The sequence below is a fragment of the Diadema antillarum genome, unplaced genomic scaffold (assembly GCF_040938485.1).
Source record: "Diadema antillarum isolate AM-2024a unplaced genomic scaffold, OU_Dant_1.0 seq00000381_RagTag, whole genome shotgun sequence".
Classification (NCBI taxonomy): domain Eukaryota; kingdom Metazoa; phylum Echinodermata; class Echinoidea; order Diadematoida; family Diadematidae; genus Diadema; species Diadema antillarum.
In genome coordinates, this window is record NW_027271379.1 from 133,147 (window position 1) to 204,360 (window position 71,214).

The 71,214-nt window shown below is 39.0% G+C and overlaps 2 protein-coding genes across 2 annotated transcripts; one reads left to right on the forward strand and one right to left on the reverse strand.

The window, feature by feature from the left end:
• Positions 1-2,300: 2,300 nt before the first annotated feature.
• Positions 2,301-31,231, reverse strand: LOC139731578 (transmembrane 9 superfamily member 4-like). The gene is made up of 18 exons (XM_071642467.1): positions 31,035-31,231; positions 28,501-28,611; positions 25,275-25,424; positions 17,470-17,579; positions 15,063-15,165; positions 14,077-14,129; positions 13,360-13,499; positions 12,419-12,574; positions 11,714-11,781; positions 10,932-11,064; positions 10,531-10,612; positions 9,429-9,504; positions 8,783-8,962; positions 7,347-7,426; positions 6,733-6,796; positions 6,256-6,375; positions 3,869-3,958; positions 2,301-2,660 (listed from the first exon to the last, which is right to left on the reverse strand). Exons 2-18 carry the CDS (start codon positions 28,609-28,611, stop codon positions 2,511-2,513), a joined length of 1,866 nt encoding a protein of 621 aa, XP_071498568.1. The 5' UTR covers positions 31,035-31,231; the 3' UTR covers positions 2,301-2,510.
• A 4,268-nt stretch (positions 31,232-35,499) lies between these two features.
• LOC139731579 (small ribosomal subunit protein uS10-like) lies at positions 35,500-39,592 on the forward strand. The gene is made up of 4 exons (XM_071642468.1): positions 35,500-35,616; positions 37,325-37,424; positions 37,855-38,054; positions 39,406-39,592. The coding sequence occupies exons 1-4, from the start codon at positions 35,614-35,616 to the stop codon at positions 39,460-39,462; spliced, it is 360 nt and encodes a 119-aa protein (XP_071498569.1). The 5' UTR covers positions 35,500-35,613; the 3' UTR covers positions 39,463-39,592.
• The last annotated feature ends 31,622 nt before the right edge of the window (positions 39,593-71,214 follow it).

The window sequence follows — 71,214 nt, forward strand, 5'->3', positions numbered from 1 at the left end:
CCAAAACATACAGAAGAGAACATCACTTGGTGATAGTTAGATGGATCATTGTTTACATGAATCGTATGTGTGCTACATAGCAGCTCCATGGTTGATTTATCAACATCTCCAAAGGAGTTGGTTTACCTCTCCGTAGAGTCAGAGGAATTTTCGGCTTTACTTTCAAAGGGCTGCTAAACATTCCACATAAAAGGCAGGGAGATTTAAGATACTGTAAAAGAGGGAATTTTTCATGCTCGGCCAGGTAAGCTGATGGTTATGGTGTGTATTTAATTCTGCAGAATCAAAACACCAAGTAGTGTTACACACAAGAAGCAAGAATATTCGCATGCTTTTATTTTGAGGCTAGTTTCTGGTTGCATAAATAGTGCAAAAAATCACCACACTACGAAAACTTCCCATATCAGGAATGCTTTGATATTTCTTTGCCAAAACGCAGAGAGCTATTCCTTTTTCCAGTAAGCTACGCGCAGACTGATGGAGACTTGGGAGCTCTGTATCAAACTGTTGAAAATAAACGAATCCTGAAAGAAATTGTAATATACACTAGTAATTTTTTGATAGCTATCTACATGGCAACAAGAACTCGCAGGTGGATATGCAATCCGCATAACTTTGGATTTCTTTACAGTTGCTGTGACGGGAGACAAGACAACGAAATACTCTGATTCTCAGCATACATGTACCTTAAATGTTACACAGCACATTTTACAAATAATGCAAGCCGTCCTCCGTGTTGACAATGATCATACGTCGTAAAGTATTTTATGCACTGCATGGTGGGCAAGTGCAGTATAAACATCATCATCATCATCATCATCATTATCAATCACAATGAATACCAAAAGTATTTTGGGTATAGCACTCTATAATGTACACACTGCACTCACCGATTCTCAAGAACTGGCCATGTAGAGATGCAATCATCCCTTCATCTGAGTACCAGTTTGTTCAAATATAAATTCATACTTTCACTTTGGTCACATCTCCTATACAGTGCTTGAAAGTCAGACACCTACAATGTATAGTACACACTCTACCTATGCAAATGCAAAATCCCAAGTTACGCTGTTACTGTGGGTCAAATCAGTGAAATCATAGTACGATGCCAAGCAAGTCAGGGGAGGTTCAACTAAACCATTGAAGATTAAAGCATTGGAACAATATGACATGGAGGTTAACGGTCATTATAGACTCTAAATTCATTAGTATTAAACTGTGTCATCTCGAATGTTTGAATGATACAGCATGATATGAGGTAAGAGATATAGGAGGTTTCACTCTGAACTGCAATGCTGGGGAGGGAAGGGAGAAGATTTGTTGCTTAGCGTTTGTGATTGTTTCAGATTTGCTACAAAAGAAAAAAAATCTAGAGAAAAATACTCGCCTCTGTCATCAGAAAGAGTCCTACTGTACCGACTCTGTGTAGTATTTCAGGGCTTTAAAGTCGCAATCTGCAATACTTTCACGGTTAAACGGAGATAACCTAATAATGATAATCGAAAAACAGTTACAGTAATACCAGAATGACAACTGTACAAACTACACACATACCTCATGAAGTTGGTAAGAAAATATGCTTTACCTTATCCTTTTAATCAAAGTAAGAGTGGTTGGAAGAATTAGATTGCTGAACATTTTAACCATACTGTAATCACTGAAATATTTATCATAAATACGGGTGAGTCATTATATTCAAATTAGACGAAAATACATCTGGTTAGAGTATGATGGGCTTGTACATGCAGATTTATATCATCAAAGAGTATAACTCTTTTTCTGTTAGGGATGTGTAGAAATGCTAAGAGAATGTCATTCATAATTCTAATTCTGTTTTTCTTGTACAAGTTTCTATCAAGGTGAGGAGCTACCTTCACTTCAAGTGAGATAAAATTTGCTGCTAACAAAAAGGAGAATAATTAGGACAAGCATGCCACTGCACAGTAACCATGCTCTATTGACATCGGAAGTGCGGTGCGGAACAAAATAAAACCGAAATGGTATCTGAATACTTGTTCTGCAGTAGCGGAATTGAAGTATGGTTTCACGGAAGGGCTTCTCCTCAAGATCTCATGATACAAATCAATGTCCAGCCTGCTTATATACACTTGACAAACTCTTTGTTTACATTTAGCTGCCTGAGGAACAAATGCAATACCGTATCAACATGATTGGCATGACTTCAACAATGTTTACTCACTGCAAGCTTCAGTTTTGATTCTTGTTCATGTCATGGCCACAAATCCGTGACAGAGTACAAGTCTACATAGAAAGAAATAGTATGAAATAATCTATACAAATGAAGATAAAAATAAGACCAAAAAAAAATGCAGAGGGAATAAAATTTACAGCATTCATAAGTTTAATCTACATCAGCTCTCAAAACAGACTGGGCTCCAAACCAGAGTGGTACTGATGTGTGCACGGGTAGGAATGCAATCGGCTTCTCGCGACGATGTCCACTGGTGCACACATGAATATCAACAGGTGGGACTACAGATACGGGGAGGTCAGTCAATCTTGACGGCGCTGTAGATCTTTGCCACAAACCAGTAGGCAGCGTAGAAACCTATCGTTCCGGTCAGGATCCAAAATGTGACGACCATCATGAATGTGTAGCCAAAGTACAGAAGGGCGGGAACGAACTGGGTTATCTCCAGCTGTGCAGATTGACAAAAAAAAAAAAAAAAAAAAAAACCCACAGAGGGAGAGCAATGAGTAAAAACATATAAATACATTCACTGTGGAAATGATAACTGAGTCACAATTTAGGTGGGCTACACTTAACTGAATTCTATTTGTTTACAATTTTGCAGAAGCAAATGTTTCTGAACTTACTTGATATCAAAGACAAATATTTGCTTGTCATTATTCTGTACTTGCAAAGAGCACAAAAATTTTCCAAAATATGCAATCTTAGAAAGACATTGCAACCTTGGTTAAACCTGGGGGCCAGGTTTCTAGATTATTTGGAAGTAATATATTTTCATCCCATTACGCCAAATGTTGTATGATGAATGAAATGGCACACCGTTTGTCAAATTAGATACACTTTAATTTGTTTAAGGATACATTTTCTCTGTGGGAATTACCTCTTGCAACAGCAAGTTAATCATTGTCCAAAGAAGATCAGCCGTTGTACAATTGGAGAGTAATCTTGGTCAAAAGAGGGCAGATTTTGTTGAAAGTTGATAATTACCATTGGTAACTTATTTATCACCTGGAGAATATCTTGCAACATTCATCCCAGGAGGTAAACTTGCAGTTCAGTCAAAAGGTAGGTTTTGTCCTATAAGAGCACATTTTACAACTGCTGCCCCATTCCACGGCATCAGTAGTCTACAAAACTGTTGTCCAGTATCTGTCTTGGTGGAATTTAAACTGCTTTTCATATGGAGTCAACTGCTGTCCAATTGGAGCACATCTTACCATTTCTGATCTAATGGGCAGGAAACAACTGCCTACATGGAGGTCAACTTCCCCATGGCCCTGTTGCATGAAACTATGGTAACTTTACAATCGAGGTAACTCTGAAATCAATGGCTGCTACCTGAACAACATTAACTCCGTAGCCAATCAAAACCAAGAAATCACTGACGGTTTACCACTGACTGCAGAGTTACCGTTATCATGAAAGTACTGCAGTTCTATGCAACAGGGAACCCAGGGCCCTGTTTCATAAAGTTGTTCGTAAAGATATGAACGATTTACGAGCGACTGGTGATCAGTTCTTATGCTGAATTATGGAAATTCTGATAAGTATAGCACATCAGAACTGATCACCAGTCGCTCGTAAGTTGTTCGTAACTTTACGAACAGCTTTATGAAACACCTCCCTGGTATCACGGCACATGCCATGAATTCTCACCTTGGTGATGAAATAGAAGACAGAGTATACAAAGACATAGAAGGCTGACCCGCCCGACACGATGAAAGACCTCCACCACCAGTGGTAGTCCTGAGGGAAAACAACAACAAAACAACATGTCATCATACATGCACAAGATAAAGAAAGAAAGTCAACCTTGCCAAAGTCGAATCTATTTGGACTGAAGAAATAGCTTCAACATAGAGAAAATTTGACTTATGAGGGATTAAAATCAATAGAATATCTAAGAGAGGAGGACTTGAAAAGACCTTTGACTTAGACAACTAGAAAAGCACTCCGAGAGCGCAGACCTCCGCCAAGCATGCAAATCATTTTCACCACTGATCTTGTTCTTCCATAGAGATATCAGTGATTTCCACCCATACGTACTTATAGCATTGTGTACTGACAGTTGCCCGATTTCCCAATATAGAAGCCTTTGTTACGTCATAAACCCTCAGCTGCACGGCGCGCCTCACCCCAGCAGAAACTAGAGCACGCACTTTAGTGCGCGCAGGCAAACCTCAAATACGCGCACCCTGAACTCCCAAGTTCATTGACCCTACCTGCCAAAATATCAAAAATCCTTCATAAATTCCCCAAAAATTCTCGGATCACTACCAAAAGTTAATTGTTTGTTACTTGTGTCATTCTCAACCTTTCCTGCAAGTTTCATCCCAATCCGTTCACTACTTTTTGAGTTATTTTGCGCACGGACAAACTAACAAACCAATGGTAACGAAAACATAACCTCCTCCCTTGGCGGAGGTAATTATTTGACTAATGCCAGGTTGACTTAAGCAAGGTTGACTGAATCTTTATCTTCAAGTGGATGGCTTCGTTTTTGGTGGGGGAACAATAACTATCCAACACTTTCACCATTGTCATAAGAGCAAACTGAATGCCAGCCATGAAGACAAAGCTTTGTCAATCTAAAATTGAGTTATCAGATTCAACATCTATCAGTTCTTACACAGCAAATTTACAGAACATTTTCAATTTATGCCTTCAAGAATATCAAATTTTAAGGATCAAATGGAGAGATTGCAATTTCCAGAGGGAACAAGTTTTGACTTAAATCTTTTGTTTGGCAGCAGGAGCCTGGTAGATAATACTTAATTGCAATTCTGACCACTGCTACTAGTCTGGGTTGTGCCATGGGGGTCTGTATTAAATGACCACTTCCAAGATTATGTTGACACTGCCAGGTAATTTTACCCTGTTCTCTACGACTTGTGCAATGGGATCTTTTACATTATACAGTATGTCCCCCAAAAAAATTAAAATCAAATTTTTGCATTGATAACACCCAATATGATTAAACTGTCTAAATGCTACTTCAGGGTCTTAAAATATAACATCTTAGCTCTATCTTGCAGAAAACCCCATTCAATTGGGTTAAGTGGTCACAGAAAAATGTGGAATGTTGTAAAGCATGTCATGTGTCTGATTCTTCCAAGTTTAGCACTTCGATGCTCTTGTGTGTGAATAAAATAGACAGAACTTGGAGGGAAGAGATTCTTGACATCCTCTACAAAATTCCTCATTTCTCTTTGACCACAGAAGCAAATCGAATGGGGTTTTTTGTAAGATGTGGGCAATGAGTTATAGTTGCATACCCTGAATTTGTATTTGGATTGATTCACTATTTTTAAAGATATAATTTCGGAGGGTCCCGTTGTAATTTTTTTTTTTGACATACGGTATATCCATTGGCTGGAACTCTTTCGCAAGAGGGATTGCAGTGTCATGTCCTGTTGTACGTGTAGAGTATTTTGCCTCGCAAAAGGGGGGAACAGCATGGATATATAACAGTGTGTTCAAGCGCTCTCCTAAAGGGAATCGAACCAAACCCGCGCCAGAGGAGCACTCAGATGCTCCTAAAGTGCACTGTACTGAACTGAACTGAACCAAAAGTGGACCACTTCCCGATGAGTGCCAAACATGGTCCAAAAGCGTAACAAAAGTTCGCGTGTGGAAAATGCGCGTAACATGTACATGCGTCATAATGTAAAGGAGGTCATTCTCTTTGTTTGGGACATCTGTAAGTAGTTTCAGCTCGCAAGGTGAATGACCCTGTTGCTACAAAATGTGTGACCCCTCTACAAATCACTTGTGAGGTATGTTTTCTCCACAGAGCACTCGAACACTCCAAATCTGGCACAGTTTGGTACAGTCTGTTTTGGATCAGTTCACTTTGGCGTGCTGAAATGCACCGTAACACAACATTGTTCAATGTGTCTAAATCCAGATCTCATCACTGTAGATGCGGATGCCCTAATACTGAGCTAGCTTGGTGCCCTCTTCTGGTCAAAATAAGAACAGGTCATAAGACTGTGAAAGCAACCAAAAAAAAAAAAAAAAAATGACTGGCTCGACCCTCTTACCTCTCCACACAGTTGAAAGTAGACCATAACGATTGCAATTTGACCACAGGAGACGATGAGGATGAGGAACACGAGGAAGAGGAAGCCAAAGAGATAGTAGAACTGGTTCTCCCAGATTGCCTGAAAATATATACAAGCAAAATGCCTCTGTTAGGAATGGAAGGCACAGCCTACACAGCCACTACTATTAATGTGTATTATTTTCTCCTTTATTTACACTTAGCGTGACAGTACTAATATTCAAGAGGACGAGTCACAAAGGATTTACTGTTGGTGCAAACTTTATGTGAACCATTCTGTGTTGCAATTTTGACTGAACTGTTCTCCTCTCAAATAGCACTACAAACTTTACAAATTAAAGAGCACAGCCACTTGCTGAATGGCCCTCCTATCCTAGTACTACAAACAGCGAGAATAATACTTCAAGCACTTGTGTAGGACTACACAAAACATACACAGCCCAAAAAACTGACTTACAGTTAGAATGAAAAAGAGCTCGATGAAGACTGCTCCAAAGGGCAGAATTCCAGCCATCAGGGTGCTGGAAGAGGACGTAAAAAGAACAAGAAGATCAAAGAAATGAACAGGAGAGCTGGATTAGACATGCCAGAGAGTGTCAAAATTGAATATATGTGCTCATTGAATATATCAAACAACACATTGTCATATGATAATGCATAACATTGTGGATAAGAGCAGAACAGCTTGGCGAGACATTGATTTCAGTAGTGTATCTCTTTACAAGCAGAGGTGAAAAAACAATCAAACCTGGACCAGTCCCACCAATGAATGTAATATTAGTGTTTGAAATAATATTGGTGCTACTAGTACTGCTCTCATAATGGTACATTGGAGTTGATACTGGTTAACTCAACTCCAATAAACTGTCCAAGAAAATGTCAACCCACTCAAGCAAGCTTTACGTACAAATAAACATCTTGGGAGTTGGCATTCGATAATTTGAAGAATGCTAAAGAAATCTAGGAGGTAGGAACACGTGGGATTTCTACCTTTTTCACATTACCATGACCGCCAAATCAAAAAAGAGTAGACAAACGTTTCTCTAGACCAAAGTTCTGAGCACAACTCACCTCAAAAAGGGGTTCATGTACCAGACTTGTTCTGGAACTTGACGGGGGATTTGGTTGGTCCTCACCGGGTGATCGTATGGCTAGCAAGACAAGGAACAAAGAAACCACACATTACCACACATTTCTTTGTTTTAAATATTTTTAATTTCTTTCTGGCGGTACATATTGATTACAATCAAGATACTTCCCTTCTAAATACTCAGGATGTTCTTGGAGATAAAAAATTCATCATTCATAATTGTGAGATATGTTAACACAGCAGTAATGAGACTAAAAAGTATGGACAATGTAAAACATCTTACTCTGTGTCGAGTCATTACGCATGGCAATAGCATGGCAAGCTGTGTAAATATCTTATTAAGGTAAAAAGAAAGAGTCACAGGTCTTCACAAATTCTTTGAACAAAAAAAATGTCAGACACAATCTTTAATTCTAAGTTCTAAAACCGGAAGCTTGGTCTCAACCAAAACTATACAATCCCTTTAAGCATGAATGAAAGAAGAGACAAGAGACCCACGGGTCTAGCGCTCACCTGAGTATCGCAAGTTCACCTTTCATGCAGTCACTAATCTAAATCACACACAGCTCTACCAAAATTTGACCAGGCATTCTCAGTAGAAGATGAACATGTACAATTAGGGCCAAAATTTGGACCCCCCCACTCATAGTATCAATTTTAGCTCTATTACTTCTGGTTCTAGAGAAGAAATTTTTTTTTTTTCAGATTCCTTAATTTGGGGGGATGGTGGGGGGCAGGAGCATGGTGCCCATTTTAACAAATTGAGATCCCAACCCCCTAGGGATGCTACCTGCCAAGTTTGGTGACCATACATTATGAGGTTTTCAAGAAAAAGATGAAAATGTACAATTTAGGCCCCAATTTGGACCTCTCCACCCCTCCACCTGCCCGCAAAAGAGGGGGGGGGGGAGCACCCCTGGATCTCATATCAAACAAACTTGAAACTACAGTTATTAATGTACTTACTCATAGTATTAACTTAGCTCTATCACTTCTGATTCTAGTCAGAGAAGATTTTTAAAGATTCCCTAATCATGGGAGGTTTGAGTCCCTTGGGGCCCTTCAGGTGAACCATGAACAAACTTGCAACTTCAGTCATTAATGTACTAACTCACAGTATTAACATAGCTCTATCACTTCTGGTTCTAGAGAAGAAGAGTTTTAAAGATTCCTTAATTTTGGGGGGTTGGGGGTCCCCTGGGGGGCCCCCTGGGTGGGGCATGGTGCCCACTTTAACAAATTGAGATCCTAACTCCCTAGGGATGCTCCCTGCCAAGTTTGGTGAAAATCGGTCTTGGGATTTTCAAGAACAAGATGAAAATGTAAAAAGTTTATGCATGACGGACGATGGACGAAGAGCGATCGCAATAGCTCACTTGAGCCTTGGCTCAGGTGAGCTAAAAATGCCATGCCTTACCTGTTTCCTGTACCCAAAGTAGTATCCGACGAGGACGAGGGGCAGGGAAATGCCAAACCACATGCAGAGGAGGGCCATCAGAGTGGAGAAGGGCACAGCCCCAGACGAGTGCTTGCCCCAGATGAAGAAATTGAGGAAGAAGGAGGTTCCAAACATGAAGGATGGGTAGATGAGGGCAGTCTGGTTGAATGGGAGGAAGCAAGCAGTAAGAACGATGACAATATAGGAAGTATGGTTCTCTCAACAGGCTCATGTTAATTATAGACATACACTTACGTTTAAAAGGGCGTTCACAGTTCCACTTTGCGCATGAGCACAAAAAGGTCATTTGTACAGTCAGGTGTGTTGGTTTTTACATTCACTGAGATAAGCATTAATTATGTCATGATTATTCTAGAGGGGGATGTAGTTACACTATGCTCAAAATGGCCTGAACTGCCTCTGACACCACTTCACACTGGACTGTCTCATAATGGCTCGGGCTGGCTTGTATTGGCAGATTCAGGTCCGTTCCTACTCAGTGTAAGATTGCTTTGAATAGGCCCAACACGGAACAGACTTTGTCCAGCATGAATGGGGCATGAATGAATTTGAGAATATACATTATTGTATATTTCTATGCGGGTCAGGGTCACCAGGAACTCACCATGAACGCAGCCGTAGTCCACCTTGTTCCCTTCATTGTCTTATACAGCCTGCCAGAGAAGTATCCTGCAAACACACTGGCAGAGGAAAGTGGGAATAGAACAAATGATTACTGTCATATTACACTTGTACTCATTCATGTTTCAAATGCAAGTAATAGACCGCTTTGAATTGTATTCATCAAATACCACATTCGATAGCTGTGTCATAATTTATGTGATCCCATTCATGTCTAAATGAATAAAAAATGACTTCAACATATCAATGACACATGCGCATGAAACTACCATTTACTCTTACTTATCAAAATCTCTTTTCTCTGTCTGAGGTACAGTGGACTCCAATTAAAACGAAGTCCTCGGAAATGCCAGTTTTCTTTCATTATATAAAAATTTCATTATAAACGAACAAATAAATAATGAAAATACATAGACTGGATGATGTTGCGGCCTGATTTTTTATTTCATTGTAACTAGAATTTTATTATAACCCTGTTTGCTATAACGGGAGTGCACTGTATTCAACATACTAGCAGCAGTCCTGATATCAAATCCTTAGTCACATGAGTGTGCACCTCAACATCAGTTGAGGTTCACACAGGACATCAGTCAATGAAACTCACCTACAAACCTTCATCTTCACTTCTCCACTTTTCTTTATTCCTTGCAACCCTTTCTGACTTAAACATGTCTCTGTTTGAACCTTACCCTTTAAATCTTGATTTACCATGATTATCTAAAGAAATGCAGAAAATCACAGGCACCAAGGGGCGGCACTTTGTGAAACTGTTAGTTGTAAATTGGTGCAACTGCAGTTATCAAAGAAGCCAATTTGAACACTCCTGGCTGATTGTTGTTTCTATGCAGACACCACAATAACTGCAATCAGTGCAACGAACAGGTTGCAAACTGCCTCATGAAATGGGCCCTAGGTTAGTCAAAACTTGATCAGGCTTGGACTGAAGTCAAATTCTTCAGTTACCGAGACAATTTAAACAGACAGGAGTCATCTAAGACATAAATGTATCCTAAGACTATCTCTGCATAGCCATCTAAAGCTATCATAGTAAAGGCATTCTGCTGATATGCAGGGCATTTTCTTACCCAAAGAACACGAAGCCAAAGAGAGCTGCATTCAGGAGGGCTCCTCTACTGCTTGGTGACAGCATGCCAAACATTGCAATGACTGTAAAAGAAAAAAATACAAAAATCAAGTTGAAAGAAGCAAGACTGGGGAAGAAATGGAGCTCAAATGGTGGGATGCTATCACTCTGCAAAAACTGCAAAGAGATAATAATCTGCTACTGTAAACATTGATACTTTGAATATGAATATTTCTGCATTTACACAAGTGCAGTAATTCAAAGTTTTAACCCATTGAGGACAGGCTGATTTTGCTACAACATGCACTTCACATGGACACTTGCCCGAGTATACTTGGGACTCTTCCTCAACAGGTTAAGGGCATCTTTGCGAGCATATCAGATTGAAAAACATCCACTCACCAATGGTCATGAGGGCCATGCAAAGAATCTGGACTCCGGCACCAACCAGGGCAGCCAAGAACTGCTTGAAGCGAGGGGGGCGGAAGACGTCACCATGAACCAGCTTCCATCCCGTCTCCTCTGCTGTGTCTTCCTACATGGGTGGAAGAATTGTAACAGCACTTGGACATTTGTGGCATTGTGATTTGGAGTGGTATTAGGAGACTGAAAGGGGAGTCTAGACCCACTTCAAACTCACCATGCTCATAATGCATGACATACAGCATTATATTAACTACATTCATGGCAATTTCTTCTCCTCTACTGTAAAAAATACAGTCTAGAGTTTGCATTGAGATGTACTTTAACTGTGCATATCTGCTAGTCCTATATCATGATAAGGAATCATGAAAATCTACTAGAGGTTATTGACATAAATTTCGTGACAAGGACTCAATTTGTTGTTGTCACTTTGTTATTGTCTGTTTCTGTTTCTCTTGGCATAAGTTCAGTTCTTTACACAGATTCAAAAGGTGCCATCATGCCTGGCCATGGTATTAAGAAAAGGAGTACTTTATATCAGATAATTCTTTATTTCTTGCAAACACAACACACAATACATAGAACATACATGTATCCCGAGAAAAGGTTTCATCATATCACGTAAGGTTGACATTGGCAACACAAGAATTTAACCAATTCCCTCCCTGATTCTTAACATCCCCAACAGACTTTGAACACAGCCCATGAGATGCTTGCAGGGAGAGGATTCATTGCCTGCAGCCAGTGTGGATGTCACTCACCCCATCTTCTTCAGTGTATCTGGCGATGTCCCTCCTCAGTGTTCTGATCATGATCATTGTCAGGATACCTTGTAGTGGGACAGATATCACAAAACAGGGAGGATGATCAGTTTGAAGATCAAAAAGCTTTATCATGATCAGCCACTTACATGTAATGATATAGGGTCCATTGCATAAAAATTAAAACTAATATAAAACTTCACAATCAAGCATAACTCACTAACTTTCCATCTATGAGAATCAGCAATTTAGGACTCACATTTGATCTTATGTTTGATATCAAAAGCATCATTTCTTATGTGATATGCTTATTCTACATCCGGAGTAAAATTATTATTGTCAAATATAAACTTGTGTGCATGTCTGTCTGTGTTTATGTGTGTTTGTCTGTGTACACCCGTGTACATCTGTGATCAGTTAGCATTTCCACATTAAAATCAGGAAGTTTTTACAGAGCCCTCGGGGAGACACAGTGCGTATCAAGCATCTCAAAGGCTCAATTGTCAACACTCAGCCACCATATCAAGGATGCTCCAAAGAGTTTTCAAGAAGATACTAGTGTGTATGTAAACCTCAAAACGTGTTCACAGTGCTATATTAGGGAGAGGCTTTTATATTCTTTTAGAAAGGAATCAAGAAATAATTAATTTCTTTCAGAGAGCCTCCAGCACAAGCACTTTAAAGAGACTTGGCAGGTCTACTCACCAGCGAGGAAGAAGATGACGACCAGGGAGTTGATGATGGAGAACCAGTGGATCTGGACGTCACTCATGGCCAGGTAGGTGTCCCAGCGGGAGGCCCAGACGATGTCGCTCTCCTCCCAGTTGATGCTGTAGGAGAAGACCAGGGTCTGCTTCTCCGCTGGAAATGGAGGTGAGGGGTATGGAAATGATGCAATGCGTTACAAAACTATCATGATTATACGCCGAATATTTCGTGAGGTTTTCGCAAATTTTGCAAGTCAGGTGCTATTCGCAAAATTAAAGACACGCAAAAATATAGACTCTGATCCCGATGTGGATGTGACGTACGCGTACTCCGTTCAGTACAAGACTCCATGATCGCGAATTTAACCACTCGTGAAATCATCGGGAATTCCAATTCGCGAAAATTTAGACTCGTGAAATATATGCTGTATATAGTATGTCATGCGCTGTGGGTAGCTTTGTGATTTTTGTAACCCCTGCAAGTATTTCTGTGAAATTCTACTTTAAACAGCATACTGTAAAACGAGGAATTTTCGCGTGCATTTTAATTTCGCGAATTTCGCGAGCGCCAAAATTCGCGAAATTAAAATGCACGCGAAAGTTTTTGTCTACACTACATGCATTGAACGCCAGTGGCAATTTGCGAAAATTTCATGCCACGAAAAAGGCTGTCGGCTCCAATTCGCGAAAATTTCATGCCGCGAATATATCATGTTTTACAGTACATCTGTACATCAAATTTGAGGCATGCCATTTATTTGAGACCACGATGTCATCTGGATTGACATGAAGGCATAGTACTGTAACAGTGAAAATTTTCACGGTTTGGAGATTTTTGGAAATTTCATAAATCACATGTAAGTTCCAGGTGATGGAATATCAATGCATCATCTTTTGTGGATTCTCTTTTTTAATTGTGCCATTCCTGCTCCTACTCACCATCAGCGACAACCTCCATGGCTTCGGGTGGAGGGTTCTGGTCAACTGCGGGCGCTGTGCAGTCGTCCGACTCCTTCTTGCCCGCTTCATGCTTCAGGCTGCGGGCATGGACGTCAAAGCCGACGATGCGGAACTCCGTTCTACACAAGGACAGTGGAAAAATGTAGAAAGTGACATCTAAAAGATAGGCCACACAGAGCTTTGTATAACCACAGAGTCTCTCTACTCAGCTTTGGTCTAAGAACTGGAAGTGTGATGTTGGTAAAACACACTCACTGGCTAGTAGGTAGGATTCCCCTTCCTAGCAAATATTTCACTTTATGATCTTTTTAGGATCTTTTGAAAGCAAGCTAAGCATACATTTGGCTAAAGAATATTCATGAAACTGTAAGAAAGGTTACTTGAATGACACAACATGCAGTCACACACATTTTCTGTGAACCTAGATGTTTCATGAAATTGCAAAAAACGAAATGGTTTCTCAAGCAAGAAAGCTGCTTTTACTATTACTAAAGATGTTAAAATCACAAAAGATACATACATGTGTAAGTATTGCTCATTCAAAATCCTGGTGTTATATCAGCTATTAAAGCCTCACTTCGTGGTTTTTTTGTGTGTGTGTTTTCTTTTTTTTTTGCTTCATCAAGACCTAGACATGAGAATGATGCCTGAATGAAAACAATTACCATGTTTTAAATAAAAGATAACCTCACTTACTCAGTCAGTTGATGATATTTCATGTTGAGGTCTAGATGATTATGTACATAAATCTGCATAAAAAGAACAGGAAAAACAAAATCAAATTTTCTAACCTACAACACGAGCAATTTTGACATAACTTTCATTTCCTCATATATGGATTAGCAGTACATAGTAGTAGATGATACAATCTGTATTGATTGCAACCTATTATTTATTTTACAATGACCCCTTTAATACACAGATTTGCAAAAAGGTAAATACCATCTCAATAAAGTGAAAATGCAGTGTCCCCCCAAAAAAAAAAAACCAACAAACAAACAAACAAACAGAAAGACATTTCTTGTTACAACTAATCTGTATACATTTATATTTAACTAATTTTAACAAAAAAGCTCCCATAAAGACAAGTGAGAGAGAAAAAAGAATACAGCATATATCCTGTGACAGCTCATATATTTTTCTCCATGAGAGTAAGATTTTTGCTCTGCTATTCATATGAAATACAGCACTCTCTTACTGTATACGCTGTTATTTTCGCGTACATATATTTTCGCGAATAACGAGGTCATAGACAGCTTCGCGAGATGTTTTCGTGAATCGACGCTGACGCTTACGTTAGTGCTCTATCAACACAGCGCACATAGACATTTTTGCTTGTTGTTAAATTCGCGATCCAACTGTGATTCGCAAAATTTGCGAATATTAATCCCTCTTGGAAATAACAGCTTATACATAAAATAATACTGCTGTATTAAATTCTATATAATGTAAACTTTTTATCTAGGAAGAATCTCACTTTCAATCTGCCAAACTTAAGATTGATTCAGAGAAAGGAAGATATTACATGTAATGGTGACAGCAAATAATGAACAGAATTATGTATAGTGAAAAATAAGAAAACTGAGTTAAAAAAAAAAACATAGTTAATTTCACCAAATATCTTTTTTTTTCTTCACAAAAGCAAGGATGTTAAAGGATTCGTTTGACTTGCACTGACAGACCTTGCTGTTGGCCACAAAACCAAGTTTGTAGCCGTGGGCATACTGAAAGGTGCCATCATTCTCAATCTGGATCTTTGTTGCTGCTGGCAGATTGTCCGCAATCCTGCCATGAAGAAAGCAAAATGGAAAAGAAAGAATGTATTCACATCAATCATTCCTCTTCAAAGACAGAAATAAAAACAACAAAGAAAAAAATACACAGGAAAATTTGCCTGGCCACCAAAGACCCCGTTTACAGTGCAGGGCTGGGCCGAGCCGCGGCCGAGCCCCGCAATTTTGTCCGTTTACACTGCCGGCCTCGGTCCCGCTTTTAATTCAAACCTTTCAATATTTTGTCGTAGTGGCGCTCTGCTTGTAAACAAACGCAATTTGGTATAGCCTGGTTTTCAGACCCTTTGCCAACTGGATTCCGTGCGGCAAAGGCCTTTGCCGAAGGAAGAATCCTTTGCAGGACAAAACCACCTTAAACTATACTAGTTTTCGACGTTGAGGGGGTTCATATCGTGAATAGCGAAATAGTATGGGCAGAGGGTCTGGAAGCCAGACTAAAATTGGCCGAGCATTTGGCCCACTTTGCGTTTACACCAAGAAGAAGCCGGGCTTGGCCGTGGCCGAGACCACCTCCAGAGCGTGGCTAAATGCGTTTACACTGAAATGAAGGAGGGCTCGGCCGCGGCTCGGCCGCGGCTCGGCCGCGGCCGAGCCTCGCACTGTAAACAGGGTCTATGAAACAGCAGCAGATGAGGATGGGACGACCCTGCCAGGAGTGACAACGGTACTGATGCACACTGGTACAGCATGTGGGAGTACAGTGTATGAAAGGTATACATACGTGTAATTGCATTGGACAACCAGTTGATAACCACGTGAAACAACTGTAGTGAAATTTCATGACAAGTTCAAGTTGTCTTAAATGAAGAGGAAAATGAAACAAATGGAATCAGAAGACATTTAGCTGCAGATTAAAGTTGAAATAACATTTAGAAAACATCATTTACTTTTATAGAATTTTTAAAATTTCATAGGGTTTCATGAAGCAGGAAATGCTGGTCACAATGACATATTGGAAACATTGTGTAGGATCAATGTGACGATTTTACATCCTGCACAGAATGCTCCCAGACACTTGATTTTCTTTTGACGGACACAAAATTGAAGGGAAAGGATTGTATTCTTTGCAGAAATTGTGGTGCAGTACTTTACAATTCATTGTATTAAACATGGCGAATAGTGACTTTTGAGGAGGAGGGGAATACAGTAATTTGTTCAATCTGTTTTGTTTGATTTCTACAAAACTTTGTGAAGTTCTGTTTTGCTAAACTCTTTTATGCCAATAGAATTCCCCTTTCATTGGTGTGTTGTACCATGACATGCTCATGTTAGACTACATGTACAGAGGATTTTTTAAAAATAGCACAAAGTAAAAAGTACTTTCTTGTGCTCATCAGCAAAAGGTAGACCGCAAATGCACTGATTTTTATAGCTGTCACAACGGTTATCTAATACTAATGACTACTTCCACCCTCCACTGGTAAAAGGAAACACCTGACTTTAGCACTTGTTGGTTGTGACACCTCCTGTACCAGTCATGCCACGTACACTACAATTTGTACAGTGTATTTTCTAATACCACATGTACATGTACAGTATGTGGCCTGAACCCAAGTTTCATGACTTTGACACTTTTAATAGCAAAAAGGTAAAAAAAAAGGACAAAGCAGGATGAAAGATGAACATGCACAAAGTCACAACTCCCAAGGCACATACAATGTACATTAAATTGTAAAATGCACAACTACACTACACATGCATTTGTACTACTAATCAAATGTACATTTACAAACAAGAAAGACAAGACCGGTATACACATGATACAATGTAGAAACACATAACACAACCATCAATTTGCAAGTCTTTTAACACCTCCTGCATGACTCAATGACATTTAATCTTCAACCATTTTCAATACATGTAGATCACAGGCCTCAGAAACTCATACTCTCATTGACCAATATCTCCACTGATGCTTTGTCTTCTCTTCTTTTATGCACATGGGTGCACTTTGAAATGATAACAATACTTGGTCCTTGGCCTAAAGCTTCTATGAATTGTGCAATTATCTGCTACAAATGTAATTGATCTGGAAAAAACCCACAGAACTACTCAGTATACTGTGTGTCAGTAATCCCTATACCCCCTGGAACGGCCAATACCCAAATCCCAGTGTTCTGTTTGCCAAGGTGACGGACAATTATATAAATTTCCTGCAAGCACAAACAAATTGCATTGTGTTGCATCAATGGCTAAAACATGCTTTAATACAAATAAAGGAAAAAAAAATCTTCTCATATAAGTCACAATATGAATATTCATTGCTCTTGCATTCAAGCAACCTACATATACTCACAAGTGTACATTGTAGTCTTCTTTGATCCTCTGAACCAGTGTGTGGGCTTCTTTCTTGTTCAGCTCGACCTCACACAACACTTTGCAACTGTGCTGCACCTTCATTTGTACCTGTATAATAGCAAGATGTGATAACCAGGATGAAAATACAAGGACAGAAGTAGAGGAAAGAACATGGCAGTATTTGATAGTGTAAATGCATTAAAACCATGTATGCATCCCTGCACTTTGCATCTATAGTGGTATACCCGTTGAAGATGGGTGCCGAGTGTACTTGGGCAGGTGTCGTGGGAAATGCAAATAGCAAAATTAGCCCGTCCTCAACGGGTTAAAAGCTAGAGTACCTGGTACAGAATGTCACTGTAGCATTCACCATGGGTACAATGAAAATCCCACAGGCTTGACCCACATACATTGTAACTGCTCATCTGTCAATCCAGGGAGGTACATGTATTTTGTCTCGCCTCCCTGGTCAATGCAATTGAGTACAGCAATGTCATACATAGTCCCATTACAAACTTGTATGTGATATACTGTAAATATACAGTTGTATCTGAAGTGAGGTGATACAGCAAGGATTTATAGGAGATTACTGGTATATGATCCCCAGACTGTTCTTTGACAGCCAAGTTCAGGGACACTTGGCATTGATCAGTGAGGAGGCACACCAGGTGGATGCCAAGATTGGGAAATTTATTTAAAGCTCTGTGAGAAACTACACATGAATAGCGTGTTTGCTTATTAAATAGGAATGTCACATTGGTGGGATTCACACGTAGGCGTATCATCAAGATACAAATCTCGAGATTTGCATCGCAATCATGGGTGTACCTCAAGATTTGTATCGCAATTGAAATCTCACGATCTATGCCCATGCGGACAAAAAAGAAGAAGAAATTTACTAAAATGTAGCTGATTATCTTGATCAGTATCATGATGCAGATCCAAAGAAATCTTGCCTTTCACTTCTGAAATATTGGGATAATTTGCCCCACGGTGAGTGTGTGAACGCTGGAGCAAATAATCTCAAGATTTTATATCCCATCATCTAAAGCATACAGCAACGTGCGCACCACACCCCTGTGACATGCAAGAACAAAAAAGGCAAAGAGAAGCACACACAGTGAAGGATATTGTGGGCGCCAGTTTGGCAGATTTCATGCACGTCAAGATTCCTTGGCAAATTATCATGATCAGCAATTAGTGCAATATTTCTGTTCATGGATGCGAACACTAGCAAAAAATCTTGAGATCTGGATTGCAATTGATATCCTGCTATTTTTGTCCGTGTCAATACGTGCAAAAAATCTTAAGATATGGATTGTGATTGTTATCCCGCTATTGTGAATGCAGAGCTTTGATAACGACAGTCTCCCACCTCCCAAAACAAAGAACTGTTCTACAATTGTATACTTTGTACTGTAGTGTATCATGGTACTCAACATCAAAGCAACTGCACTTTACAAATCAAAATGCATTGAGGAGCTCCAAATACAGGGGAATAACACTCGTTCACATGTAAAACAACCTTGTGTTACAGTACATCTGTACATGTACATTTGTATGCATGTGTGGAACGTGAATAGTTTAATGTGTAAAAAACTCTTGCCCTACAACTGTACTGCACACATCATTCCATGAGTATACTAACAGGACATTGTGAGTATGAAATCAAGTGGATGCAACACCTCAGCACTCCACGATAATACAGTGTACATGTATGCGACAGAAATTATCATGTCCTGAAATATTGATGAGATTCATCCAATCCAATACACTTTCAATGCCACGAGTCAACTCCTGTCATACGGTAACTGTTGCGCTTTCTGATTTCATCAAATTGCCTTCCAATTAATTTGCGCATTCATCTGAAAATGATGGTTCAGTAGCCATCACACTCCAACATACATTGTAATAGCAGCAGAAACAATTGTACATTGTACAGTGTATCTTGTACACGTGTGTACATGTAAAACATGTCATACGATGAAGAAGGGTAAAAATGAATACACGTGTATATATATTTAAAGAAAATTTAACAAAACTTATTTGTTGATGAAAAATGCACATCCAATACATTTGCAAATTCATCAAATAGTTAAAGCAGGGCCACCAAATTTCAAAAAAGGGTAAATTGTTTGAAAAGTATGTCAATTAATATGTAACTTTTTGGGCCGGAAATTAGCAGTTAAATTTGTTTAAAGGATGGATGAAAAGGACTGAATGAGTGCCTTAGAGAGAGTGTTGCGAGTTTGTTGAGGTTTATTTTTGAGTAGACACTGTAAAACGAGGAATGTTGGCGTGCATTTTAATTTTGCGAATTTCGCGAGCGCCAAGATTCGCGAAATCAAAATGCAGGCAAATTTTCTTATCTACACTATATGCATTGAACGCAAGTGGAAATTGGCGAAAATTGGCGAAAATATACACTTTGTATCATGTTTTACAGTAAGTCCAAATTCAAATTCTTACAACGATAACACTTAGATATTTGACTCATTGAAAAAAACAGGACTTTTATTTAATTTTTTTCTTGGGCCACTAAAAATTTGAAATTGAGGATTTTGGTGGCCCCATTGGGCCACCAAACAAAAACATTAGTGTGGAGCCCTGGTTAAAGGGTGTGTACAGTTCTAGTTGAGGTGAGGATTTACCTTTTAACGTTTTGCACGATATTCAGAAACCACTCTATGAGATGTCAACGAGCATGCAATTCAAGGGGTATCAAAATCGGTTTTGAAATGGCTGAGATATTTAAAAACAAGGTGAAACAAAGAGATCCTAATAACAGGCGTGGCCTGTCGTCTTTAATTACATTTTGTACTATCACTTTTTTTCGATATCTTGGCCATTTGAAAACCAATTTTCATCAAATAAACTTTGAATCCTTCTTAAAATTAAATGCTTTTTCATATTTCATACGAGGTTTCTCATTATTTCTCTTAGGAATGTTCAAAACATGAATCCCCACCTCAACCAGTACTGGACAGTCCCTTTAACCCCTGCCCCTAATGCTGCGCATTTTGATTTTGTCAATGAGCCTTCCAATTTCATTGCGCATTTATCTGAAAACGACAGTTCAGTACTAACAGGGGTATCTCACCGGGCTTGAAACTAGTTCGCAACTACTATGTAGTTCGCGACTCCAGATTTTGCTAGTTGCAGAGACGTCGCGCACGTCTCCTGAAAATTACAGAGTATCCGAGGAGTCGCAAGAAATTTAAACATGTTCGATTTTTCGCGAGGTCTCTGCGACGTCTCCGAGATGTCTCCATCAGTTGCGGAGATGTCGCGGAGACTAATTATATCCGGGACTGCTGAAACGTCTCAGCGATGTCTCTGAGACGTCACAGAGAGCATCATCGAGACCTGTTGGAGACCAGAAAAACTGGTGAGAGGTCGCGGAGACGTCTGTGCTACTCTATTTGACGTTGTTTGACCTACTTTAGAAACCACGTGACCCATCTGCATGCTGACATCCTGCCTAGATCAAGCCAGGTGATCCTGCAACGGCTCCTATCATATTAAAAAATTTTTGACACCTGCCATAACTCGTCTCAGAGACGTCTCCTTGGTGAGACCGCAAGCCATTTCTTTGTTGGAGACGTCTCCATGATTGCTGCGACTGATTCTAGTTGGAGACGTCGCGGAGACGTCTCCGTTGGTGAGATACAGCCTTTAGTAATCATATCGTGACCCTACAATTGTATAGCCATAGAAACCTTTAAGTGCCAAATCACTGGAACAGTGAATGGCATGTTGCACTTGCCTTTTGCAAACCTGAGACAAATCATAAACACAGGTAGATGAACAATGCAACACAGTTTGGGTACCAAAAATAACAATTTATGAATTACACAACATGTACAAGCTTTGTAAGGAAGTGTATAATGTACAATTGTATTATTCCCTGTCTTCATCACATCAAAGAACAATCAGCACTGAGGTGGTACACTTAAAATGTACAAATACATTCCTTGCCCAATGCTACTGTATACAAAGAAGACTGTGCAGGATATTTAATAATCCATATGATGGCAGCATGTATAATGTGTACATTGTACATTTGTACATTGTGTGGCTGAATGAAAGTCTTAGGTTTCGATACACTTTTATAATACATTGTTTCAACAAATCTCAATACATAAAGTAGACCTTATTCCTATACTGCAAATAATGATATGGAACAGAAATCAAGTAAAAAAGTACACAGACTTTGAAAAAAAGACAAACACACATTTAAACAAATTTAAACATAATTATCTGAAGCCTCCCCATAACAAAATTCATATTTGATCCTGAAATTAACAAGACATTTTGGTATGATAGGTCATGCTTCTGTCAAAAATTGGCAGCTCTTTGTACCCTGTTTTTTTCCTCCTGATTACATGTATGTGCAGATCTAATGAATCTAAAACTTTCCATGTACATATGTATCTTTCTTTTTTTCAAAATACAGAATATGCAGTAAACTTGAATAAAATTTGCAAATTCGTGAAGACAAGATGATCAATTCCACAGCAAAATTATTTTTCTTATCATTGCCAGACAATATAAAATTACCATGTACAATTGTATTATCATAACTTCATCACTGTTTTATACCAACTCTACTTTTCTCTTGCAAGGTCTTTTCTAGAATACTGCCCTTTCAACTACATTTTTCATTCATTCTGGATAAAATATACATGTACATAGGACATATGGATGATGACCTATACTGTGTGTACAGTTTGTACATTGTACACATAATCAATTGTTCAGCCATTAAAGCCCAGCTGTTGAACTGAGTTTAAAACATTTCTGATTTATGGTCCACAGACTCTGAATTGGAATTGGCAAAGAAGATCAATACAACATGTTTGCTCTGCAAATACATATTTAATGTCAAAGGTATGGGTACCGGTAATTGGACTTTCCTGAAATGTGCACACTTGCACAGTTACAGATCAATTGATGCTGCTATCCTGTTGCATGTCAGGAGTACAATGTATGATGCATTTATTGGATGAGCCAGGATCATCAACAGGGAGAGTGATTTATTACGGGAATTTAAACCACCACCCCCCCCCCCCCATCCAAGAAAAGGCCTTGTCAGACTTGATACAGTGCTGCATACTGTAAATTGGCTTTTAAAAAAAAATGTAAAGTCTGCTTTACCACATACACAGTGTATGCAGCACATTCAAAACCTCTCCATCTTTGTGAATACTGTTTGTTTCCCATGAGTATGAAAAGCCGAATCAAGCCAACATTATTTGTAACTACTTAATACGCCATATATTCAGCGAGTCTAAATTTTTGTGAATCAGGACTTCCAGACGATTTCACGAGTAGTTAAATTCGCAATCGTTGAGTACTGTACTGAATGGAAAAGTGTATTACGTGTGCATCACATTCATATCGGAATAAGTCACTATTTTATCGCGTCTTTAATTTTGCAAGTAGCTGAGGCTGACTTATGAAATTCACGAAAATAAAAACCTCGCAAATATTCAGGCGTATACAGTACAGAGTGGTATTATGTTAATCTACATATTATGTACATCTGTTATTCCACAAAAATTATGTTCACTGCATTAATCTGGTGATATTTGGATGCAGAAACAGATGTTACGATAAACAGTATAACTCACCAGACATAATGTACAGTACTGTATGTGTGCATAAACTGACAGACACTGTTGTACGTGTGTTCATCTTTTCCACGTAAAGTACAGCTAACTAGCACTACACTTATTGTTTCATGTTTTTGATAACAAAATTAAATAGCATTGACATCAAAAATATAGCCACAATGACTACAGTGACATTTTCAGGCACAGTCTACACATTATGGGCAATTTGGAGAAAGCACTACACGCATGAAGAGCTGAGATTGGCTGTTTCAACAAAAACAGTGCACACACCAAAACGGGAGGAGGCTGTTCTGAATAGAAAGAACAAACAACCGCCCAAATCCAAAGGAAAACCACTCAACCAAACACTGCATAAGAACTAACTCTTTCTCTGCCCTCAGAAGTCTACCGTAGGAAAATATGCCACGTGTGAGTCTTCTACTAAAGGCAAGCTGTATGTTGCCTGAGATCTCTTGGTATTCCATCACAGAATGAGTAAAAATCAGGCGTTGTTTAGGTGCTGCACAGTGTACAAAATAGGTTTTTGCACTCTAGAATACAGATTGTGCACGAGACTTTCAGATTTTGGAATAACCATGTTGTGAGCATAATTTGTTTTTTCTCTTTACATGATGATAGCTTGATACAAGATTTCAAAGGGCTCAAGGAAATGCAAGAAAGAAGTTACAGTACAGATGTATTGATCTTACAATTTACTACGTTACATGATGAAAACTTGGATTGTAATTGGCGAATGAGTCTAAAGTTTAGGCATCAAAGAAGACAAGCATTTTTTCATTCATTTTCTTTTCTTTTCTTTTGATTCTGGAAAAGATCATGAATTGATAAAATTCATAAGGACAAGGTCTACTAGTGTATTAGTCAAAACCATTATTTTGCTAACTCAGGGACTAATCTTACTCCTCATACCAAAGGTTTCATAGAATTCATACGACAGCTTGATTACTGTATTACAGTTATCAAACTGCTTTTGGCCAGTTGTGTCAAAGGTTTATTGGTCAAAGGTCATGGTCCAATTCCAAATCAGACTTCAAAAGAGACAATGAAATACATTATGAGGTCATCTACACTTGTATTCCCAGTGAAAGTCTTCCCTGTGACAGGTGTACATTTATACTAAATGAATAATAATATTGGAAGGGACTGGAATCAGGGATTGCCGACTGCACAAAGTCTGAGGCCACACACACGAAGGGGTCAAAGTCAAAGGCGTGAGACAGGACAGCATCATGTCATCATGCACCCACCAGCTAAATGGACTAAATCATGCATGGTTCGAGGGGAATTCAAAGTACAGCCAGGACTGCATGTATGTGACCCGCCACAACAAAAGGATCCGAAAGTCACTGACGACTGAGCCAAGAAAATCGATTTTGAAGTTAGATCATCAAAATCGGTCAAAACCATCCAATTTCTGTTTTCGACACAATTTTGCAGTCTAATGTTTTGTCTATCATCTGCTGAAATTTTGAAGCTAACTGAACAGAGGGAAGGCAAGAAATTAGCGTTTTTCTGGGCCATGATTTTCTGACTCTCAACGGAACAGAAACATGTCCGCAGATGTGGATTTAGCCCCGCAGATAGACTCCGCCCCTAACAACGAGGGAGTGATCTTATTGGACAGAGTGTGGCATCCTGGCTACTGATTGGTTGCGCATGGATCGCTGGCGCTAAGCGTGAATGAACATCGTGGGAGTTGCTAGGAGTATTCCTTCTATTGCCACTGGGTGAAAACTGCCTTACCTCCGTGATCACGACTGTGTCGGAAGGAAAATTTTGAAGGCAGCTTTCTCAAAACGCTGAATTCTAAAGACCACTCGACATGCTCTCATAAAATCATTGATATCTCTGCAACAGACAACTTTTATGAGTCATGTTTGATACTAATAAAATTAAAGCTGAAGAGTAAAGAAATAATGTCATGTCACTTTCAGAAAAAAATCGACCTCCCCCAAGTCCCCCGACTTTCGGATACTTTTGTTGTAGCCGGTCACATATAATCCAAACTTGAATGGATACATGGGAATATTGCTCGAATGGGACAATGTCAAAGTCCAGTTCTTTAATACATAGTCATGCTGATTACTATTAAAAGTGGTAACAACTGGACACTTTGGTCAGTTTTCAAACAACAAAGTTATACAGCCCTAGAGTCTCTCTCTCTCACCGCATATTTGGTGTTGACAATCCTGTCCCCTCTCAGGACTTCTCCGAGGTTCTCGGACTCGTGGTGGATGTTTCCAGCCGATGGTGGGCAGAGCTTGACTGCATAGTATTCATAAGGGAGCTGCGTCTTTGTGCTGGTGAGCTTCACCCCCTGATGTGAGTAGAACACACAAACGGAGAAATAGGAGATTCACTCGTAAAATGCATTTAAGAAAATCTAAACTAATCTTCATATACACATTTGAAATGTCAAGTAGTTGTATTTGCAAAACAATGTTTTCACAATAAATGTGTTTGCATAATATTACAATTATATAAACAATATGGGTTTTTCCTTGACACAAGACCTGACCCCACCCCCATCCCCCTAAAAAAAGGAAAAGTAGAAATTACGCGGTGCGTAATATATGTCCCCGCCGGAAGTAGCATTTAGTAGCAAAATGTACAATATAGGTAAAAGGATCAAGGTCAAAGGTCAAAGAAGTCAAAGGTCAAAATTCTATGTAGAAGTTTTGAAGCCCTCACCTAGTGCCATCACATAAAGCAAACGGATCGAAATTGGGTTAGAAATAGCGAAGGAGTAGCATTTTGTAGCCAATGTACAATATAGGTAAAAAATCAAGGTCAAAGAAGTCAAAGGTCAAAATTCTGTGTAGAAGTTTTGAAGCCCTCACCTAGTGCCATCACATAAAGCAAATGGAATTGAAATCGGGTTAGAAATGGCGAAGGAGTAGCATTTGATAGCAAAATGTACAATACAGGTCAAAAATCAAGGTCAGAGGTCAAAGAAGTCAAAGGTCAAAATTCTGTGTAGAAGTTTTGAAGCCCTCACCTAGCGCCATCACTTAAAGCAAACGGAATTGAAATCGGGTTACAAATGGCGAAGGAGTAGCATTTTGTAGCAAAATGTACAATATAGGTCAAAAATCAAGGTCAAAGGTCAAAGAAGTCAAAGGTCAAAATTCTGTGTAGAAGTTTTGAAGCCCTAACCTAGTGTCATCACATAAAGCAAACGGAATCGAAATCGGGTTAGAAATGGCGAAGGAGTAGCATTTTGTAGGCAATGTACAATATAGGTCAAAAATCAAGGTCAAAGGTCAAAGAAGTCAAAGGTCAAAATTCTGTGTATAAGTTTTGAAGCCCTCACCTAGTGCCATCATATAAAGCAAACGGAATCAAAATCGGGTTAGAAATGGCGAAGGAGTAGCATTTTGAAGCAAAATGTACAATATAGGTCAAAGGTCAAGGTCAAAGGTCACAACTGAAATTCTGTGTAAAAGTTTCAAAGCTCCCATGTAGTGCTATCATATAAAGCAAACAGAATCAAAATTGGGTTAGAAATGGCGAAGGAGTAGCATTTTGAACATTTTGATCACACACGGACGCACAGACGGACGGACGGACGGACAGACAGACGGACACACAGACACACACACGTACAGTGTACGGAGCCCGTTTCATAGTCCCCTGCTCGAACTCGTTCGGCGGGGACAAAAAATCTTTTCCATGACACAAGTTCACTCATATACACAATTAGTTTGTAATTTGCTTCAAAATCCATACTAATATTTACTTGACATAAACTGCACTGTTTGCACAACACCTGTAGAAACCATAATAAACTCGTGCCCTTCTTGTTTTTTGTGGCCCTGTACTGGCAATGTCCTGCAATACTTCATACATCAGACATACAGGCTTTGTACCTGAATGATAGTTGTACCTGATACTTGCATATCTATACACAATCATTCTTTTTTTCAGGTTATTAAAGGAAGCAGTTTATTGTATTATTACTATTAAAACCTTTGGTTATTCTAAACTACACCTTCTGTGGAAACTTGTTCTTTTTTTTCTTTTCTTTTCATTGGTGGACTGACGCAAGTATTAGAAAAATCCTTTGTGCATTCATTCAACAAAGAGTTATTGATATGGGTGAAGAGGACTCACAGGTTTCAGCATTCACACACATGACTTTTACTAGAACTTGAATACTCAAACCGTTTAGAACAAACTTCAGCTACAATGTATCCAAGTTTGAAGAACATTCTGCTGTACAAAATACACTTGAACATTGATGCTCTCGGAAAGTCCAGGCAAAACTTTGTGATTTACACAGTATGATTAACTAGATATATCGCTACGGCGACTGATATGCCTCCGCCATAATGCATGGTTCTCCTAATAGGTCTATAGTACAATGTCTTGACAATGTGTGATGACAGTTTCAAACAATTGGCAAAATATTAAAATGACAGGTTTGACACAAATGTGCTGAATGTTCACTTTCCTAGAACTAGGTTCAATTGGATGAATGATTAAAATGTCAGAGTGCAGGTATTTGGGGAACTGATGATTTTTACTTGACTTTTGACCCTTTTATAAGTTTATGCATTGAGTAATTTTTCAAGGTATTGAGAAAAAGTATAATTTCAGTATCAAATGGGAAAATAGCATTATCTAAACCTGGCCTTTGACCTTTGACCTCACAGTTCCAAAGAGAATCACTGTTAGGTTGAACATGCATAAATATGTAAGTTTCATGATGATACCTTGAGTTACTTTTGAGATATGGAGGAAAAAGTGCAATTCAGCACTTTCACTTGACCTTTGACCTTTTGACCTTTGACCTTTTGGCAAGAAACTTCCCACAGAATATATATTGGGTAACACATGTATACATCAAGTTAAAAAAAAAAACCTTCATTCATTGCATAAATATAAGGAAAGTAGTGATATTTTGAGTTGACCTTGACCTTTGACCCCCTGACCTTTGACCCATGACCCCCAACTTCCCTAGATAATCACTGCCCATCGGTACAAGCATATATACTAAGTTCCACGAAGATACCTTGAACCATTTGCGAGATATGGAGAAAAACATGAAATTTCAATTTTTTTTCCCCACAAAATAACCTGTGACCTTTGACCTTTGACCCTGTGACCCTAAAATACACACAAAGTATTATCCCCCAAGGATATACCCTCATACCAAGTTTGATGTAAAACCACCACACGGTTCTTGAGATATCGACAAAAACAAAACGGGACGGACGGACGTACGGACGGACGTACGGACGTACGGACGTACGGACGTACGGACGGACGGACGGACGGACGGACGACCCGAAAACATAATGCCTCCGGCCACTTCGTTGCGGAGGCATAAAAAGGGGCTGCATTCTCTGTCTAGATGTACTTTGACAGAGATACTCAGGACAAATACAAACCTTTATCTCTACTGATTGTCCAGTGGCAAAATCCACAGGAGCTACCCCCGGTACATAGAAGGCATCTGTGATGCTAACTGCAGCAAAGATCATGAATATGTAGGAAATCATCTGGAGAAATGAAGAGAACACAGAGTGAAAGTTAAGTTACAAGGATCTCTGAAGAAGATACAAATACAACAGAAAGTATTCTTGATGTTTCAAAATGGGAAGTGAGAAACACCAGAATCTGCTCATTTCCTTCTTTTGAATAACAGATACACTGTACCTCCTCATGAAAGAAATATCGAAAGATAACATACTTACAGTGGACATGTACATTACGACACGAGCCTGGATAGAAAATTCAACTGTTTCTCCTTTAAAATCATTCATAAAATGCTATCTGGGATCATCCAGCACAGGCGCTGCTGTTTCATTGGTATAACTGGGGTTATTTGACCCAGTATTCGACCCAGTAGCTTGAAGAGGCTGTCTGTTTGATGGAGGGTTGACCAAATTGAACCCATTCGTTTGCTGCCCACTGAAGTACACTGTACATGTACATTTGAAAATCACGACTAGCACAGGCAATAGTTCTACATCTATACACAGAAATCGCGAGAGCTATTTTTTGTAGAGCTATCTCCTCCGTCGGCTCCGGGCCACTCAGACCGGTGCCGTCGGCAGCGGGAGGGTCTCTTCTATTCGGAAGGCTGGGTTTCGGCCGCACTCCTCCTCCGTGTCGACGTCGAGAGCGGCACAAAAAACAAAGAAAAACAAAAGAAAAACAACAACATGTAGCAATTGCGCTGGACTACTGCTTCAGTGGTATAATAGGGCGCAGCGAAAGCTCTATCATTGTTCTTGGACACACACACGCACACGATATATACGGGTTATACAGCTCACGCCAGCTCGCAGGCTCAGGTCGCACACACAGATCTACTTTGTGGCAGCACAGTGGGCATTCTCGCTCGCCCAGCTGATCGTTCGCAGAGACATCATACACGCACTATGGGTACGGGCAACATATCGCGGAGAGTGGTGGTGTGTAGACATTGCATATCATGATAAGTTCTCGGTACACGGGAAGCTACGAATGCCGTATTTTATTTCACGAAACTGCAGGATGCTCTGCAGCTCAGCTACGTCATTTACACTGTATACTCTCCTGTCGGGTATCATTGTACTCAGACTGTTTAGCAGTGATCTTGAAAAAGCGAGTTGGCCAGACTCTCTTTAAAGTTTATATTCGGCACTGGGCCAGACGCCGTGCGAAGTGCCAAGCAAGCACTTGTGTAAAGCGACAGGACTGTCTATAGCTATCAATTTACGGGCAGCCAATACATGGACACATGTACACACACACACACACTCAAGCCTCACCCGCGTGGTTGGTTTGCGCGATTTGTGATGGGGTCGAATCGGGATGGATGAAGGAGGCATAAAAATATTTACGTATCTGTTGTGGCGAGCTAGGATGTTCAAAAATGGAATCTAAATATTATTTGTAGACTACTGCCAACTTTCTCACACTTTGCGGCATGATCATGGCAATTTTCTGTGAGGCAGCATTGTAAATGTAAAGCTCGATAAACCTGCAGTGGAGAGGAAAGGCACGCGATATCGCGATCGCACAGTGTTCGATATAAATAAGTCAGCTCCGCAGAAACGCTGTGAGTGAGGTGGGCTTTTACGAGTAGTACTAGAACCCGTGGCCCTAGAGACCTTTCACTTGTGAAATGGCGTTCCATTCACTGATACAGCAAGAGAAGCTCGTCAGCTGCTCAGTGCGTGGTGGTTCATGGGATATCACCTTGTCCTTGGCGTACGGAAATGTACCGATATTTACCATAGGGCCGTAAAGCGCACAATTGCCGGGAACTGCTGCATTTGATTCAGAGTTCAGGAGCATTAGAAGCCACCATAGGACCTTTTTTGTTGTTACTGTTATATTCAATAAAACATTAACGGGTAAAAGTGTTGTCACTGTTGGCTAGACCCTTATTAACCCCGGGCCGGGGCGCTCCCATTCACACAATTATTGTGTTCGGGCTGTTCGCAGTTAGCTAGACCCTAGGCCTAGATTCTAGGTTACATCATAAATTTCAGCTGAAACATGACATGCACATGTCATGACCAGCTGATGACATGCATCAAGTCTAACTCAAATAAACAACTTTTAAATATGGAATATGACGGTTAACGTTAGACCTCACTCAGCTCAGTTTTTTTTTTCCAAGCAAGAGCCAACGTCAACGGTCAACGACAACGTTAGGGGCAGAAATAGAAAACTGACAACCGCGACATGATGATGATGAGACACTTCTTAAAGACCCTGTTTTTCTGTACCTAGATCTAACACACTTTACTAAAATTATTTTTATTCAAGACTAACGTTAGAGCAGGGAGGTAGAGCCATGCATGAGAGCAGAGTTTACAAAATGTGTTGATTTTCCGCTCCACCCGAACACCTCATTCTCAGTCATTGATCATACGAGAAACACATGATGAAATGTTTACAGAAAAGAGCAATTTGCAATCAATTTTACCTTGCATAAGAATATTCTGGACGTGTGACTGGGAACTAAACGACGTTTTACCGTCAGACGTGGGTTTTCTCCGCTCCCAGCAGCAGTAACGCTAGTGCTGTACGACTAGATAAACGTTAGACCTCTCCTGCTGGTTTGGGCACACTGTGTCCATGCATCCTATGCGTTTTGCATGCTAGGTGTTGAATGTTACATGGTGGTATAGCGCATGATGCACGTACAGTGTGTAGCGTCCAGGGAAAAGCCGCTTTGACGCGACCGAGTCGACGTGGAACCATCGGGGATATGAGGTTAACTCGCAAAACGCGACCTCAAACTACTCGGCCCATTGATGGCGGAAGGAGATTGACAAAAGGTGCCGCTGAAGAATGTATCCATTTTCTCATGTTTCTTTTGTACTGTCATTATACCCATACATACATGTATCTTTAATGTTTTCTCAGAAACTATAACTAATTTTCTTCTTCAGTATTATGATATAATGAAAGTATACCGGCTTAAGAGCAATAATGTCAGTCAGTCCTGACAAAATTCGCTGATATTTCTTCAAACGTTCCATTAAGTTCAGAGTGTATTATATAGATTATAGGAATCAATCATAAACATCTTATTACCAGACGTATTTTGTCATTTGCAGATGCAACAAAACCCATCGTTAGGGCTTCAAAAATATTTCTAAAAAATGTGAGTTAGGGATAGAAACGACCAATGTAAAAATTTTGTTAGGTATTGTTGAATTTATAAGATGTTAACAATAGTTATACTACTCTCTAAAAAAAAAATCGAGTGAAAATTTTCACTCTAAAGAGAGTGAATACAAAAAAGAGTGAATTTCGAGTGAAATTGGAGTGAATTTTGAGTGAAAATGCTCATTTTCACTCATTTTGGAGTGACGTCAGGGATCACTCGAAGATTTTGGAGTGACATCTACAAAAATCTACTGCATTGTACAAACAAAATCATACTGCAATTTGAAAAAATATCCTTGTGACTGGAATACTTTAACTTTATTAACATTTTTTCACTCGAGTGGAAAAAGCTCAAATGTTCCAACCATTATATAGCCATGCATCAATTCCCCGTGGGTTAAGTTGTATATAAGCCTATTGAGAATTCGATTATTTTTTCATGATATCTTCTTAATAGAGAAAGTGAATAGGATGATGACAGAAATTATTGATACTACTAAGGAGTGTCTGTTTCTAATGAATATCACTATCATTCAATATCATCATCTATTCCGTTCTTCTTTCTCTTTTATTCACCGAATTCATCTTAATTTTATTGTGACTATTTTTTTTTTCTTGTCGGACGTTGTTGTTACTGATTGTCAGCAGCAATGACATTATTGTCATTATCTAAAACATCTTGATTATTTCTAATATCTGCACCATCATCTCCGGGCATTATGATCCCCGTAGAGAGTATTTACCAATTACTGTAGTAGCAAATTTAATTGCTCATTGTGACGTCTGACTACGGGATCCTAGTAATATTCTCAATACAAATTAAATACAATGTATACCGAATTGTTTAGGGGCCGATATTGCCTAGCTTACTTTGCACCGATAATGGGTTATCGATACACATTCTTACTATCGAGACAGTACAGTACGATTGCCTATCGAATTATGTTATAAGCGAAAATTTTGTATTAGGTATGTCACAAAAGCCACTTGTTATAAACTGGTCACCATGGAAATAATTTATCACTGCAATCTTTGTTTTGAAGGGTAGTCTTAAGTCAATTGTTGTTGTTTTTGTTAAATGTTGGTGTATCTGTATTTTTTTTTCTCTTTTTTTTTTACTGGCCAGGTGCTTTGAGGGCCCCTCCTCATCTCCACCAGTCAATACCTTCTACCTTTCTTCTTTTCCTAACTTCTCTCTATGACATGACTTTTCCCCTCTCATCGACTTTTCATCATGAGACTTGCGATAGAAATCAATCACAAGTTTCTTGTGAGCTGCAATGCAAGTTGCGATTGATTTTGGGACTTTGATTTGAAGGCTTTATAAGACGGGGCCCAGGGGAGATGGGGGAGATGGGGGAGATGGGGGGGGGGGGGGCGACGAGAGGTTAAAAAGATGATATTCAGGAACTGAGGAAAATGTTTAACTAGGGTCTTTTAGGTTTCTTTTCTTTCTTTTTTTAGACAGCTTACGTGTGTGTGTGTGAGTGAGTGTATGTGGGTATTCATGTGTCTATGTGTGTGTGTGTGTGTGTGTGTGTGTGTGTGTGTGTGTGTGTGTGTGTTTGTGTGTGTATGTATGTGTACCTTCGTGCGGGTGTTTGTGTATATATTTTTTAAATGAATTACAGATTTCTTATTCAAATCATTCAAGACACTGTCCGTTCAATGCTTTTGTCTGCCTGTTTGTTCATACTATTATTATAATACATGCAATACTATGCTGTCTGCTCTTTTTTCCTTTGGGTTATGCCAGTGGAAGACGAATTTCTGTATTTAGACACTATAAAGATCCTTGTATAATCCTTGTATTTTTTTTCAGTCTTTCCTTTTTTAAGTGAAAGTGAAATTTTAGATTCCAAATGTTGTTGATTTAAATAGGGCAAATAGGTCCTAGTGTCACAGTTTCAATCTCTTGATAGATTGAGGAAGGATGTGCCTAAGGGCCAGTAGCTAAATGTTGATGTAGAGCATATGACAGTATCTTATTCTACGGCCCTGTCATCCTTAGGCCCGGCCTACATGTGAAGTATATTTTAACATGTTCCAAATCTTAAAGGGATCGTACAGTTTTGGTTGAGACCTAATTTCAGGTTTCTAACATTTTTTGGTGAGATAATGAGAAACCTCTTATGAAATATGAAAGAGCATGTAATTCTATGATGCATTCAATGTTTATTTGATGAAAATTGGGTTTGAAATGGCTGAGATATCCAAAAAAGAGTGATTCTAATAATGTGCGGGACCCACACTTTTATTACGATCGCTTTGTTTTACTTTTTTTTTGGATGTTTCAGTAATTCCAAACCCGATTTTCATCAAATAAACTTTGAATTCCTCTTAAAATGCTATGCTCTGTACTATCATAAGTGTCTTCTTGGTATCTCACAAAAAGTTAAAAGCCCAATTCTCATCTCCACCAATACTGTACTATCCCTTTAACTACCGAAGATGCTGAAACAATTACACTCAAAGAGTGCATATGGTATTAATATAGTCGAACAGACGAGAGTATTAAATCAACTGCTTGGCGGTTTTATATGGCTAGAATTTATGCTTGTAAATATTGTAAATAAACTGTGTTGAAGTTCAATTAATGCAGGGAGCTACACATCGTAGCTCCATGATTAATGTAAACACATATGTAGGCCTACATTCGACCGAATTGAGTAAATTGATGCGGTAATAGTGATAATATCAAAACACACCCAGTATGCCAAGAATTTATCGTCAGATATAAATTGAATAAATGTGAGTTCACGTACAAAATGTAATTCAACATGTAAAATATGTTTGAATACAAAACTGTTGCATATCTATATCATGTTTAGATGTTATATTATTCAAATGGAATGTATAATCATTGTAAATCATAATCTCAATCCTTGAGAAAAATAGACTTTGCATCAACTGGGGTTGAATTACAAGTAATACTCAGTAATTGATAACACTGTTGCTCGATGTCCTGTGAACATGGGCTCACATCTGTAAATAAAATGGACTGTCCCAGACCCCTTCACAAATTAGTACCAAAGATACCAAAATAAATGAAGAAAAAAATTAATTAAAAATCAATGATGTAGTTTGGCAAAAAACTGAATAGCTGTAGATATTGAGTATGAATTCCTCTACAAACTGCATTTTGGTTGGAAGATGAAAGCTTTTCTGATGGAATTTGAGGGGACTATATTTCATTGGGTACGTGTACGGAAAATAGGTGATTTTTTTGAGTGACAAGAACTCGTAGTCTGGCTTTGCGGACCCCTGGACAGAATTAGAGCAGAACAACCCACCCTGGCAATCTGATGGATGAAAGACAATATCTCACTTATTCAGGTTAGTGAAGATGAAACACCTCATTTCTCCCAGCTATTTTACAGAATTTTTTGAAATTTGAATTTTAACACACGTCTCTATGGGAAATTATTTACCCGTGTGAGCCCTATAATGCCAATTTTTCTCAAGAAATAAAATACGAAATCTTTGTCAAAAGATATAATCGATTTTAAATTTCCCTATAAAACACATAAAGTATGCTGCTGTAGATTTATGATAGAAAGTGCCCAATTTTTCTGAGGAAAATGCGAAAGTCTGTTACCGGTCGTGGGCAGAGCTCAACGCCCGCGCGCTACCCAGAGCCTTCTACACAGTACTGGATGGAAGGCTCCAAAGCCGTGCCGATCGATCGTGTACTACTATGTATACTAGTATCGTACTCTATTGATATGGTGCGTGCGTACAACGTACGCGTGATGGCTAGCTAGTTTTCAACTTCCGGTCTTTTGCGACGATACACGTTTCGAAGCCGCACGGCAGAAAGAAGCTAGCTCACCTCTGTTCAAATTCTGTTTGTTTTCAGAGCTTGATTACGTCGGCTAGCATACCAAAACATGGTACGAAATATGTTGAATTTAATTATGAAGTAAGAAATGTATACGTAATGATAAACTGTAGATTACGATCGTTTATTTTTCGGGGTGCTCATACTCTGTCTACGTTTCGGTTTCCACGCAAGCGTACTGCACGTGTTTCTGATACTGTGATAGAAGTTCTGTGCTTTCACTGTGACACATGATGATACACAGAAGGCCCAAGGCGAAGACCAAGTGGTAATACTAAGTACCACATGGACTTCTTTTTACACTAACGTAAAGGGATGGTACAGTATTGGTGGAGATGAGAATGGGGCGTTTAACTTTTTGCGAGATACCAAGGAAACACTTAAGATATAGGATTACTAATAATGTGTGGGTACCGGGTACCACATTTTATTAGAATCGCTCTTTTTTGGATATCTCGGCCATTTCAAAACTAATTTTCATCAAATAAACATTGAATTCCTCATGATAGAATTATATGCTCCTCCATATTTCATAAAAGGTTTCTCATTATCTTACCAAATAATGTTAGAAACCTGAAATTTGATCTCAACCAAAACTATACCGTATACAATCCCTTTCAACTATCTAGTGCACATGTCATCCATGTTAATCAATTGTTTTAATGGCTGTTGCCCATAATGCCTCCGTTGTAACCGCGGACCATGGTTCCAGATTTTGTTTCCTTGCACTCCAGTAACGTTGGACTATATGGCTGGCACAATGATCTATCATAGTGATAATCGAATGGGATAATTTTGAGCTTTAAATTACCCTTTCAAGTCTTGTGACTCGGACATCTCAGTCAAGAACTTTGTAAATTGTAGACCAGCTAACTTTAGTCAGTTTAGATAAAGTTAACCGCACCAGCGACCCTCTTACGTACGTTAGTAACTCTCGTAATCACATTGTACCACACTACCAGGGACTATGGCAGACATGCTTAAGTCCAAAAAATTTTGATGAGTGAGATTTTTATGACTCGGCGTCCCGCGCACGAGCGAGGATGTCGGGGGGGGGGGGGGGGGGGTCCCCCCTCCCACGGTAGGGAGCTTTTTCAATTTTTAGCTCTGAGTCTTACATGGTGCAATCTGGTGCATACTTACCTTAGTGACTATTTTTACTTATTTTGAAAGACAAAAGGGAAATATAGATCTAACGTGTTTACTACCTTCACTTGCAAGTATCACTTTAATCTTTTGAGCTACAACTGTACAATGTATGTCCTGATGCGTGAGAAAAATGGATGCCATGCCTGAGATCGTGAGATGAACCCTAAATGCATGAGTCTCGCGCAGAATGTGTGGGACTTGGTAGGTCTGCTATGGTTAGAAGTAAGTAGTGACATGTATATATGATGTAAAAAAATGTTCATGCAAACTTTGGTGCAAGAAAGTACTCTTTGCTGACAAAAAGTTTATCAGTGAGTATGTAAGGATACAAACGTCAGACAAAAGTGATAGTGATATTCAGCGACGTTGGGATCACGATTGGAGCTCTGACTTATGGTTGACATTGTGACTGGTCGTCATCTGAAGTTCTCGCATCAAAAGGCCGAGCTAGGCCTCTTTTATTGGAAAAATCCAGTTTCTATAGAACCTACTCTTGTTTGCAAAGAGCGTCCCTCTTTAAGTGTTGCTGTAAGATTGAATAAAATCTGCTGAACAAAGTCACAGTAAGCTATGATGACATGTCTTGTCTCTTGCCTTTCGCCAACAAACAGGCATTCAACAAGGATACCATGAAGGCCACGGTGGAGGATGTGCCTGCTCACCGCATCCGCATCACTCTCACCAGCCGCAACGTGAAGAGTCTGGAGAAAGGTAAGGACAGTCGGTGGCGGGACACTGCCCCATTCAGTCGAGGATGCGAGGAATGAATTTTTCGGTCCAGTGTAAAGTTTGCAAGTTTTCTCATGTTAAAGATGCAATTCTGATGAAACATCTACACGCACTTGAAATTTCAGGTTGTGTGATTTTGCCCCATTTATGAAAGATATCTTGTTGCAGTTACTCGGTGTGCGATGTGGATAGAAACTTAAAATAGGTCAAGTGCTAGCCCCCAAAATGGCGTGCATAGTGTGATTTGGATAATACGCTGGGAGAGGAAGGCAAAGTTGGTATGGATGTGTGTACCAGCAATGAAAATACCTTTTTTTCCCTCTAAGTATATATCTTGTTATAATCTCTATCATGTCTACATTTTGTATCTTTATCCATCATCTGTCTGTCTGTCTCTCTCGCCGTCCCGCAGTTTGTGCTGATCTGAAGCGCGGAGCTCAGGAGAAGAACCTGAAGGTGAAGGGGCCGGTCCGCATGCCCACCAAGACCCTGCGCATCACCACCCGCAAGACCCCCTGTGGTGAGGGCTCCAAGACCTGGGACCGCTACCAGATGCGCATCCACAAGCGCCTCATCGATCTGGAGTCCCCGTCGGAAATCGTCAAGCAGATCGTATCCTTTCTGAAGCCTCTCTGTGTCGACTGATTGGCGTACGGTTATGGTTATGTTGTGTTCAGAAATGATGTTGATTTGCACCTCTGGATGAACGCGCAGGAAGAAATGTGATAAATGTGAACTTGAGCATGATGCTGATTAGAAAGGGGAAAGAATTAGAGGAATACAAATCACATGCATCACACTCCAGATGTGGCAGCGTTTTTCAAGTAGAGAGTCAAATTGAGAAAAAAAAGAGAAAAATCTGGAACTGAAATGATGGAAGTGGTTGCTATCCCCTCCTTCCTCAGTGCTTTTAATTTTATTGTTTTTCATGCTTTCTTGAGTAGCTGGCCACTACAAACTGTTAAAAAGGCTTGGGTTTGAGGAGATTCGTGTACGGTTTCAGCCTTTCATAAAATAATTCTTGCAGACTTTTATTATCCTTTGAGTTAAGTAAAATTGTGCCGCACTGCATTATCTATGTTTTATGTCTCCCCCACAAAGTGTTACTGGGGTGAAGGGGTCAAAGGGCAAGAATCAAATTTAATGCTCAAATTCCCAAATACCTGCTCTTATAAAGGCTGTTGAGGGAGGTTATAAGTAAAAGTCTCAAGATGAAGTCAAGGGACGCAGGTGATGTATAACCTCCCCGAAATAGCATTTGAAAGCTTCAAGTTAGCACCATCTGTATGTTTGAAAAGAGCAAACAAAGAAAGTTGTCTTTTATGTTATACATGTATTGGGTAGTCAAAGGACAGTAGAGTAATGTACGTTGTATATCTCCCACTTGGCTAATTCCCTGCAGTTGCCATTTTTGCGGCACCATCAACAAATTTTTACAAATATCTACACAGCTTTGGTGTTACTGCGCTTCATGAGAATGCATTGTGTTGAACAGTATAAATGCATACTCTGACTTTATTACAGATACAACTTTTATACGTGCTGCTTCATTTATCTACCATTTGATTACACAAAATGTTTTACTCTTGGAAGACCATTGCCAAAAATGTTCTACCCATCCGAGAACATTACAAGCAATCCACTTGCCACATTTATCCATTTGATGACATGTTTGACTATACCCATAATTCATATCCTTTGGGTGGCTTGTGATGTATACAATCATTGATAGTTTCCGTTTGGGTGGTGAACTGTGCAATGATTCACTATGCCATGAACAGGAATTAGTTTGTTTTTTCCCCAGGTACCAGCCAGGCATAACTGTACTAAAGTAGATATATGAACTTGGTTTCAATATTTGCTTTTTCCCATTTCGACAAGTCAGTAGTATTGAAAATTTAAACTCCTTATCGATATTGTTGATGAACGTCTACTGTATTTCCTTGACCCACTTGCTCCTCAGACTTCCATCAGCATCGAGCCTGGTGTTGAGGTCGAGGTCACCATCGCCGACGCATAGACTCGACGGTTTCTGGTTCATCCGCATCAGATAGCAAGGAGAGGAATGACATCACAGATTTCTGATTACACCATCTCTTGTGAAAGGTCAATAAAGGCACAGGGGCTATCCTTGCTGTAATGACATCATACTTGAAGCATCCTTGGATTTTCCTTTTTCTCTTCAAAAGTGTTCTCAAATTTAATGTTGATGCTGGTTGATGTGGCTGTATCATTTCCATTTCATTTGTTTCCCTAAAGAGAGATGGAGGATTGTACAAGTAAATGAATAAAGTCAGGGAGCCTGTTCTAAGCATGATAGGTACAGTTGTATTTACGTTTACAACATTGTTATCCAAAAAGTTACAGAGACATGTCAAATTACAAATAGCTATTGTGGTCTTGTTGCAAGACAGTGGACTCCCATTATAACAAAGTCTTCGGGACCGACAGTTCACTTTCGTTATATCGAAATTCTGAAAGTTTGTGTTGACTCCATTGCAATTTGACAGGAATCGCTACACTGTCGAAATGATTGAAAAAATCTGTGTTCAGTTTTGCTGAAATTGCACCTAGTCACTTTTTTTTTTTTAATCAATAATCCTACATGAAACTGAGGTAATATATTTGCATTGGGCAGTGTCTGTATGTGTGTGTCCATCTGTGTGTTTGTGAGTCTGGTGGTGTACAATGTAATTCATGCGAGTGTGTTTAAGTATGCATGTATCCTGCAGCCTTGTGTGTAGAGAATACAGTACAGTGCACTCCCGTTATAACGAAATGCTCGGGACCGGCAGTTTTTTTTCGTTATAACGAAATTTCGTTATAACCGAACAAATACAATATATAACGAAAACAAGGAACCACGTATACTGTACATGTAGATCATATCATGTTTGCTGAATACTCATCATACACTGGAAAGCTATGTGAAATGTGATGGGATAACTGTATTCCAATAATAAACGCAAGTTCCCTTCAGAAACTGCGTGACACAAGGAGCGAACACACAGTGGTGTGAAGCGTTCACCAATGCACAGACGCTATAAATGCTTGTTCCGTTACGTATTTTCGAAAGCAATTCACATTTCGTTATAACGGAGCTCATTTCTTTTGTTTTTCTTTGTCTGTGGCGCTCGGAAAAGACTTCGTTATAACGGAAATTTCGGTATAACCGTGTTCGTTATAAGCGAATTTTGTACCATAGACTTTAATGGTGATAATTTTGGGACCAGAAGATTTACTTCGTTATAACGAAATTTCGTTATAACCGTGTTCGTTGTAACGGGAGTGCACTGTATGTATTTTGTAACTTCCAACAAATTTATCATATGAAACATATCAAGACACAAAACTGGAACAAAACACTTTAGAAGTGTTCACGTTTTCTTTACTATTTTTTGTACAATTGAAGAGTTTGTTCGCAAAAACCGATAAGTCCATTTTTGAAAATTTTGAAGTATGGTCTCTGTCATAAAGTACAAAATCATACCTTTCAAATGATATATTGGTCACTACATATAAAGGTATATTTTTGAAGTTATGGTCAAAAGAAGCAAAAATTTTCTTATTATTCTCTGTATTTTTCTTGACCTTTAATCGCAAATATCTCCATTTGGCAAATATGGACATCGGTTTTTACAAACAAACTCTTCAGTTGGTTCCAAAATACACTGTATACTTCTACAGTGCACCTTACACATCTCTTCAAGATCCTGGTGTAGGGCGTACAAACTGGCTATTAAAAATGTGTTGCTATTACCGGTATTTTCATGGTAGCATAATATGTTAGAGCGATGCTCAGCCGAGGATATGAATATGCTTTTAAAGGACAAGTCCACCTTCATGTACATTAGGATTGAGAGAATGCAGCAATATTAGTAGAACACATCAGTGAAAGTTTGAGGAAAATCGGACAATCTGTTCAAAAGTTATGAATATTTTAAGTATCTGTGCAGTCACTGCTGGATGAGAAGACTACTACAGTGTATGATGTCACATGAGTACAACTATATAAGGAAAATAAAAAGAGAACTTCACAAAACTTTACTTTTTTAATAAAGTACACATTTCTTCGACTTGCTACTGACGTATGTTAAGGGTAATATTATTCCCCCTACTTTCTGAAAGAGAGAAGTCGAGTGTTCTTTTGTTATGCGAGAAAAATGGAAATATGTTGAATTTTCTTTATTCTTTCTTTATATCGTTGTACTCGTGTGACATCACAAGCTTACTTAGTCTTTTCATCCAGCCGTGACTGAGCAGAAACTTCAAAAATTCATAACTTTTAAACGGATTGTCCGATTTTCCTCAAACTCTCACTGATGTGTTCTACTAATATTGCTGCATTCACTCAACCCACAAGTCTATGAAGGTGAACTTGTCCTTTAATAGGATTAGGGTTAGAGTTTATTCAGTTTATTACCTTGGGACACCGAAATTAACGTTACCCTAACTCTAACCCTAACCATAATCTTAACCATAGACATATCCTCGGCTGAGCATCGCTCAAACATACTATATACATGTACCTATTTTCATCTCGTGGTAGCGCCATCACATCACACGTCTTCACGCATGCGCATGTACATGTATATTACGACTGGGCCCCCGTGGTGAGGGAGAGATACAGTGCAGGTTGATATACACATTAATTTTCGTGTGTTTGTATTGTACATGTATCGTAAAACGTAATGCTAGTGTGTGCATTTCTACACCTCAAATGACCAATCAATATTCAACATCGCAAATTCCATTCCAAAAACAAACCCAAAACGAACAAACAAGCTGATCCGTTACAATTTATTTGAAACAAGAACATAACTTCAAATTTATGAAGTTCTTCCGTCGAGATGTTTTCATTGCAACTGATTGACAAATTGCCCTACATCGACGTAAATAAGCACTGAATTGATCAGTGTTTTAGTAGTAGCCATGATAAAAAATCATGGGCGAGTATGTACGCCCATGATTTTTTATCATGGCTACTACTAAAACACTGATTAATTCAGTGCTTATTTACGTCGATGTAGGGCAATTTGTCAATCAGTTGCAAAGAACATAACTGTAGGCAAAATCTTCAGATGTGTGAAAAAGATTCCTCCCATTTACAACCTAGACTCTCAACACATGTAGCTGTTTACGATACCATGAGAGGGCCTGATTTCACTACGTTTTCACTATTCCTTATACCTAATTTTAAAAAAAACCCAAGATCTCCTTATGTAATACACGTATAAGAATATAGGCCTACATTCATGACATTATAAAATGAAACGCTTCCCATGTTCAATATTGTTGTGATCATGTCTTTATTGATAAACAAAGGACATGTTGACATATATACCAGGTCCATGGTCCTATTCTGGACACATGGCAGGTAATGACACACTTACAAAATTACACAGTGAATAGATAACAATATAGCTGTATTCGCAACAGATTTGTGAGGTTGACAACAATGATTAATGATTAGTGATTAAAAGGGAATGGCAGTTAAGAGTGATAGTTTAAAAATAAAATCAGATTACAGGACAAATATCGACCTAGAATTTTGGTGTGTGTGTGTGTGAATGTTTTTTTCCCCCAGTCATAAAGTGAATTAGATGAAGTGATGTTGGCATTTTAAAGCAGTTTGATCTATTGGAGTTTTGTCGAAATTCCTACGAAATTCTCGAAGCTATAAGATATGGCTTTTCAGTCGTGACCATATACAAAATTCATGTCTCACCATGAGCACATTACAGCCGACTGTATATATAGGTCCTATACATATTCGTCCGTCGTTGTTTTAGGCCAATATACAACACTTCGTCTGGAGTTTGTGATTACTGCAGCATCTAATATAGTAGTGTTTATTCGTTGCCGCAGTCATACGGTTGCAATAATCTTTACCGAGGCGAATTCTTAGTTTACATTAACTGCAACTCACAGTCACACTGAATTTCGTGCGGCAATAAAAACTAAAAACTGAAGAGGCTGTTCGCAAAAAACAGGGTTTAAAAGCGCCATTTTTAAACCACGTGAAGTAAAGCCATTAGCGCAAAATAAAACCTTTCCATTGATGCTTCACTCGTTACGTAACAAGAAATATTCTAGAAGTCATGACAAAAGTATCCCACATTTTCTTATGGTTTTCTTTGATTTTTTTTTCTTGAGCAGGTTCAATCGCAAATTACATTGTATCACAACTTGACGAGAATGGAATAAACTCGTTTTACGATCAAATTATTCAATTGTTCTCCAGTAACAGAACACTATATATAGTCTTCATAATTGTGATTATTACAACCGCTACTATGATGGAAAAACTGCGTAGGAATTAGGGTGATTCAGATGTAATGGGGCTTGGGTTTAATGGTCAAAAGCGTTGACCTTCAGACTATTAGGCCTGATAACAGGTGTCCCTTAAAAATCAACTGGTATGTTTGGCCGTTACGAGACGACCTGTCGCTGACATGTACCCACTATTACTCGGGTCTTGATATCAGACCTTAGCGGTTAACAGGCGGATTTAGTGTATCATGGTGAGTAGGGGGACACGTCGATTTTTAAAGTCGGCCAGATTGTACGAGGTCAAGTCGTGTGATTCAGCGGTCCATCATCGGCCGCCGCCACCCCTCCCCCCTCCCCAATACACTGCATTGGTCATCGCGCCTAGCTATTATAGGAGGGGCGGCTTCAAATTTGTCAGCAACAGCAAATAATTTTGCTGACCATTTTGATCAAATATTGCTTCACAGTGGAATAGAGTGAGAAAATAAATGTATCACTATGCTTTGTCAAAAAAGAAGAAGATAGTACGAATGGACAGGTGTATTCGTTTCAATTAAAGATTCCTCAATTGCTTCCACATGTCATGGAACTACTATATTCTCGTGTAGAAAACATCAATCAATCGGTGGTGATGTTACTTGTAGACCAGTGAAGCAATGCCATTCGGCCTTTCTGCTTTGTTGATTTTAAAAATTTATTGGGAAGCAGTGCAATGACCACTGAAGTGAGCTCTTGATTTTTCAGCAGTTCTTTAGATGACCTTTTCTTTTTTAATTGTTTGACTAATTTTGGCCAGTTGAACTGCCCCATTAGTACCCATTGCAACGCTCATTGCATAATAATGCAAAAACGTAATGAGAAATGTTTTTTTTTTAATCATTAAATGCATTTTGAGTTTATTGCCATCCATCACAAAGGATATGAAATAGTTACGCAAAGTATATACAGTACCTACATTTCATGAAAGGAGTTATACAAATATACTGTAGTACAAAGTTTATCAGAAAGTATTACAAAGTTTATACAGGCCTACAAATGAATTGAATAATAGGATAAAAAGAAACAATGTATACTTATGCAAGATTGACAGGAAAGTGTAGGCCTATAACGTTGGTAAAATAATTATCCACTAAAAAGCACAGATAAGCTTGTAAAACGTGGCTCACTCAAGGGACCGTAAGAGGGACATTATTTACTTGTCTTGTGAAAGTGCAATGATCATTGCCTATGCATCTTCTGGCCTTGTTTAGCAAATTTTCATGCTACCGAAGGCAAGCAATATCACGTATACCGGTATCCTGGTTCTTGTCACGTCGACTGAGTTTCCCCGACATGACTGTACTGTGACAGTGGCAAAGAATATGAAAGTGCGCCCTCTGTAAAAGGCTGCCGTACAGTCCTATCTTGCCGCTAAAGCTTTTATCGTCTGCTCGGCCGCTGTCGTGCATGACTTTGTATACATTGATATTGTCGAGTGTAAACTGTGATCTAGCTGAAAGCCTGTTGGTGCATCCTTTCCTGTAAACGTTGCGCATGCACTCTCTCTTAGAAAAACTGTACCGCTGCAGTCGATATTACTCATCTAACTTCGAGTTTCCCTGTCTCTCCGCCTCTTAATATTACAGCCATGCCAGTGCAACGCGTGTCGTGAAACAAAAAACACATTGCTAACTCTTATAGGATCGGGAAAACCTGCCGTGTACCTGTTGTGACAATCCGAATCTTGTGCATAGGATAACACTGCACAAGCGAGAAGCTAGAGCTACACGAAAACCCCGGCGCATCGCCTCAGACTTTTTGTGTACCAATTACTACCTCGGATATTTATATGTTTGTTTGTTTGTTTGTATGTTTGTCGTCAATACTTCAGATGTGTTCCATGGGAGCCTTGGATCCATTAGATGAAGATGTATCATACTTGGATTTTACGTGGAATCTCGCCAAACTCCGTGTTGGTTATCCTAGCATGTGTTATGGTCTCATCGGCTATCAGTAAGTAGACCTACTTTTTCCCACTTTCATTCCAAGTTCCCGTAACCGAGATGGCATTAGTTATTCGGCATTGTATATTACTTAGTAGGTCATTAAGAAATGACCATGACGCGCGCTGTCACGGACAGCTCCGGACTTAGACAATTCAGAACTCTCACATGGTTACCGATCATGGTAACTTTTGTTCTGACATTTTGACTTGATTCTGACAGCGATGGCTACACGTGATACACCATAATAGAAAATAAGAGTTATAAAGAGAATTAAGATAAATAGCGAGGAGAACAAGGAACGCAGTGGATTTATTTTAAAAAAAGAAAGAAAGAGAGAGCTGATCGTGTTTATAAAGCACTTTGTTTTGTGACTTGATTTTATGATATCAGTGTGATCAGATACAAGCACATTGCATGCAGGGAAAACAAGATTGTTAACATTAACATATTGTTCAACTTTTTATTTTTATTTTTTGGACTGCCTTGATTTAATAAATATCAACCGTACCTGAGCGGAGCCGCTGATACTGTGTATACGAAAGGACCAAACAGGCAGAATCCTGCTGGCCTAGCCGGGGATAGTCCGTCGCAAAAAGCCGTCCTGGGTAGTTCGACTTATTTATAGCCCGTGTTTTGAAGCACAAGCTACAGTAACTGTACCAAAGAAGGTATACTACATGTAGTATATTATACCAAATATAGACTCGCCTATAACCTCCTTGATTATACTTGCTATACCACCACGCGCATACCTCGTAACCAGCATCTCTGCGACAAAACTATATACATATAGCAAATCAGTTTTAACGTTGTAATTATCATGTTATAACATCATTAATTATAATTTATGGATGAAGAGAGGATACGGAAAATCTACGTACATCTATTTCGTTGCGCATAAAGCACACAGGGAGATGCATTGATATTATATAACTATATATTCTTTTTTCTTATCAAGGTTGTAACAGATGTAGACAGATCAAAAGGCTTGGCGTATACTGGTTTCCATGTGAAAGAAAAAAATCGAATACACAGGGAAGCACATCTATCGTAACACATTATTATTGCCTTCAGATTCTTTATGTGCGTTTCAGTGCGGAGCGAAGATCTGTGATAAGAAAAGAAACCTGAACTTGAACTTGACTACAGAAATGCTAGTTGTTGACTCCAGCTCGCAATTTCTAGCCATTTGCCGGCTGTCTCGCGGTAGAAAATATACGACACAACCGTCAATCAGTTACGCTTTGAATAATCTAAAGTTCCATGATAAAAGAGTATACAATTATTATGCCTATGCGTCAGGCCCCTGGGAGCAACTTTTTTCACAGGGGTGCTGAACCTCTGACCCAATCGTTTGGTTGCCGGACCATATTAGCAGCGTTTCAGTATATGGGGGGGGGGGGGGGATGCATAGGCCATACAAGCACTGTCGACAATGGGGAGGGGGGGGGGGCATACACACTAGAATTACTTTCATCAGTACTAAACTAGAGAGATTTTGAATTTTCAGACCTGAAATTCAGCGATCTGGTGCACACTTTCGGTGAAATTTTTTTAAAAGTATGAAAAAAAAATTCACAGAAATGTGAATGACCATTAAATCGGGTTACAATCAACTCTTGTTCCGTGTGTGCGTCATGACTATGAAATGACTGTATGGAAGTTGATGAGGCAGGGATGGGAGGGGGCTACCATGCAACGGAGCTTTTGCATTTTGTAGAATTTAATTACAACGATTTGATGCACACTTGGTGAAATATGCCCATATTTGTATCAGAGAATTGTGTGTGGGTCTTCACTTTGTTTAAGTCAATGGAAGGGGACCTAAGGGGGAAGGGTGTGGGAGGGGGTATCCCCCTCCCATACAAGGGAGATTTGGGATTTTCATACCTGAAATTCAGCGATCTGGTGCACACTTTTGGTGAAATGAAAAAACAAGTGTGAAAGATAAATATTCACAGAAATGTGAATATCCATTAATTCAGGGTATGATCAGCTCTTGTTCCGCGTGTGCATCATCACTGTGTAATAAATTTATGGTAGTCGATGGGGCGAGTATGGGAGGGGTAGCCAGGCCCCTTCCACACGATTGAGCTTTTGCATTTTTAGAATTGAAATACAATGATCTGATGCACACTCTTGGTGGAATATCTCGAAATTTGTATCAGAGTTTGTGCGTGTGGATCTTCACTTTGTATAAGTTCATGGAAGGAGAGCTAAAGGGGAAGGGTGTGGGAGGGGGTAGCCCCCTCCGACACGAGTGAGATTTTAAAATTACAGACCTGAAATTCAGCGATCTGGTGCACACTTTTGGTGAAATTTGTAAAAGTATGAAAAATAATGTTCACAGAAATGTGTAAAAACCATTAAATCGGGGTATAATCAGGGCCCCGTCTTAGAAAGACTTGTGATTGATTCAAATCAATCACAACTTTACAATTGAATTGAAATCTATCTTATAAAAAAGTTATGATCGAAATTAAGACAGAGAGCTTAATCAATCAATCACAGGTTGCGATTGATCGCAGCTTTCAAGAGATTTGTGATTGATTGATTTCTATCACAAGTTTTATGAGACAGGGCCCAGCTCTTGTTCTGCGTGTGCATCATCACCGTGTAATAACTGTATGGAAGTTGAGGAGGCGAGGATGGGAGGGGTAGCCAGGCTCCTCCCACACGACGGGGCTTTTGCATTTTTAGAATTGAAATACAATGTACAACGATCTGATGCAAAATCTAGGTGGAATATCCTGGAATTTGTATCAGACAAGTTAGTGTAGTAAGTCATCTATTGAAGGAAACCAAGCGGGGGAAGAATGAGGGAGGATGTGTCCCCCTCCTACATGAGAAGGATTTTGCATCTTATTGCGATTCAAAGATGTGGAATTTCCGGCACACACTTTTGATTTGATATGTAATGTATACTCTCTAAAAAAAATCGAGTGAAAATTTTCACTCTAAAAAGAGTGAATAAAAAAAAAGAGTGAATTTCGAATGAAATTGGAGTGAATTTTGAGTGAAAATGCTCATTTTCACTCATTTTGGAGTGACGTCAGGGATCACTCGAAGATTTTGGAGTGATCCCTGACGTCACCCCAAAATGAGTGAAAATGAACATTTTCACTCAAAATTCACTCCAATTTCACTCGAAATTCACTCTTTTTTGTATTCACTCTTTTAAGAGTGAATATTTTCACTCGATTTTTTTTTTAGAGAGTAATGTAGCCATAATCAACGTTTCAATATTTGGAAAACTTTCAAACAAAGAAGCATAAACCTCCTAAATGTAGTTGGGGGAATAAAGGAAAAATGAAAGAAAATATTCCTTTCCCACGTGATGGAACTTTTGAATTTGTTTGAATTGAAGTGACAGATCTGGTGCGGACTTTTTGATGAAATATTCCGAAAGTGTCAATCTCAAAAGGCTACTAAGTGTATGGAAGTTGGCCTAGCGGGGGAGGGTGTGGGAGGGGGTATCCCTCCCACACTAGGGGCATTTTCCATTTTCAGAATTGAAATTAAACGATCTTGTGCACTTTTTGTGAAATATCTGGACAGTTTATTGAAAAAAAGCAAGAAAATTTTCTTCATCGTGGGGATTTTCTCTTTTTTTTTGGGGGGGGGGGGGGGAGATCGGGAGGGTGGGGGTAAAGTGATGTGTTTGCATAGCTTCCAGCGAATACTTTCATTCCAGGATTGACGCTATTTAATATATTTAGAATCCAATTGACATTATCTTGCAAACACTTTTTGGTGGAATTAGCTAAATTATCAATCCACGAAGTGTACTACTACTGGTACTACGTCCATGGAGGGGAACTAAGCGAGGAGATGGTTATGGCCTAAATGAAAGGAGGATATTTTTTAATATTCTCACACGAGGGAACTTTTACATTTTTTGAACTGAAATGACAGATCTTGTTAATGAAAGAATCATTCGCAGATATGTCAATCTTATGGGAAAGGACCAAAGGGGGATGATGTGGGAAGGGGTACAAACCCACTGCATTTTCAGAATTGAACTACAACAATTCTTTGCACAGTTCAGGGAGGTGGAAGAAACTTCCACCTCCCTGCACAGTTTCAGTAAAATATTTGGACAGTATTCCATCAAAAAAAGCAAGAAAATCTCCGACATCCAGAAAATCACGGGGGAGGCGGTATATCATGGCAACTGCCCCCCACCCCTGCATACGAGGGAGCTTTTGCTGGGGCAGTTTCGAATTAAAGAAAAAAATCCACATCTTGGAAATTACTGGGGGGGGGGGGGGGAGGGGCCAAAATGATATGCTGCCCCCCTTCCATCGACGCTCCCCTGGTGGGGGTACCCTCCCCCTAAATGAGGGAACTTCTGCATTTTTAGAATTGAAATTCAGCAATCTAGTGAGCCCTTCAGGTAGCATATTTAAAAAAAATCAACAGAAAAGTAGGAAAAGTATAATATCCAGGGACAATGGGAATGCTTCAATAGTGCTGTCTGCACATATCAAGCTTGTTCTGTGTGGGAGTGAAATTTGGTGATCTCATGCACACTTTGGGTGGGATATTTGGACAATTTTCTATAAAAAGAAAACAATCAATTTTCCCTGTTAAAGGATACAAGTTGGGGGTGCAGAAGCACCCCCAACTTTTATTTTTCACAGGGGTGCTATGCCCCCCTGCTCCAAAAAGTCAGGGGTGCTGCAGCACCCCCAGCACCCCCGCCTCCCAGGGGCTTGCTATGCGTCCTTAGTGCAGTTCTCTTGTTATGTTTTTCTTTTGTTTTATGTGAACATAACACCACCATCAAAATCGCTACCAAGAACCCCTATATATATGTACAATGTCACACGCTGAAAAACAGTAAAAAGTAAGTTAGTTTGATAACAGGTACCATTCAAACAAGCACACACACACACACACACACAATCTCATGGGCGAACTTTTATTCTTCATATCTATTAAGATAAAACAAATTCAGATTTTGATACATAAATTGGGATTTGGCGATGAAAAAAAAAATGAGAAGTTGGATTCAACCACTACAGGGGGAGTTTGGTTGATGAAGAAAAAGGCCGTGTCACACCTTTCCGGGCGAGCCTTGCGTGCGACTTGTGAAGAACAATCCATTTTTACACCCGGAGGTCCCCGCAGATTACCCGTACATGACAGTACCTAGCACGTATCTCACCCGTAGTCGCCCGGAGGTTCGCACTCAAATCTTTTTACCCGCAACCATGTTTAGGCCCTGTCACGCCTTTCCGGGCAAGCTACGTGGGCTTGTTGCATGTATGATATAGGGATTTCCAGCATACCGGACAATTTCTGAGGGAGGACAAGGATTTGGGCGAGTCATTGCATGTGTCTTACTTGCTGGACGCGTTCTACTTAAATTCTACTTGCGGGTATACTGTGTGACCTGTGTACCAGTCGCGTGGGGGCTGACAACTCAGTGAAGGAATTCCTCTGGAGGAATAGCAGAAGTCCCACAGAATGTCATTATCTTGGCTGCATACGGGGACTGCGAAGTACCTGCGTGGGAGTTGCCTGCGAGATGCTTCCGCTAAGGGCCTCCTACTGGCGTTCTGCGTGGACCTCTCCGGGCATCCCCGCAACTCACCCGGTTTTGGTCATGCTCAAAACTTGGCTGCGGTTAAATCGGACTTGCGTGCGCACCTCCGGGCAACTAACAGGCGAAATACGCGCTACGTACCGTCAGGTGCGGACCACCTGCGGAGAGCTCTGGGTAGCAAATTTGTTTCCCCGCAAGTCAAGCCGCAAAACTTCCCCAGATACAGTATGACAAGGCCTTGAGCATGCTCAAAACTTGTCCCAAGTGAGTCGTGGGGGTTCGCTTGAAGAGGTACACGCAGAACACCAGTAGGAGACCCTTACTGGCAGCACCACGCAGACAACTCCAACGCAGGTACTTCTCAGTACCCGCAATTCGCTCGTAACAGAAAACGAATCGGTTTCAAAGCTCTCACGCGGGGCACACGGAATACACGCTAGTGGAAGGTAAGTAGCACGCGTCTAGTAGGTAAGAAACAAGTGCAAAACTCGCAAACATCCTTGTCCGCCCGCGGAAAATTCTCCTGCGTGCTGGAAAATCCCTCCTCGCAGCAAGCCCGCGTAGCTTGCCCGGAAAGGTGTGACACGGCCTAAAGCAAAACTATAACAGGCTCATACACATGCTCCATAGGCACCCGCTAATATGCTACCGCCCGTTGTAGCCCACTCACTTTCGCAGCATGTGGGAGCATGGTTCCACTTGTAAAATAAGGGTCGCGGATCGCAATGTGTAAGTTTCTTTGCTGAGATGATTGATTTTGTACTGCTGTTTGAAGTTACCTAAAACGAAGTTCTTGCAGAATCCCTCATTATAATTATACTGTAGCAAGTACAGTCCAAACGCGAGTATAGGTAGATAGGCCTTATCTTTTCTTTTTGCCTCAATACCCTCATTTTACGCAGCGCCGTAGAATAATCTTGTTTCCGTTCGTGTTCCTCAATGATGTATTGAGAAATTCTCCAAGCACGCAGAAATCTACCGGTCTGGGAAGGGGCACGTTTGTCTTATTTCAGTGGAGATGAATTTATTTATAGATAAAACCATCGTTTCAAAGATAGATTGTGGGGCTCCCAATCGAGTATTCTCAGCGACAATGTGTCACATTATCCCATACAAGTGAAAAAAAAATGACCTTGGGTATATTTTTGTTTAAAGGCGTCTGTATTGCTCCTAATTCGATGCCAATTTGAGTAGCCGGGAACCCTTTATTTGATAATCACGGACGAAGGAGCGAAGGTGTGAAAAACGTGCTATGAGGGCCTTCAGGTAAATTGTGAGTCACGAGCCCCCATAGCCTTTTAAGAACGTAGGCGTGAGGTAGAACTTTGAGAGCCTGTAAGGTGTATAGAGTTTGATCGTAACAAATTTCAGAAGTTGCAGCTACTTCTTTCTGAAGATCGATGCATAAATCATAATGATGTACATTCAATTGTTACACGCGGTATTCATTATGTATTATGCTTTGAACAGCCATTCTTTCATCAAACAATTGGAAAGTGTTACAAAATCTGAATTATGTACTTGAAGCTTTGCAAATTGCAATAATACTTACAAGCAAAAGGAAGAGAATACAAGACAAATACTAAAAAAAGAACCAAAAAAAAAACCGTAATGCGTGACAGACGTCTGTTGAATAACAATGAATCAAAGAAATGAAGAATTGAATTTAACATCATGTTCAGTTTACAGGTATACAAGATCCATAAGAGATTCATGTGGACAACACTACCTCCCATTATGACCAGCTGCATGTTTATCATCGTTATTATTATTATTATTATTATTATCATCATCATCATTATTGTAATTATTATTATTATCATCAACATTATTACTACTACTACTACTGCTGCTGCTGCTACTACTACTACTACTACTTCTACTACTACTACTACTACTACAACTTACTACTACTGCTGCTACTACTACTACTACTACTGCTTCTACTACTACTACTACTACTACTACTACTACTACTACTTACTACTACTGCTACTACTACTACTTTTTTGTACTACTACCGTACTACTACTACTATCATTATCATCATCATCATCATAAGTAACGTTTTTATTCTTATCGTTATTATATTACTATGCTATTTGTTACTAGTATCTTTATCATTATGAAAATGACGATCCTCATCATCATCTTTATTAGCATTATCATCATCATTATTATGACTATCATAATTACTGTCATAACGATTCGTGGATGATGATGATGATGATGATTACTAGTTTTATCATCATTGTCATTATTGTCATTATAAGGACATGAAAGTTTTTTTTTCACGCATAGATTGACACATGCTTTTATGACACATATAGATAAAGAATGATGATTACAATTTGGTAATTGGGTTGGTGGGAGGGGAAGAGACGATCTGCTATGATAAATATAGTGTTAAACGCCTCCTCCCCTTCACCCCGTCTGGTGCACACCTGTTCGTGCCAACCTTTGCCCGTGGTATGTATCCAGGGCCGCCCTTCTGTAGCGGGAATATCCGGCGTCTCTTATACCCCTTTCAGGTAATCGTGGATGCGGATAATAGGAGCACTAATGAAATGCATGTCTTTATGTTCCAATTTTACGTTCTCTTCTGCTTGAGTTTATTTTGTACATAACTTTGCAGATGTCCTGATTTCTTATTTCTGATTATTGCATTGATTAATTCAATTTGTGCAAATATCAATCTATGCATTTTGTCTATCTGCAGTGATGCACTATACCCTTATTCTATAGATTATTGTCATTAGTAATCTCTAGCGAATTGTCATCAGTATTTTTCATTCTGATCCTTAATCGATTAAGAAGCAGCCATGGTTATACATTTGCAGCTCAGTTATCAATAAAAAAAAAGATAGACAGAGATATAAGACGAATATATGGTTCGTGCTTGGTTGAGGAACGTCAATAAGAATAAAGTATCGAAATCCCATCATTCAAGCATTCAGCCGTTCTCTGTTTGACACACTGTATAATGAAGGACAAGTGATCAAGCTCTTGCGCCTTTCCTTCGTCCACAATCTAAATTGGATCCACTATTTGTTGTAAAACACAAACCGTCTCTGTTGAGATACACGTAGATCTCTTCTCACACCAGAGCCAGCATAGCTATCGAGTAGTTAGGTCTTCTATATCTCCTGATACACACACGTTATGAATTAAACAGGAGCTTTCTCTTGGAAGCCTATGAGGAGAGTGTGTCGGCGCACTGCATACATAGTGTCATAAAAATCCGGTATACAAGACTGCTGTATACACATCAACGACGGTGGAATCTCTTCGTGATGACGCCGTCTTCTGTTATACCAGGTAGGTCTCTTCCCACCTCCCTGGTTATACGGCAATCATGATAGAATAATACTATGCCAGTTTGACGCATGGTGATGATGCTATAATCTAGGGGCCCCAAGAAGACGCTGGAAGCTCTGATAGAAATTTAAAGGAACACTCGAAGATCAAATGGAAATTGCTCTTATAATGTTCAATATTTGGCAGGAATGAAGTGATACTAACCAGACATAATATTTATTATGTTTGCATTTTTTAAAATTTAGTATAGATAGGCACTATATAATGCTGTATTTTTGTAAAAAAAATGTCAGAACTTAGTGGGCGAAGAGACACAATGAAATTTGGGAAAAGAACGATTGCATACCAGGTCACAGTTGCGAGCTCTCTCACACTGGATGCAACTGTTGCGGTCGAGTCCGTCTGAAAGACGCCGAATTACGGCGCGCGTACGGTATCGAGCGACGAGGCGCGGATGACATGACAGTTTCCCCCGCGAGAGTATGAACGAGTTTGCGGCGTGCTCCGTAAATGTAAGTTTTCGGGGCAGAGGGGGTAAAGTCGGAAAAGTTAGGGTGTGTGTGTGTGTGTGTGGGGGGGGGGGGGGGACTGCGTGCACCTGCGGTATGAAAACATCACGTTCTGTCTGAAGAGACAGGTGCCCAGTAAAGCAAAAGGAGGGGAGGGTTAATGTGAGAGATCTTTTAGTCATCTATGCAGTCATAAGCTATATAGCACGTGAGTATGATGTGCCCTTATAGGGGATGGCTCCGTAGCATACACGTACATGTACCTATCTCTGCATGAGGATCACATTCGGTATATTATGCTTCTTGTTCTTCTTCTTGTTGCTGTTCTTCTTCTTTTTTATAACACATGTTATGTCTTGTCAACTTTTCTGCACTTTCTGCGTGTAGTGTTTTCGTGCCCGTACTCCGTAGCCGTGGCCCGCTGATCGTGGATTTGATTACGAAATCAATACAAGTACATAATGGCTTACTGATCCAAAAAAAAAAAAAGTGTCGTGTCACAGTGGCAACTATATACAACCACGTCCATTTCAGTTGCTAAGGTCTTGAGTAAACTGATAAACAAGACATGCTTTCTCTGACTGCATCCCATGGGAAAGTGAAGATTTTCTTCTTTTTTGTTTTGTTTTTTTTTTGTATGCAGGCGAAACGTTTACATACGATTATATACTTTACATCACTTTATTCATTTGTCCTATGATTACGACCAAGACTATCGTTCAGTGAAAACACGTGGAATTCTAGAATTTCTCTATGAATTTCTATCTGCAAAACTATTTTATAATGAAACTTTAGTTCCGTTTGTTTGATTTTTTTTAAATTCCTGTAATTGTCGACTTAAAATGAACTTTGCACAGTCATGGAGACAGAAAAAGAGCGAGGGATAGAAAACAATCCATTTCGCATCGGTTTGGTTTTTCTAGTAAAAGTTTTTACTTTTATATTAATCAATATTCTTGTTGTCATAGTTATAATATGAAGAAATTCTATTCAGAAAATCAAACAGAATGAAGAAACAAAGAAACGAGAAACCCCTTATACCGTCGTCTCCGTAGTTCATTAAGCTGCAGCCGTTGTTCCGGATTAAATCAATTTCGCAGATCCCGTTTAATCGCACGCCCAGACGCGTGATGACAGGCAGCAGCGCACACATAATTATCTAAACGATGTTTTCAGCTTGATATCAGGGTTTACACGAATATCATCAAGGCGGGCAGGCAGGCAACATCCAACATGATTGGCTTTCGTGACAAAGGATTATAGAGAACAATCATAATAATATAATTCTTGTTTAAAGGGAAAATCTTTTTGAACTAAAAGAGGGCAAAAAGATAAATTTTGTTGTTGTTGTTGTTTTGATGATGACCCACAAAAATTTACCCAGGCTGATTTTCCTGAAGGCCTGATATTGTGTGATTGGGTTAGAAATGAGGCTTATTTTCTGTTTGGTTTTGGCAAATGTTTTCTCAAACAAGTATGCCCGAATTTTCTCAAACTTTGACTAGGTGTTTCATCACTATTTATTAATTAATTTATTTATTCATTTTTCATTTATTTATTTTTTATCTATTAATTCCTTTATTAAGCTACTTATTTATATAGTCACTTTATCTACTTATTTGTTCCTTTATTAAGTAGCTGTTCATTCCTTCATTTATTCATCTATCTATCTATCAATCTATCTATTTATCTATCTATTTATCTATCTATTCATTTTGCATACATGAGTCCCGGCATATATCTGGAAAATTGCTTTACATGAAAGAAAACACCAATAACTCCATGCAGAAACGATCTCTATGTAAGTGCTGTCTTGAAGTACAGTAAAAGATGTCCCCTCCCTCTCGACCTCGTCCAAGGCAATCCTCCGTAAATACTCACTTCCTTCTGATAAAACTGTCCTAAATAATAGCATTGAATTGTCCTCATTCAATACTATGTGCCGAATGAAATCACCCGCACGTGTAAACGCAAAACCAGGGCAGCTAGATCGTGGAAATGGCATGAGGATTGGTCTTGGGATTAAAGTGCAGGTCAAAATTGCGGACGGTGAAAAATAGCTCAGCGGAACTGCAGGAAACGCCGACTTTTGCTCCGGTGTAGGGATTTCGCCGTTTGAAGGTGAGAGCGGGTTTGCCCCCTCGGTACAGCGGGAAGGGGCCGGGAGGGGGGAGGAGGCTAGAGCCGTCGAGTGATGCGCGAGCTACTAGTATAGTTGCTGGACCTGCTGTCAGTCAGCAGATACACGCGCACACTCTGCGATGACTTCGCCGATTTATCTAACGGGGTCACCATGACAACCCTTCCGGTCCTCTGTGCTTATTCCACGAATCACAGGAGGAGTCAAAGGGGGAAATATGATTTGGCAGGGATGCGCTGTCCAGGGATCGCTGGGGAATGAAGATGTCGAGTAGCGAGTGCACTAAAGTGCGAAACTGCATGAGCACATTAAAAAAAAAAATCAAATGCTTCAAGATTGCTACTTCTTCATTATCAAGCAAAGCATAATATGAACAAATCTATATTAACCCCATGGCTTTTTCCAACCGTCTTTTTCGCCAAATGGTGCTGACGCTTGAGAGCAATTCGCAGATCCGTCGACACAGACAGCCTACTCGGTATACTCATGCCATAACCAGGGAAGTGGAAGAGAGACGCTTCCACCTCCCTGCTTTGCCCATCAACACGATCAATGCCGCGAACGGTTACAGTCAGTTATTCCGAAAGTTCATCATTCCGAAGGTTCGTTAATACGAAAATGGAAAAAAAATCGTTATTATACTCCGGGGACACGTTACTGACGTCTTACCTAACATTCGATTTCGGACTAACGAACGTTATGTCATTATTAGCATCGAAACTTGTTTCATTTGCGGAATTGCAAACCTTCGGAATAACGCCAGAAATATTCGGATTAATAAACCCTTTTGATTTTCGGATTAACGAACATCTCGATAGGCCTATAATGAATTTGTGTGTCTCGGAATAGCGAACTTCGGAACAGCGAACCTTGTTGAATATCCGGATTAACGAATCTTCGGAATAACGAACATCACCCGTCGCGAAGTAATCCATGTCAGTTTCACGTGTTAGTTGGCAACAGTTATCATGCCATTATACTGTAAGACTATAGGCGACAGCTGTAATAACGGAACAACTCACAAGAACTGAAGATTTTATCAAACGGGATGAGAAATATTGGTTGATTTCAAAGATATATTTTTTTTTTTTTGGTCATGAAAATGATTAACAATCTTAATAGCTTACTGAAAGCAGTGAGGGCGCATAACTTAACCCTATATACAGCCCAAGGGGCGAGGCACATTGTGCCCCCTACCAGATTTTCATTTTCCACTCCTTCGCCCTTAATCCAATTTCAACCAAATTTGGTGACTTTCCCTGAAATCTTATTGCAAACATTTTGATATATATTTTTGCCATATTTGATATTGCTGATTGCCATGGCAACGATAATCTGACAACCATGTCAGTCAGATTTTGCATCTTTGTTCTGTTCCAATTTCAATAAACAATAGTACAGTGTAATGAAGTGGGTGTTTCTTGGCTGAAATTTGCTGAAGAAGCAAAATGTTTAGTAATTATGGTCCTGGAATGTTTTTTTTAAAGATTATTTCCTTTGTTTTTATGTGACAAAGGCATAAAACAATAGATATAATAGAGATAATTGAAAACAACAGCATTTTCCAAAGATTGCCCTTCTATTTTGTGTCAATTTGATTCTTTCACCCAAGTTATGCCTGTAATATCATTATTTTATCATATTATCAATCTGCAAACTCAAAATTCCAATATTATGCAAACATGAAATGTGATAACTATACATGTACCTATCCCAAACATTTCATCACAGGTCTCATAATGTATTTCTTTATGTGGTCATGAATAGCGCCCTCATGTGGTGACCTTGAGAAATTTCAACCATAACAAATAAGATTCCACTTACGTATCATTCTGTGGCAAATTTGGAAATGACTGGTCTATGATAAGACATAAATATGTACTGGGAATAAACAAATCATACAGAAAAATCATGTTTTTAGCATATATCCTATGTATTTCTTTATATTTTGGTAAATAGCGCCCTCCATGGGCGGCCTTTGAGAAAATTCAAGTGTACTGTCATGTAGAGTATGAGTTGCTCTACCCATGTGTATGACGATGATACTGTATATCAAATGATTTAAAAAAAAGTTAGAGGGGAAGGGCACAATGTGCCCCCCCCCCCCCCCCCCCCCGGGCCTGGGAAGGGTCAAAATAGCTTGGGCTTGATAGGGTTAAACTCCCTTCCACATATAATCTTGAGAAGAAACAAGACGTGACAAACATACACCTACCACCCCCACACATACACACACAAGCACACAAATGAGATTAGACAGCCACCAAGAATGAATGCAGCAGTTTCTCCCACGGTTTCTTGTGATAATCTGATGTCACGGCACATTTTTACCTGCCATGTGTGTTGGCTCACATTCTTGTCGAGCCTCGTGAAAGTGAGAATTTGATTGTCACGACGCCGCGTTCAGCAGTTGTGTTCAGCAATTGCGCGATTGATCTGTCAAGGAACAGCGTTGTGGTGAGGACGAACTCACTTCACAGCAAGTATAAGTCGTAAGGTTCAGAAGAACTTGCTCATTCCAAAAGTGCACCTCCACCTGCACCCCCCTTGGGATGGTAAGCGATGCATGATGGGAAGGCGAAGTTGCGATGATTAGTGAGTAAGCGAACTAGGAATGTCTCCCCCATCCCCCCTTTTCATTACGGTAACCATGACAACGGGGCAACTGACAGATAACATACTGGATGATGATGATGAGCTATCAATCACCGCTCTGATCGATAAGATTTTGGCTGCCATAAGATATGTTGATTTCGGCCCTGGGGTATAAGAGACGGGGCCCTCGAAAAAATGGCAAATGATAAAAATGACTGGAGGAAGATACAATCCACCAATTCCAGTTTTCGTTCAAGAGATTTTAGCCGCCGTGTTGATGTGAGCATATAGCATGGGAAGGGGGGAGGGGGAGGGAGGCAAACTTTGTGCTGACGTGGGTTGCTGATTTTCCTTCCTATAACTCTCTGTATGCTGAAGTCTATTGAAATATTAATCTCTTTAGAATTGATCTCATGTAATCAGAAATAATTGTTCTTGATACAAAGAAATTACGAGGCAATAGGAGTCTATAATTATACACAGTTACATTATGCAAGTATATATGCAGATAGACAAATTTTGTACTGTTTGAAATAAAAAAAGTTCTTCTCAACCTTGGCGTTGATTGAGAACAATATAAACGACTTCCGCAAACAACCTAAATCTACTTCAGTCCTTTAAAGTTACGTGAATAGCTATAGTATGATACTCACCCGTTGTGTTCTTTCCCTTCCTATATAACTTCCATAAGATATTGGTCTTCATTGGTGCGCGCCCCTTACCTTCTTACACCCCTCCTTCCACCCCCTCCCCCACCTCCTTCTTCCCCGTCTTCAGACGCGTCTTGATTTACACTGGCGGCTCGCTTCCTTTCCGTGGTAATGACAGACGACATTCCCTATCGAGTCAGCTGGGAGCCGGTAATGTGAGGTTAATCGTTTCGGAGGCATCGTCCCCCGCTGTTGTCTATCACATGTTTAGCTCATTTTGCTGTCTTTAACCGAAGAGGTACTTGCTTGAACCCCCTACTGCAGTTTGTCGTTGTTGTTGCTGTTGACTTCTGGAAACCATCACACCACCACCACCACCATGACCACCAAAAAAAAAAAAATAAATAAATGAATAAATGAATTAAATCAAACAAGAAAAAAGAGTTAATGATGAAATTTCGATTGCATGTTCACAAATTCTGAGAAAAAATGGAAACGCAGACACCATATAGATATGAAATTATTATAACATAATTATACAGTTATATCTGTCATGTCTGTCATGGAAAAAAACTTTTTGGTCAACAACTTAAACAAAGCTAAGATTCTTTGAAAATACGTTTATGACACAAACGAACGGGTCTGATGAGGAGGTCGTTGCACTCACACTTGTTTTATCTGTGTAGAAATGATTCATTTTTCATTTGCTTAATAAGCGATGGATCTGCTTCTATGTTTGGCACTAAAGGGACAGTACTGCAATTAGTCGTTTTCAATAGATGTGTCGTAATGTTATCCAGTAGTATAACCCTCCCGTTAATTTCACACTTCCCGTGACGTCATATCTAAAAAGAAAGGCTTTAAGCTTCATAGATGAAACTGGATGACAGAAATGCCCATGAATAACAACAACAATAACAACAAATGGAAATGGTTGAAGCGGAAAATGGGTATTTACAAATTACGGAAATAAAATCACTGCAACGCTGCAAAATGTTATGAAAGATTTTCAGTCACAATCTCCTCATTATTACAGAAACGATTGGTATAATAATAATAGTAATAATAATAGTGGCTACTTGTATAGCGCACAGGTCCACTTTTCAGTGCTCATGGCTCTTCAAAAATGAAAACATATCATATATTTACATGCATAACATATTCAAACATTTCAACAAATAAGAAAATGGTAAACAAAATCAAATATATACCAAATAAAGAATACAACATATACCAATTAAAAATACAATATTGATCCAATATTGATGACATACAGCAATTACAGTCCTCAGTATGAAAGGAACAGATAAGTTTTAAGTTTGGATTTGAATGACTCTGTAGATGACAGTTCCCTTAACTGAAGAGGTAACTGATTCCACAATTTTGGTCCCATAACGGAAAAAGCACGATCACCATACCCATGTTTTACTCTGGGTGTTTGGAGTAAGAATGCATCTGATGATGAACGTAGCCTTCGTGTCGGATTGTATTTTTGAATAGAATTACTTATGTATATTGGGGAAAAAGAATGAACTGAATGATGTACTAATAACAGAATCTTGAAAATAATCCTTTTTTCTACAGGTAACCAATGTAAGGAACGGAGAACTGGTGACATGGAATCAAACTTATTAGTAAAAGTTAACAATCGCGCAGCAGAATTTTGCAACCGTTGAAGTTTTGTGACATCTTTTTTTGAAAGATTACACAACAATGAATTCGAAAAATCCAACCGAGAAGAAATCAAAGCATGAATAAGTATCTCAGCTGCAGATTTAGACAAATATTTCCTTATGAAACTTAAATTACGCAAATGATATCGAACATTCCGCTGAATATGAGTTACATGACTTCGAAATGACATTTCCTGATCAAAATGACACCTAAATTACGGGCTGTTTTCGACGGAGTAATGCAAGTGCTATCGATGTTGACATGACATGACTGATAATCAACTTTGCTTAACATATGCTTTGATCCCAATAACAGAAACTCAGATTTATCATCATATAGTTTAAGGCCATTGGATGTAAGCCAGATTTTCAGGTCTTGCAAACATGCTTCGAGTTTTGCAATGGCGGATGACAATGAAGACACAGTGGGTTTAAAAGACAAATATAGTTGTATATCATCCGCATAACAATGATAACTAATACGATGCTTGCGAAATACTTCACTAATTGGTTGCATATACACAGAAAAAAGCAGCGGGCCTCCAACAATCTTTGACGAATGATGTCAACATTGTGGTTCTATGGGGACAGTTTGCAGTAAGAATGGGAAAGGAGGTTGTAGAAGGCGATGTCATTGTCACTGGACTCGCATCTACTTTCCGGGTGTGAACGTCTCGCATCTATACTTTCTGTGTGATGTGAACGTCCCGCATAATATAGATAGGTGTTCGAGTGAGCGGCTGGTACATGATTATGTGTGATGTGAAATGTACGGGAATACAGTGATAGATTATGCTGCTACCTATTTTTGTATTGTGGTGATAATTACGCTCCTGCAGAAAATAGTTCTATGTTTCTCTAGCTGTAATCAATGAATGGAAATGAAAAAGAAAACAATTCAAATGAAATACATGACATTTTGGCGATTAGAAACAACGTTTGGTAACAGGGCAACTGTCATTTATCTTATAGTTATTAACTTGACGAGAGCTCAACTTGGTTGAATCTGCACCATGACCACCCCTTGTGAACATGCATTGAAATACACACTCGAGAATCACAACTTACCGGACGACAATAATTGGGCATGCACAGCTTAAAATCTCTCTTACCCCAATTAATGAACCATAATATCACGGAAAAATCACGGCCGATTCTGCAACAATGCGTGCTCTTATATTCAAATACATATATAATATGATATAATATAACAAAGCTTGTTTTGTAATCAAAACCATCATAAACTGAGAAGTATCAAATTAGGACGCAGTAGCCTCATTCGAATGAGCCATAAACCTTTCTGACACAACAACGCATAAACTCATGGTTAGAAAGTGTTTTTCCGTTTGCAAAATGCATCTTGCAACGAGCTACATTATGAACGCGTTCGGAAAAACAATGCTGAAGAGATTGTACAAATGGCATGCGGTCTCTTAAAGGGATGGCACAGTTTCGGTTGAGATGGAGCTTAAGGTTTCCAACTTTTTTTATTTGGATGATGATTATTTGAGACAATGAGAAACCTCTTATGAAATGTGAAGAGCATTTAATTCGGAGAGGAAATTAAACTTTATTTGATGAAAAATTGATTTTAAAATGGCTGAGATAAATTAAGCAAACCCAATAAAAGTAGGACCCTCCTTTTAGGATCCCTTTGTTTTAATTTGTTTTTGGATATCTCAGCCATTTCAAAACCGATTTCATCAATTAAAATTTGAGTTCCTCTATAGAATTGTATGCTTTAAAACCATTATAAAGTGTTTTCTAAATATCTCGCAAAAAGTTAAAAGCTGAATCTTCACCTCAACCAATACTACATTCTCCCTTTAAGGGGTATACAGGCTAGCCAACTAATGCAGCCCGATTGTTATCCTAACATGTGCTTACTGGACGGAGACCGCATTCTTATAGGGGGTCACTATTTCTTTCTCTCTCTTTTTTCGAGCATCCTCCTTTTTCAGTCACTTTCTAAAAATAGGAAGGAAAATGAGTGAAAGCAGCGAAAATGGTGAATCATTTGTGCGAAATTAGGAAAAAAAAAGCATGAATGGTCAGGGACATACCATCCAGAAGGAAATGATGATAATAATGCTTGCGTAACGCGCATCCGAGGGTTTGGTTAAATCACTGGCTGACCCCCTCCTTCACTTTTTGGCAACATCACTCGGCTATCTTTTGTCTTTATTTACCTGCCATCTCATCTGTCTTTGTTATAACTTCTCGTCCTTCTCCTTTGCCCCTCTTTCTTTTTTCTTCAGCGTTGCTTCTCTTGCCTTTCCTTTTTTTTTTGGGGGGGGGGGATGTGGGGAACAAAGACAATAGGCGCGGTCAGACTGGTAAAAGATCGCGAAGTTTGGGCCATTCGTACGCGCGCAAGAAAGAGTGCGCCATCCGATGGCTAGTGATTGTGATGTAACAATGCACATCCGTACATGACAATGGCCTCGCGCTTCGGAGACACCGCCCGCAAACAGATCGAGAAGTTTCGCGAGAAGTTTCGCGGGAAGTTTGCGGTCACATTGGCAAAACTTCGAGATCTTAAAGATCGCGATCTTAAACTTCGCGATCTTTTGCCAGTCTGACCGCGCCTAATGATGACACCAATGACAAAATGAAGACGAAGAGATCCCTTAATCATGAAATATTTTGTGCAGGAAGAGAGAGAAGAAAAGAAGAAGTAGAACTATAGATGATGAAGAAGAACAAGAAGAAGAGCGAATGAAGAAGTGTACATGAGAAGAAAGAAAAATACAGCTGATGCATGCACAACACATGATGTTTTATGATTAGTATTCACGAAGAAGGCAATGTTTGTCAGATATTCAGTTTGGGATGATTACAGAACAGTCAAACTCAACTTGGTTTGCAGAAAGACATTGATGGATGTAATACAGCATCACGCTCATATCATGTTCTGCTATTGCCGCAGGGATTAACTTGATTAAGCATTGGATAAGCCGACTAGGTCACCTCAGATTTTCGTTAAGCTCCTCAAGCTTTAAAAACTTCTGTATACTAAACGGTCCGGTATATCACTAGCTACCGTTTGCGGTCATAAATCCACGAATAGTTCGATGGCGCATTCCCAATCGACACACAGACAAATCAAATTGTGCAACACACATTTCGAAAAGTTTTTACATGTGTAGGCAATACCAAGTAAAGAGATATGCAAAGTTGATGCTACAATCTTTTTAAGTGCTGTCAATGCAAAATTCTAGTTTGGATGGAATTATTTATTGTGCAGCACACATTTTGAAAAGTTTTTATACAGTTATATGTGGCAATACCAGGTAAAGAGATATGCAAAGTTGATGCTACAATCTTTTTAAGTGCTGTCAATGCAAAATTCTAGTTTGGATGGAATTATTTATTGTGCAGCACACATTTTGAAAAGTTTTTATACAGTTATATGTGGCAATACCAGGTAAAGAGATATGCAAAGTTGATGCTATGTACAATATTTTTAAGTGCTGTCAATGCAAAATTCTAGTTTGGATGGAATTATTTATTGTGCAGCACACATTTTGAAAAGTTTTTATACAGTTATATGTGGCAATACCAGGTAAAGATATATGCAAAGTTGATGCTTCAATCTTTTTCTGTGCTGTCAATGCAAAATTCTTGTTTGGATGGAATAATTTTTCTTTCTGAAAGCGTCCACACTAGCGCATTATAAAGAGAGGGGATAGAGATCCTCCGAATAATACACTTTCATATAGCAATAGGAACACCGATAAAAACGATAACAATTTCTGTCGCCCTAAAATTGAATGTATAGCGAGAATTATGTTCGTGTTTGACTTATGGTGATGGTGTCAATATTCGTATAGCGATGCATTGCACGTATTATAAAAATGACGATGATTTTGACAAAATCAGTGACTACAATAACTCTATAATGAGGGTGAAAATAATAGCATTTTAGTAATAGGCTATACTGGCACTGATAGTAATGATCATGATTTGTCTTACTTGTTTATGCCGTACATAGGCCTATAAAACCACGATCGAACATGCAAACTCTCACGAATAGTTTCCTCACAAAATGGGCCAAGCGCCAGCTTTAAACATTTTTTAAGTAGATAAGTTCATCATCAGATAGAGCAAAATACAACTTTTTCAGTGATACCTCGCTTGTAACACAACAAGGAATATTCTGGAAGTTATGATTGAAAATACCTCGTATTTTCTTAGTATTTTCTTTACTTGTTTTTTTCTTCATTAGTTGCAGCAGCCTTAATTGCAATATCTCAATTTAACAAGAGTGGAGTTAGCTCGTTTTGCGGTAAAACTCTTCAGACAAATGCCCAGACAGAACGATTTACATCGACATTATCCATGTTTATGATCATTGGGAATAGTCCATAAAAACGACAATCGACAATCATGACTATGAAGAATGAAGGATTTATCTACAATTTCATGACTAAATATTTCATAACAATCACCTACAGTTTGCAATAATAGTGACATCACTCTGAATATATAGTGTGTGCATGTTTCGCTGATATTGCACAATTGCCATTGTCTATTCTGCGGAGCGTTATTTCCAAATCGTCATACGTGACTTCAGGCTTCCACAATCCTGAGTAAGACAATAATAATTACTAAAATTAAGACTTAAAATGTCCACAGTCGCAAATATAACGACTAACAAAAGTCAAGGCTGTTGTGTCACTCGTGGAAAATATTTTCTGAACGATGATTCAATGCGCTGGTGCTGTGTAGACATAATTATTATGTGCTTGTACAATGTATATATTTCATATAGCATTATTGGCACGTAATTTGAAAATCACGCATTCTCGTGTATTTGAGCGATATGGCCCAGTGCCCGTATTTGTGTGAAGGTCAATATAATCGCGATTAATGGCAAAAGCTGTTTTTTTTTATTTTTAGTTGTCAGGCTGTAAATGTTAATGTTTAAGTGATCTCTTGTGGCTAAAGTTTGGTCAGCTTTCAATTCCCAAAGCTTGGCATGATACCGACTGTGATTTCATATTTTAGTCAGCCTTCCGGAGATTGTACAAAATCCAGGCCAGCTTGGAAATTTTTGCTGTTGTTTTCTGCATTATTTGGCACATTTAATAGGAAGAAACTGGACGTGCATCTATGTCAATAGTCAATGGACTTTGTTTGTTTGGGTTTTTTTGTAGAATCACTTTGTATTCATTCAAGTTCGTTACGTATGTTCGTTTTCAATCTGTTGAAATTTCAAAATTTTGCGGCACGCAAGACGATTGTTTATGAAAGACAATGATCTGATGATATGAAAGGAAAGATCGGTCGTTGTTATTCTTTGGTGCTATCACCGAATGAGAAGAAAGGTGACCACAGTTCTATTTGACGATTATGTGCATGTATGTCTTTGTTTTTGTCATACAAAATATCTAATGTCGGAAAAGTGATATTTACGGTATGGATGGTATTGTAATATGATCACCATTATACATTACATAAAATAATTTGAAGATAATGCTTGCGTGTTTACGTTAATGTCCTCAATCATTATATTGTACCTCAATAAACTCCCCCCCCCCCCTTACACACACCTTGAGTGTATCCATGGCAATGTAAAACGACATAACACCACACACAGCTCAGGGTCGTTATGCTGCACAGAAAAGCACACGTAAATGTTTCCTTATTAAGGCATCTTTAATGCAAAGCATGCCAATGATGATGGATTATTTCGATGTGTAGCTCTTTGGGATGAAACCTTCGAATGTCATCAAAAGGTCACTAGTATAGATACTTAAATATCATTTGTTATTAATCAACTCGGAACCAAATTGACAGATATTACAATCAAATACGAGGATGTTGCCAATGACGACTAGAGAGTTAAGAGATGAAGAGTTAAAAAGTTAACTTGTGTCAACCTTGTTCTTTTGAATTGAACTACACCTCGTGACGACTGTACGTGTATTTCAGGAGATCTCCTTTCCGTTTTCATAAGTAGGTCTATTTTAAGCACATACAGTATCTCTTCATAATTATAGTCATTAGAGGTAAATGCGTACCTGGCACTTTCCTCTTAATATGAAAGGTCGCAAGGTTGAAGCTTGAATGTATATTTTACACATGTTTACCTTGTGTGTGTCATGCGATGGTATGCTAGGAGACTTCACATGCTTATGTCTATTTCACTTTGTTTCAGTTTCACGTTTATTTTATTGACAATTAATACAACCACAACAACAACAACAACAGCAACAACAAAAACAAAAACGACAACCGTAATCGATCAACGACAATTTAACTATATAACATAAAATGGCAAAATCAATATAACTAAACTAATTCATAACATACGTGTAGACATACATACACATTGTGTCCTGTATTGTATGTACCTGTAAACATTTAGGTATTTCAAGGAATATATAGGAATACCAGTGGAAACCGTTATCAACATAAGCATAATTTTGTGCTTGACTGGAATGACGTCCTCAGAGTAACATGTATTTTAATGTATTCTTACAAAATGAAACAAAAAATAGTTGTGTACTGCATGCTTTGTATTTTGTTTATTTTTTCTCTTGGAATGATGGAAAATAAATAGCAGTTGGACTGAACTGAACTGAACTGAACACATAAGATAGATACACCATTCTGAAACTTAATGAGCAATGGCATACAAAAAAAAAAAACCAACTTCAGCCTCTAGTTGAACATGTCCAATAATTTCAACGCACCAAGGTTAATATGAGACTATAACGAGACAAGGTATAGGAGGTACAGAGAAGGGGATACTATATAGTATCTGAAATAGAGAGAAGAGAGGAAGGCGTGTTAACCCTTTCAATGCCAATGTGTCAAAATACGCACAGATTTCACACACAAATCAATGAAAAAGAAATAAACGCGGCACACAAAGGATTAACTGTGTCTAAGGATTTGGAGCTTTGGATCTTCTAATGTTGTACAACAAGTAATGTTACCTATAGGAATTCTATTTTCAGCCTGAGAACGTAAATATAAAGCAGGCAACAATAGTTGAGTTGAGATTGAGATACATAGTGAATCATTGAGTAGGACTATTATCAGAATTATCATTATAATTATTAATTTTGGAAAAACTCGGAGAGGCCTCCTCAAGTGACGACAGTCCAGAAAACCACAATTTTTTTTGGCTTGATGTTGTATCTTTAATTATATTACAATATTTAGCAGTCATTGCTAATAGACATATTGCTAAAATCTCTTGCAAGTGCGCTATTGTTTATACGCGAACCGTTGTTTGTTTCAGCAGGATTACCACAAGCCCCTAAATCGTTAAATACATAATGTACTTGTAACCCTGGTAACGTGTTCTTAGGAAATAATAGTTAATGATTTTGCCACACATTTGCATTTTTTTTGGGGGGGGGTGGGTGGGTGCAGATTTAAATTATATTTGTACTTTAATAGCTGTCTAATTGTTTTGCAATAATATATGAAATACGTACCAAATTCAACGCAGCCGATCTGATGAGTAGAAAAATGATAATGACAACAGTCATGTGCCACTATTCATTTCGAAAGATTTGATGGGTACGGCCTACCATGTTGACCATGGTCATTTCAAATAAAGATTCTTCCAAAACAGCTACGATGATGCCCTGGTCAGACAAAGTATGACCGACATTTTCCCCTATCCTCGGGCACGGAAGACTTGTGGCCGAGGCATAGGACGAAGAAAATTGAAGCTTTGATGTCATTGATGTTCCAGTCATAGAGCAAACACTCTACGGTAAGCCTTAGATTTTTTTTTCAATTCATTTACGCAACCTTTTTTTTTTTCAAAAACTCATTATGTAAACGAAAATACAAAAATAATATAAAGATTTATCATACGTAGATTAGTTTTTAAAGAAATTTCAATTAGTCGTACAATTCAATGAATTATCCATATTTTATTGTTTCTTCCATAACATAGTTTGAAATTTGTTGTTCATCTCGATTAAGCTCTCTAGACTGTTAGAACAGATTATAAGAATGCCTTTTTTTTTTAAATTCAACACTGTTTTCAAATCTTCTCAGGATTGAAGAATGTGCAACATTTGCCACTGAAAATATGAAGTGGGTTAGCACAGAAATTTGTATTCTATGATGTCCTTATTTATTCCATGGGCCTACTGTTTTCAAATCTCCTCAAGATTGAAGACTTTACAACATCTTTTTATCACTGAAAATAAACGTAGTGGGTTAGCACTGAAATTTTGTATTCTTGAATGTTTTTTATTCAGCACTGTTTTCAAATCTTCTCAAGATTTAAGAGCTTACAATATTTTTTTTTTGTCGCTGAAAAATTGAAGTCTGTAGCAGAGGAATAACCGAAGAATTTGAATTATAGAATGTCCTTTATTCAGTACTGTTTTCAGATCTTCTCAAGAATAGTGGTTCACAACATTCATCACTGAAAATATGAAGTGGGTTAGCACAGAAGTTTGTATTTATAGAATGTTCCTTATTCAACACTGTTTTCAAATCTTCTCAAGATTAAGGAGTTTAAATTTCTCCGGTCAAGTCTACAAAACGTTAGTATGAAATGATGTAGATTAAATTCTTACGCGCCGAGAAGGTAGCTGCAGCTTTTTAAAATATATAATTACCCATGTACTTTGCATTTCCAATTGTTAAATAGACTGAAGCAGAATCTGATTCAAGGCATCCATGCAGTCAAGGCAAACATCCTTATGTGAAGATGCTATATATGTCATCATACTTAATTGTTCATTGCGATTTGTTATGAAATTCATAGACATTCTCAAACCTCATCCTAATCACTATAAATTCTGAAACTCTGTACCCAGTATAACCAATCTATAGATGTTCAAATGCAAAAGTCTACACATCATCTAAAATTTCTCCTTTAAGTCTATACAGTCTCTCAAACTTCCTATCCGCTGTTCCCGTTCCTCGGCGGAAGCGATGGCTAAGCTATACACTATCATCATTGCTCAGGAAGTATACGGTATATGTTCCCCCAAAAATTACACTCAGATTTCTGCATTGTTAACTTTTAAAATGATGAAACTGTCTAAATGCTATTTCAGGGTCTAAAGATATAACATCTTACCTATTAATCAT

Coding starts and splice junctions, on each gene's coding strand:
- LOC139731578 (XM_071642467.1), bottom strand. CDS start 28,611: ATGATTTCCTACATATTCATGATCTTTGCTGCAGTTAGCATCACAGAT. Junction 14,130..15,062: donor GTTTTGTGGCCAACAGCAAG/GTCTGTCAGTGC, acceptor CTTTTTATGCAG/ATTTATGTACATAATCATCT. Junction 8,963..9,428: donor GGACTACGGCTGCGTTCATG/GTGAGTTCCTGG, acceptor CCATTCAACCAG/ACTGCCCTCATCTACCCATC.
- LOC139731579 (XM_071642468.1), top strand. Junction 37,425..37,854: donor CGTGAAGAGTCTGGAGAAAG/GTAAGGACAGTC, acceptor GCCGTCCCGCAG/TTTGTGCTGATCTGAAGCGC. Junction 38,055..39,405: donor CGGAAATCGTCAAGCAGATC/GTATCCTTTCTG, acceptor CTTGCTCCTCAG/ACTTCCATCAGCATCGAGCC.